The sequence below is a fragment of the Manis javanica genome, chromosome 3, assembly GCF_040802235.1.
Source record: "Manis javanica isolate MJ-LG chromosome 3, MJ_LKY, whole genome shotgun sequence".
Classification (NCBI taxonomy): Eukaryota; Metazoa; Chordata; class Mammalia; order Pholidota; family Manidae; genus Manis; species Manis javanica.
Genome location: NC_133158.1, coordinates 98,433,928 through 98,506,016, shown reverse-complemented (window position 1 = coordinate 98,506,016; position 72,089 = coordinate 98,433,928). Strand labels below are relative to the sequence as shown.

The window sequence follows — 72,089 nt, the reverse complement described above, 5'->3', positions numbered from 1 at the left end:
GATGAGAAGTGTGAGACTTAAGAAAAAGGAGGAGATGTGATTTCTGAGGTCTGAGTTTTACAGTGAAAGATTTGTTGCAGAAGTGGCTAATTTTGTTATTGTTACAAACATGAGCACAAATCACACCTACATACAAACTGGGAATATTAGTTAACAAGTAACAGATATCCCTATATGCCCTCATGGCATAATTTACATAATCAGTACTAAATGGCTCAGATAGACTTAATAATGAACTTTGGATTGGTGACCTATGACCACAGTGCCACTAAGTGCCCAGAGACAATTTGCATGACACTCCACTACCTCCTTCCATTACTGACTTTCTTTATTCCTCCCTTCTTAATTTCATATTAGTTCCATCTGCGTTTGAGTCCTACAGGTGATACATTATGGACATTGTCAAGCTTAATAATGAAAAGAGTTAAAATAATACCTCGACTTTTCCTGTAGAGTTGTGTATGAGCAATGGGCATGAATCAAAGGACATGTGCACCAGCCCAAGTTTCTCTAATGAATGTCCATGTGAATTACCTCATTTGCTAATTAGACAGCTTCTTAAGTAATCTAAGCCTTTATTAAAACCAAATGTAAAATAGAGCTAATAATTTATTTTCTATCCACCCCTAAGGCTATAGGATCAAGGGAAAGCATATACATGAAAGCCTTTTACAAACTGTAAAGTATTATAAAACAGCCTTTAATTTATATTTATGGTCAGGAAGTATGGACTGGTGTCTAGAATAAAAGTGCAATGATAACATGAGGATTAGTTGAAAGTGTAAAGATAAAAAGTTAGAAAACTGTAGGAATTAAATCAAAATTATGATAACATCAGCCATAACAATGCTTAATGTGATTCTATTTACATCACTGCTAAAGTCTGATAGACAGAGCAGCATTTGAATTTTGTATAATTGTCAATATATTGCTGATTTAATACCCAAAATGTTTTTGCCTAGCAAATATCACAAATGGTAAGCTAATTTTGAGAAACCATAATACCACCTTCCTGTGTCCCTCAATCTCCGCCCCATGCTTTAAGTTCTATTTTCTGTTCATTATGTATTGCCCTCAAGATTATAAGGAAAGAAATAGAAAGGATAAGCAATATTAAATATTCTTGCCAGAAAAACAAGCACTGAATTGGACTGTTTTTAATATGAATATCACATGTAAAACCAAATGATTTTTCTGCCCTACTTGGCCTTTAAAAGCCCTAAGCATTCAGGTTTTGAGTTTTCTTTGTAAATTACATCAAGAAATTAGAAGAAATTCAGAGAACAGCAACAAAATTTAAAAGCTAAGTAAATAAGGAAGGGCTGAGAGAATGGGGCAATCTTACTTAAAAGAAGAATAAAACAGCTAGCATAGTAAAAGGTCAAGGGAAGATAAACAGCAAATTTAGAACCATTTTACATAGCAAGCAAAGGATAAACTATCATGCATTAAAGTTCGTAGTGGTAGGACCTATTGTTACAAAAGAAAATTCACAGCAACATATCAATTACCCATTTTCACCCGAGTGTGAGGTCCTATTTTTAAGAATTGGCTTGGGGATTATAATTGTAATCATCCACAGTGCCAACTTGTTTAATATGCCCAAGTCACTTCCATTCTTTCTTTATTCCATGAAGGGCAGAAATAAAGATGCAAATAACCTGGACACCATCCCTCAATGATAATAAAATGCTAAAGTGTAAACAGTGCAAAATAGAGATAGACGTTACAGAATAAACAATTTGTATTTTATTGCTAAATTATTCAAAGTCTCATGGAAATGTAACCCCTGTGGTATTGTAAACAGTAACACCCATAACCATGACTGCCGGGAGACTAGTTAAAGTTGTTTCATCTGGAATATCATGAATTCCATGTTTCTGCACAGTGGGCAATTTATTCTCATTTTGGACTTGAGGTAGGAAATATTTATTCCTGCCACAGAAAATGTAAAATGTCCCCCTCTTCTATTGCCACTGAGGTTGCTGCCACTGTTGAGAGAAGTTAGTTGCCAAAGAGAATGTAGATCCAAGTAACACACTGAGACATAAGAGAAGAAAGTCTCAGTGTCACAGGGTCGCAGAGAGCATTTAGTGAAATTTTGGACCATATCAGGTCTCCTACAAGAGATCAGTTGAGAAAGATTCAGTACATCATGCCATTCTGATTAAATACATATGCATAAAAGAAACGGTAATGATAAAAAAGTAAGTAGCAAACATTCCACTGAAGATCACGCAGGACCAGAGAAATATAAGGCACATAGAAAAAGAATCCAGACCAAGTCAGAGGTATTTCTTTAGCTGATGTATGACTATTACTAGTCCCTCAAAGAACATTTGATGAAATGTGGCAGATATTTCTCATTAAAAAATGTTTTTAATATAAAAATGTTTTTAAAATCTTCTTATACATCATAAGCAGTGTTTATTAAAATGCTAGCAAATATTAAAAGGTGATATACTAAAAGCATCCTCAATAAAGCCAGGAGCAAGACAGGTATGATTTAGGGTCACCAATAGTTTAGAAAGGTTAGCTCATGTAACAACCTTTGGAAAAGACTTTGCTAATTGATTAAATTTTGGAAAAAAAGGAGACAAAACTATTATTTGCAGATAGAATTTTATACCTCCGAAATCCAAAAGAAATAAATAAAATTTTACTTATTATTATTTATTTTAGGAATAGGGTGTCATGTGTAAGAAAGTTGTTAAGGTTAGAACCTCTAAGATTTCCTGAGAGATTTCATGTTGATAGCAAAACTAAGGGAGATACCGAAGTCCAGAGTTTTAGCTTGGATTGTGAGTCTACTTCTCTCTCTCTCTCTCTTTCCAGTACAACCCTGGTACCATAGGCCTCGATTACTACAAAAATTTTGTTCTTTCTCCTCCAATCAATTATGTTAACAGCTCTTGGACTGTTTTTTTTAAAGCTGAGATATAACTGCCATATGACATCAGTTTCAGGTGTACAACACAAAGCTTTGACTTTGTTTATATTGCAAAAGGATCACAATAAGTCTAGTTAACATCTCTCACAACATAGAGTTCAATTTTTTTCTTATGATGATAACTTCTAAGACTTGCTGTCTTAGCAACTTCCAAATATACAATACAGTATTAACTATAGTCACCATGCTGTACATTGCATCCCCAGGACTTATTTATTTTGAAATTGGAAGTTTGTGCCTTTTGACTGCCTTTATCATTTTGTTCACCCTCACCTCCTGCCTCTGGTAACCAGCAATCTTTCCCATATGAGCTCCATTTTGTGGGGCTTTTAGATTCCACAAATAAGTAAGGTTATATGGCATTTGTCTTTTCAGTCTAGCTTATTCACATAGCATATTACCTTCAAGGCCCATCCATGTTGTCATAAATGATAAGATTTAATTCTTTTTATGGCTGAATATTATTCCATTATCTATATGCCACATTTTCTTTATTCATCCATCATTCAAGCCTGGCTTACTCTGCAAGCCCTCTGCCCCTATGTATCATGACCCAGCTATTATATTAGGGTTTGTCTCCAGGACTGAACAGCTCTGAGTCAAAGAGATGGTAGTAACCCAAGGGATGAGGCAGATGTGAGGTACAGAAAGAGCAGTTGGTTAGACATTATTCCCATCTCTTCACTCTAGTTAAAACCAGGTGACATGTCAGCCCTTGGCAGAAGATTCCACCTTTCCTCCCAGGCTGAGTATTGACAGTTTAGTTGGAATTCTCAACCATATAGATGAGTCTTGATGAAAACCAACACCATGAGAAAAAATAAATAAAAGGAACTGAAATGTGAGTAAAAGTAACTACTTATGCAATCAGAAAAGATATTTAAAATAAAATTTAATTATCTTTAAAGTGATACAGGCAGGTATTTCATCCAGGAAGTATGGGTAGGAGATTATGAAAAAGGAGCAATATATATATGTATTTGTTGAAATTAAACAAAAACAAATTCTAACATATAGTCTGAATAACCACAGCTGAAGAGCAAATCAGCAAGTTGGAAGAAATTTCCCAGAACACATCACAAATACATAAAGTTTAAAAATAGAAAAAGAATTATCATTAAGAGACAAGAAGGAAAATTTCCAGCAGTCCAGCATCTATTTAGCATGGTTTCCAGAAGAAAATGCTGGAGAGAATAAAAAAGAAGCAATTGAATAAAAAATCTGGAAGGATATAAACACAAAATAATTAAACCACAAAACATTTCAGTGATTACAGTGAAGTAGAGTTGAAGGGGGATTGGAGTAGGTAAAGGAAAACTTTTTAGTGATCAAAAGTGCTAAGTGATTTAAAAAATTTGTGTGTAACAAAGAACTGTGAATGGAAAATGTGAGCTCATTTCTCATAGGAAAATGCTTTTATTATCTTATAAAATCTTAAATTAAAGAATCTCTACAATTATGTTTCTAGTAGCTACCCAGATCAGGACCTTTGCTAGCTATTAGAATCAGCTATTCTATTATCTGAAGGAAGCAAAAGCCAAGTAAACAGAACACTTCACAAAATACTATGTTAATGAGATTGACTCCATCTTAAATATTAGTGGCTAAATAAATTTATCACCATAATTCTACCTGTATTGGTTTTAGTAAAACAGGTGATAACTGTAGCACAAAGAATTTGCTTCACTCTACTATGATCATTCTCATACCTCTTTGTTTAGTTTGGTGATAGTCTCAAAGAGATGTCATGTGAAAGGTCAAGTCATCATAACAAGAACTGGAATCTTGAAGAGATTATCTGGATGATTCCAGGAGACCTCCTACTTATCATCATGGGCATGTATTCCAAATGATTGATTTGTTAATATACTACAACTATTTCCAGTTCTTCTCAATTCTTATAGCTGTAGTCTTATCTTAAATGAAGGATGGGAATCTCATCCTCCTTTTAGATAACCACAAGTCACATCCAGACAAAGAAATAGTGAAAATTCTTCTCCAATCTCACTAGCAAAAGGGCGAGGATTTTCATTGTGCATTTGTTCAAAGGGGCATCAGGTAGGGCTCCATATAATTTAACCTGCCACTTTCACCACTATGAATATTTGCTTCAAAATTGCATTTTGGGTTCTACAAATCAAATATAAACTTAATCGCCTCATGTTAAAATATAGGGATACTGCCATTTCCTCTATTTACTGAGTGAAAAAAAAAATGCCACTTGAGAATGGTACCCGATGGAGAAAGGGTGCCAGGATGTAGGGGCCAGAGCAGAAAAGGAAGCAGAATCACCAAAATCAGTGCTGACACATGAGAGGGTTGAGCACAAAAGACAAACAATGTTGTTTAAATTTTGGGGCTAGTGATAGACTAAAGTTTGGCTTTTCTACAAGGTAAGTAAATATTCCAATAGGTCTGGCTCAAAGCTAAAAATCAGAAGTTTAAGTAAACTGTAACATCTACAGTTTCTGTAATTCTTTTCTGAAATGACAAATATTAAGGTAGCCAATAACCATGAAAATTCTGGAGGTGAAAGAATCTAAGAGAAAGATGAATTATTTCAAAAGCCGTTTCTCAGTGCTGGCTGTTTCTTAGCAGTTTCCTTGTCTATGCTGAATGTATGCACGAGCAGCAAATCCCCCTGAACTTTCCACATAGTTGCTTCGTGTCTCTGCTTTCCTCCTGTTATGAAGACTTGATCCCCCAAGTGACATTCCCTTACCAACACCATCAAAACTAAATAAAAAAACAAACAAAAGCAAGGAATGTCAATCCTGAGGTGATGTGAACTGTGACACGATTTTTTTTTATTGTGTTTCCCTAAAACACAACTCTAAAGCCTCAGTTCCATCATTGTTAGGTTTTAGAGGTATAGCCCTTTTAGAGGAAAAACGATTTGTCATGCAGCTCCCCTGCAGGTGATGGGACACTATAAAGCTCTATTAAAGCATATCTTTCGTAATTCTCAAGATCTCATTTCTCAATCCAGCAGAGTTCTTGAGCAACCACATGTGTGCTTCAGAATAAGAATTATTGCCCACAGGGAATCTGGCTCCCCTTGTCCCTTTTAAGTCCTTTTCTGTGTACTTTTGGACAGAACATTTGAAACATGGCCCATGTATAATGTCATATATCTCAGAAAAAGCTTTTACTTATCCAAAGGCAGCTGTGGTCAAAAGAGCCAGTCTTGGTCTCCTTAAGTATCTTTGTGCTGTTTTCCCATCAAGATGTGTTATTCTCTACCGCCCATCAAAAGTCCAATAGTCTTTCTCTCCTTCTGCCGTTATTTTAAAGACTGATTTTACATTAATCATTGACACTTTAGGATTAATGACTTTAATCACTGTAATTGTTCCTGGGAAACTTCTGTTTAAACCCTATTTCTAATTGTCCCTTACCACATTAAGTTTAGACATTATATAAAACTTGGCAATTATGAATTCTCATCATATTCAATGATCTTTCCTTTTACAAGAAAGAGAAAATAAGCAGAAGCCTGACTGAACTATGGCAGTGACCAAGAGAGTCCTGAGCTAATGGAGAGGAAACTATTCCAGGTTCAGGCAGTATGCATATCTTCAGCAGGGTCTCATAACTGGGACTCCCTGCTCAAGCTCTGCGCTTCCTGCTGTTGCTTCCTTTCCTCTACTCTTATTTGTTGGCTCTCTTCATCCTTTATCATTCTTGTTCTCAGAGACCTAATACTTGAGTGATTAAAACCCACTTACCCTGTGCTTTCTTACCTCCCTCAGGTTTATCTAAACTCCCAGATGCTTAGAGGGTACCATGTCCCTATGGCCTAGAAGTTCTTTCTTAAAACCTTCATTTTCTAGGGAAATGGAACAGCAAAACCTGCAAGTGGGTCCCCACAGCCAGTGCCACTGGGACAAAAGAAAAGCTAGTGCTTTTTGAAAGTCTTAAAGGGACAGGAGCCTCACAGCTGGATGGAAGCATCCCTGCACACTCAGCCCAGAAGCTGGGAATCCCGGGGAACTCTGGGCGCCCTAACCCCCTGGGCGGCAGTGCCCCTCTGAGGCCCCTTATGGTGATACACAGCCTCCCACCCGTTCCCCCTCCAGCATGGCCCACCATAGTGGAGCAGCAGTCTGAGAGTGGCCACATCCACAGCAGCCGCGCAGAGCCTCCCCTCCTCTCCCCCACCCCTGCAGCCGCCCAGGCCAGACTCAGAAACCCTGTTGGCACACAGCTTCCCAGCACAGGCCGCTAGGGTTCACTGTTCTTGCAGGAGAGGAAGGCAACGAGCAAGCGGGAAAGGACTTTGTTCTCCCATCTAATGCACGTACCAACTGCCCATGACTACCTCTATCGCCATGAAAAGGTAGAAGAATTTGATACAGACCAGAATCACACAGACATCCCCTGAGAGGGAACCTGGGGAGATAGATTTAACCAATCTTCCTGAAAAAGAATTCAAAATAAAGGTCATAACCATACTGATGGAGCTGCAGAGAAAAATGCAAGAGCTAATGAATAAAGTTGGGAGGGAGAATATAGAAATAAAACAATCTCTGGAAGGACTTAAAAGCAGAATGGATGAGATGCAAGAGATCATCAATGGAATAGAAACCAGAGAACAGGAACACAGAGAAGCTGACGCAAAGAGAGATAAAAGGATCTCCAGGAATGAAAGAATATTAAGAGAACTGTGTGACCAATCCAAATGGAACAATATCCGCATTATAGGGGTACCAGAATAAGAAGAGAGAGAAAAAGGGATAGAAAGTGTCTTTGAAGAAATAATTGCTGAGAACTTCCCCAAACTGGGGGAGGAAATAGTTGCTCAGACTACGGAAGCACACAGAACTCCCAACAGAAGGGACCCAAGGAGGACAACACCAAGACACATAATAATTAAAATGGCAAAGATCAAGGACAAGGACAGAGTATTAAAGGAAGCCAGAGGGAGAAAAAAGGTCACCTACAAAGGAAAACTCATCAGGCTATCATCAGACTTCTCAACAGAAACCTTACAGGCCAGAAGAGAATGGCATGATATATTTAACGCAATGAAACAGAAGGGCCTTGAACCAAGAATACTGTATCCAGCATGATTATCATTTAAATATGAAGGAGGGATTAAACAATTCCCAGACAAGCAAAATTTGAGGGAATTTGCCTCCCACAAACCACCTCTACAGGGTATTTTAGAGGGACTGCCCTAGATGGAAGTACTCCTAAGGCTAAATAGATGTCACCAGAGAAAATAAAATCACACCGAAGAAAGCAGACCAACCATATACTAACTAAAGGCAAAAAATAAAATCAACTACCCATAAAAGCAGTCAAAGGAAACACAAAAGAGCACTAAATAAAACACCTAACATATAAAGAATGGAGGAGGAGGAATAGGAAGGAAGAGAAATAAAAAATCATCAGACTGTGTTTATAATAGCTCAATAAGCAAGTTAAGTTAGACAGTAAGATAGTAAAGAAGCTAGTCTTGAACCTTTGGTAACCACAAATCTAAAGCCTGCAATGGCAATAAGTACATATCTTTCAATAATCACCCTAAATGTAAATGGACTGAATGCACCAATCAAAAGACACAGAGTTATAGAATAGATAAAAAAGCAAGACTCAACCATATGCTGCCTACAAGAGACTCACCTCAAACCCAAAGACATGCACAGACTAAAAGTCAAGGGATGGAAAAAGATATTTCATGTAAACAACAAGGAGAAAAAAGCAGGTGTTGCGGTACTAGTATCAGACAAAATAGATTTCAAAACAAATAAAGTAACAAGAGATAAAGAAGGACATTACATAATGATAAAGGGGTCAGTCCAACAAGAGAATATAACCATTACAAATATATATGCACCCAATACAGGAGCACCAACATACGTGAAACAAATACTAACAGAATTAAAGGAGGAAATAGAATGCAATGCATTCATTTTAGGAGACTTAAAAACCTTCATTTTACAAAAACATTCATTTACGAATACAAGCCAGAATTTCTGAGGGTGGAAAAGGATCAGGACGATTTGAGAATGAGAATAGTGAAATGAATAGGAAGATGCAGATAACACTAGAACATTGTGTTCTACATTGAGAAGTTAAATGTACACATATATTTTTCCTCCTTTCCTTTCTCCCCATCACCTCCAAACCTCGAAGAGCCAGACAGAACCTGGAGCAGGAGGCAGCAAAGCTCAAAGCAGGGAAAGAGAAAAACCCAACAACAAAGCCCTCAGCTCTTCTACACTGTGGCTTCCAGGCAGTAGCAGGCCACACCAGAGAGGTTATTTAGCTAGAAATGAGGTAAGAATTCTTATTAATACACTGGATTGAATCTATTACTAAAACGAGACTTATTTTGAGTTAGCAAGTTATCAGAGTTCTTTTATAGTCAGAAAGAAAAGTTATGAGATAAATCCAAGATATCAGGATACTGTACTCCTACAATTATCTATTTATTCAATAATTTATCATATTGGTATTATTATATCAGTATGGACTCATGGATATTTATTTTATACTGTGGGTTATAACCCAATAGTATTCTATTTTATTGCTTAAATTATTCCAGTTTTGGCTATCAGGAGCTCTTTCAGTTGGCTCCTATATCCCCTTGACACACTTCCATTAATATGGGTTTTGTTTGTTTCTGAGCATTTCCTTATTTTCTAGCACTACAAGATGGTCCAGCTTCATCTGTACATTTCCTACACCAATCCTAGAATGAATCATTTCTCTAAGGAGTCCTAGTTATCATAAGCTTTTTGTGCGATCATGGAAATATGCAATACATGTTACCTTAGGAATGCTAAAAATATCCTTTAACCTAAAATATCCTAAAACCAAATGTATTGAGATTTTTATAATTTACTGAAACTATATGAAAAGGGTGAAAAGGGAGGATCAAATAAAAAGGGCACTGGAAATATGAAAAGCTTGTAATTGTAGAATCAAAATGGTGACATTTGAAGAGTTTAATCATATAGTCTTCATCAATATTTTATCAGTAATAATGATAGAAAAGATACAGGTCAGAAAAATATACACTTTAATACTCAGACACTGGTTCTGAGTTGAAACACCAACTATGCAAATGAAGAAGTGTATATGAAACCTGAGTGAATAAAGTTTGATGATGTTAAGAGTTCCACACTGTCAGCTAGTGGGATTCCACCAATGTGTAGCAAATGGGTATGGGAAGAAAAAGAAACAAGGAGGACATAAAAACTTCCTTAAGATCCCAAGATCATCAGCATCATCTGCATCCACTCAAGACTATCAAAAGAAAAGCTATCTTTAAAAAAAAAAAAGAAAAGAAAACAGTAGAATTTTAGGTCTGGAAAGGACATTAGCAATGATCTAGTCTGTATTAGTTTGTTAGAGCTTCCACAACAAAATACCATAGACTAGGTTGCTTAAACAACAGAAATTTAGTTTCTTACTGTTCTGGAGGCTAAAAGATCAAGATTCTTCTTGTTTTGGTTTCTTCTGAGATCGCTCTCTTTAGCTCGCTGATGGCTGCCTTCTTGCTGTCTTCACATGGTCTTTTTTCAGTGCTCACACATCCCTTGTGTCTCTCTGTGTTCAAGTTTCTTCTTAAAAGGACAACAGTCAGATTGGACTGTGACTGCCCCTAATGGCATAATTTTAATTCAATCATCACTTTAAAGGCCTATCTCCAAATATAGTCACATTCTGAGATATTGGGGATTAGAGTTTCAACAGATGAGTTTTTGGGGAAAAACAATTTCGGCCATAAATAGTCTAAACTCATTATCTCACAGCTGAGAAAGCCAAGGTCCAGCAAAGTAAATGGATTCACTTAGGATTATACAAGTTGAAATTGGAAGACAATTCCTTATCCAAAGCTGCAGCCTTTTGTCTGTGAACAAGAAATTCCTAGAATTAAAAGTTCTAAAAATAAATAATAGCTCAGGACGTGAATAATTCCTTATAGTAATATTCTCTCATATTTTATCCTTTATAAATCTATGCTAGAATGTGTGATCAAATCCAATAGAAGTTAATACACAGAAAAGTCAAGATACAGTCTACTCTTATTTCTTTTTGAGTAAGATTTTAAATTGTGAAATAATCCCAAAATACAGAAAATAATACAATATCCTTCATACAAATACAAGAGATTGGAACATATGGAGTATTTATTTTAGGTCTGATTTTTTAAATAAAAAATTATAGATAAAGTAAAAATCCCACCCTTTCCATTCATTATCAATCCTGACCTTGGTATATATTATTCTCATGAATAAATTTTGTAATTTGTACTACATATGTATATGTACATTATTAACATATACTATCATTTGTGTGTTTAAATTTTACATAAGTGGTACCACACTGTATCTTTTTACTCACATTTGTGAACAAATGTGCATGTTGGTTGAAATTGATATATTCATTCATTTTGATCAAGAAAGTTTAATACATTGTATAAATAGAACACAACCAAGGTTTATTTATATCTCCACTGAGTGACAGATTTTCCACTTTTCTCTATTATTAACAGTCTGTACTTGAATTTGTTTTCTTATGAATATTTGGGAAAATGTTTCTAGATTGTAGACATAGATAGAAAATTACTGTTTGAATGCTATGCACATCTTCATCTTTCCTAGAATTGCCAAATTGCTCTCCCATGTGTATCGGAATGTACACCTACCCACAATTCCTCAGAGTTCCTAGCAACTGACATCTTCCCAAGACATGTATTGACTAATTAATTTTGCCTATCTGATGGGTATGAAATGATATTTCACCTTGATTTAATTTGCATTTCCCTAATGATTAGTTAGCTTGAACAACATTTCAGCTTATTGTCCATTGGCTGACAATTGTTATACCTTGCCTATTTGTTCCTGAATTGTTTGGCTTTTTTTGTGTGTATAAATTTTTGGAAATTCTTTATAGAGTTTGGCTACTAATCCTTTGTTGGTTATGTAGTTGCATATATTATCATCACATTTTTGTCCCTTGTATTTTTACTCTTTTAGTGAACCTAAATGATAAATGACTTTGTTTTTTATTCTTGGAGGAATAATCAACATCAAAATGCACAAAACTTAATTGTACAGATCAATGAATTTTTACATGTTTATATACCTATGTACATACCACACTAATCAAAGTTTAGAATATTGCTAGCATCCCAGCAGGCCTCCTTGTATCCTTTCCTTGTCACAGTTTCTGTAAAAGAAACCAGTATTCTGACCTCTACCATGGCAGATCAGTTGTGCCTGGGCTCAAATGTCAAAAGAATAGAAATATACAATGTCTACTCCTGTATCTGGTTTCTTTTGCTCAGCATTTTGTTTGTGAGATTCATTCATACTATGAGCTCAGTGATTTATTCTTTACCACAGTTCATTCACTTTCAGGCTGCTGGTCTTTTAGGTTGTTTCTAGAGGTGGGAATACTAGACCTATGAATAACATTAGTGTAAATAACATTGAATGTGTAGGTTTGCTTGGTCATAGAGTAGGCATTTGTTTAAAATCAGTAGAAACAAAAAGTCTTTCAAAGTAATCATCTCAATTTACACTCCCACCAGCAGTGTATGTGTGTGCCAAGTGCTCCACACCAATACCAATATTTAGTATATCAGCCCTTTTAATTAGCTACTCTGGTCAGAGAATAGAAGTATCTCACTGTGGTTTTAATGTCTGTATTTCCTCAATGATGTTAAACATATATAAACAGGTTTACTGGTTAAGCTGTCGTTTACAAAAATATTTCCTGTTCCAATAACACAAAGATATTAATTTAAAATGTTTAGTTTTTCCTATTTTAGTCTACTAAGAAAATATTTTGTATATGGTGAGAGATGAGTGTCTAGTTTTATATATTTCCATAAGTATAGCTACTTATCCCAATGCCATTTATTGAATAGTCAGTCCACCCTTGGTCTACTGATTTGGTAGTGCCTTTTTTGCCTTAATTCCAATAGCTCTTTTAATAATATATCACAATTAATACAATATCAGAGATAGACAGCCCCCGCAAAAAGGCAAGAAAAACATTAGAACATATAGAAACAGACCTGTGTGGATCTGGGAACTTGGTATATGACATTGATGACTTTTATAATTCATTTGTTTCTATTTCATTGCATTAATCTCTGATCTTTATTATATCCTTTCCTCTACTTTCTACTTTTATTCTTTAACTTATTTGGCCAAATACTTTAATTATTATTTACCACCCTGACTTCTCTTCAACTGAATTTAAGATTACACATTTCCTTTTAATACTGCTTAAGCAGCATCTGCTTAAGTATATGTATGTTCATTTTTATCTTGTACTAAATATTTTGTAAGTTACACTTTGATTTCTACCTTGGCCCATGAACTATTTAGAAAGATATTGTATTGATTTCCTAATATATGAAGTAATTTTGATATTTTTGTATTGTAGATACTAATTTTTATTTATTTCATTATTTTTATTTGTTTCCTGGACCAGGGAATGTTGTCTGTGTAATATTGATTCATTAGCCTTTTTGAGACATCTTTCAGACTAAGAACATAATTAATTTTGGTACTTCCCATGTATTCCTGAAGAGAACATACATTTTATAAATATTGGGTACAGGGTCTACAAAAGTTCATGGGTTTAAGAAGTCCCTCCGATGGGTTAAAAAGGTTAATTGAAATGTTCAAGTCTTATACAGTCTTATTAATATTTCATTGGCCTAATGTATTATTAACTGAAAGGGGTTTAAAATTCTTTATTACATTAAAAAATGGATATAAACACATGTATTTTGTGGCTATATTCTTAATGCGTACAAGTTTAAGACTGTTATATTCTTCTGGTGAATTGTTTCTTTTACCTATCTGTTAAAACAAGTAAAGCATTTTTTTCCTAGAAATTCTATTTCGTTCTTTTTAAAAACAGTATTTCCTTCTTATTGTTTCAGTTTCTTCTTTTAAGTCTACAACATTTTTTCTCAGTCTTTTTAGCTTGTGCTATTACACAAATTTCTGGAGGTTCTGCTCTTCCTGTTTGTCATCTCCTCTTGTGTTTTGTCATCTTTGTGTGGACTCCTAAATGGCCTGGATTATGTAGTCTTAAATTTCAGTGTGATTTTGCAAAATCTTCTGTAAAAGATACAAGAGTATCACAGTCTGGGACCAACTTTTATGTTCATTTCTCAGTTTGGAGTTTCAGGGTCAGAAATAAAGTTTACATCTGTCTCCTTAACATGTAAGATTTAGAACTAGGGATTTTGATTTCTCAGAAAAGATCACTATCATGCCTCACTTTCATTTCCATTTAGGTCCCAGTTAGAGTCAAACTCCCTTTTTGCTGGAGATGGATAATTTTCTCTTAGTGTATTATTTCTCTCAATAGCACAGCTCTCTAAGAATCTTGGCTTTTATATTGATGTTGGCTCCAAAGGCCTGTTAGCTCCCAGGCCTCATATCCAGCCCCTGCATAAGTCTTAAAATGAAACTCCTTGGTTACCAGGACTGATACTTACATAAACTGCATGGTGAATGAATTAATATATTTAGCACTCCAGGGATCAGTTGCCTCTTCATTTCTGGCAACTCTGGATTTCCGTTTCTTCTTCTGAACTCATCTGTGCATTTAAAAATGATCACATTCTGTCCATGTTTGCAGCAGAAAGAGAATCCCTTTGTTGTTTGTTTCATCAGGCACCGTACTGCAAGCATTCTAATTAACCATTGTATATGGACATTTAAGAGGTATATGTCTTGCCAATAGGTTTCAGCCCCAGGCAAATTCACTATGGATTCAATGTAACCAAAGGAAATGACAGTAAAATGTTCTTGGGGTGGAAGGGTTATACCCAACTTTATTTCCACAGTAGCAGGTCAATCACTAAAATCCCGTTCACTCAGAGTGAGTCTGCATGCAGCAAGACAGTCTCTGCCTCTGGGCCCTTCTGCCCACACAGACATCTTCTGGGCCTCTCTGCCTGCACAGTCATCCCATACAGCCATCCTCTGAGCCTCTGTCCTCAGTGCTGCCACCATTCCAGCCTCTGCACTGCTCTCCTGCAGTCTTGCAGCAGTGCCACCATGTCACCCAGAGCAGTGGGCAGAGCTCCTTATATCAAGTCAATAGCAACATATTGCCCACACGTGTGCAGTGAGCCAGCCAACCAGGGCCAGGTGAGAATCCTGGTCACAGGAACTCTCATTTTATCCACATATACCTAATAACTCTCTAATTTCATTTGAAATATAGACCATGATAACTTTGGGAAGGGATTTCACATAGAGGCAAAGAACAGGAACTTGAGTAAAAGATTTACAAAATATTTTGCAAATGATGTAAAACAGAAAAGTATTCAAAATGTGTTTTGTCCCAGTATGGCCTTCACAAAGTGGTACAAACATTGGACTCATCATTTGAACACATTTATATACATATTAATTTATACATTTGGGATAGAAACATATAGCTACACACTATGGATTCAGTGCCTTGCTTAATCTATTTAATTGCTTTCAAGTGTATAACATGTGTCATTGATTTCATTTGCTATGTTCTTAAAACATGCCAGTTTTTAAAATAAAATGAAAACACTGTAGGAAATATACCTGCAAAAAGGAGTGAAAGTTAATCTCATCTTCTTTTCATTATGTTTAATACAATGGTTCAAAACATTAACACTATCTCCTGCAATGTGTGATTAGGGAAGGTGTGAGATCCGAATTATAAAGGAGGAGAGCAATTTTTCAGGAATGGTTGACTTTCTTTCTTGCTTTCAGGCAGACCAAATAAGATTTCAGTCACTCTTAGATTTTTGATTCTTTGATTCTTAAGTCTTTTCTAATATGCTCTAACAATTTACTAGATTGTTTACATTGTTACATCTTAGCCATTTTGCATTTTGCAAGAAAAGGAATTTTTTAAAAAATCATCGAATAGTTGTTTCATAATATGCTTTGAGCTCCACATAAGGATGATAATGTGAATCTTCATTCTCTTTTCTATTATAGGTACTAGATTTCCACTAATCCATAGGCAAACTTTAACGCAGTTCTTCTGCATTATATATGTGACAAACGATTGTACACAGTTAAGGCATCGGGGCTCTGAGCACAACAATAGCTAACTGGCCTACAAAACCCATCTTCCTGACCTCATTAACACTACACTCAAACTTCATAATACGCTCATCTGTGACTTCCAGAACTTATGGTGCACTAAGGAGATTTGTGTGAATTAGATCATTCCCAGATGACCAGAGAGAGCAGGAAGGCTCAAAATTACTTTTACTCCAAACAAATAATTCTTTACACTAATCACGCACCTAGACAACTACAAGTCACATGGCAGCATAGGTGGGAGTGTCATTTAGATGATGAGCCACTACAGTTGTTAATAGTTTAGACTGTTCAGAAGAAACATTAGACAAACATCAGCACAATCCTGCATACATTGTCAAATTGCATCTCAAGCTCTTTTCAGATGTGTTTTCAAAACCAAACGATATTTCCAAAAATTGGCTATAGAGGAGATGCTGGAAAATTAGTGATCCTTTTAAAAAATAGAAATTTATCATTACTATCTAATGCTTTTACAATAATACTTGCCTAAAACACTTGACACATTTATTCACTGTCTCAGTGCTCCTATATGATCAATAAACAGTATGATTGTATCTCCCTCATGCAGAAAGTAATGTAAAGTCATGAAGCAAGCAAAGAGACTAGAACCACTCAAATTTTCCAATTATTTCAAATCAAATGATAATCATTCTTATTTAGTGATTCTCAAATGATTTCATAGCATAGTTTACATGATGTAAATCAGCTTCTGCACGATGTACACAGGCACATTTACCCACAAAAACAATGACAAAGGAAAGCAAAAAGTTATAATTCTGGAAGATCTCTTTCACACACACACACACACACGCACACACACACGCACGCATGCACGCATGCACACGTGCACCACTCCTCTCTCTCCTAAAGATTAACTGGAACTGGTAAGTGATGGGAGACCTAGTAAAGAAGTCATGAGAAAAGGAAGAGAAAACATTAAGAAGATAAAGCTGTTGGACAATTTTAGGAAAGTACTTGGTTCCCCTAAGAATGACCATTTCCTAACTACACATAAAAGAATGCATATTTGTGACTGTGTGTGTAATTTACAAGAAAGAATACATATGTTATATATTGTTTTTAATTCAGCATACCATGATCTTTTAAAGTCAAGAAATAGTCTTCTACAACTTCATTTTTAATTGTTCATTTGCATTTTATTAGGTAGATGTGACAGAACATAATTACTTCTTTAATCCTCCATTGCTGGTTATTTCAATTTTGAAGTAGTTTAGTGATCATTTTTGCCCCTTTTTCATTTTTGGTCTTCCCATCTTAATTCCCTCTCCCTGGTAGCACCCCAGTAGTAACCCTTTACTATTATTTTAAGTATCGGGGCAGAAAAATTCTTGGAGGCTGTCTTTTATGAGGAAGCCAAAGGAAAGAAATTATCTCTCCTGATTCAACAGTTAGGTGTTGGCAGGTGACTTAAATTTGACCAGCTGGAGGCTCGCTTCTGGGACTTGGAAACCGGAGGCTTAAATTAAGTAAAGGAAAATGTTAGAGGTTGATCATCCCAACAGGGTTAGTAGTGTCCACGAGAGTTGTGAGGGCGTCTGGACCAATCTGCTAACTGCAGGACAGTCTGCTTCTTTCCTCATACTTCTTAATAACTTGATCTTCATTGAATCAGCTTCCCAATCTTCTGGAGACCCCCAGGAGCCTTGTAGTAAATAAACTTCTGTGAAAGTCTGATTCTGTAGCATTAACTAAGAATTCTAATATTATAAAGGTCTTTCATAAAAACCTTGTAGATATATTTTGCACTTATCCATTATTATTTCTTTAAATCTTAGAAGTGCTAAGCCAAAGAGTATGCAAAGTATTAATTTTTAAAAAGTGTGAAACTCCTAAAATTATAGCACAGAGGTTAAGAGTGATCTCTTACTATGTTACCTTGTGCAGCTTATCTCAGAGCCTTAATTTATTCATCAGCATGAGATTAATCAGAGCACCAATTATGGCTACAAAAGAAAAAAAATGAGAGACTACATACAAAATTTAGCACATAATAAATTAATAAATGTTGGAATTTTATTGGAAAGAATGAACAAATTGTAGTCCTATAGGCAATGGTAGGTGTACTCATTCACTCCTCTGCTTTCATTTGGTTCTCACATGTTCCTCTTTATCTACTCCTATGTCTGGTCTGTGATTTAAATTCTTGGCATGGGAATTCTGCATAATTTGGGGCTTCATCTTGGCCTTCTCTTTTACACATTGATAGATTATACAAAAGGCAGATTAACTTAGAAGTCCCTCAATATAGATCATCAGATTTTTTTCCCTAAAAATTTAAGAAAGAAGTATATTTGATGTATTAAGGAAACTTCATTACATTGCCACAGTTATTACATAACTTTTAGTTAAATTGAAAATAAAAACTTTCTCAAACTTCCTGACCATTGCTTATTGTGTACTTTAATTTCATTACATATGTGGACATGTGATATCACCATCTTTTCAGTGCTGAGGACTTCTAAAGATCTGAATCCAGCCCTCATTCTAAAAGACGGTGCAAGATAAATTTAGAGAAAGAAGGTGGAAGTCAGGCACTAAAAAATAATTTTGAATACAGCATTTTAAGGAAAATATAAAGCAGAGCCATCATTAATGATATAAGAGGAATAAGGATTTATTCACATGGTGTGGAAAAAGAAAGGAAATTTAAATGTACAAACTGAAGAAAATTTAATTAGATGTAAAATAGGGTCAATATTAGAAAAGCCTCTGGAAATCTCAACTACATTGTGTAACAGAGACATCTGCTGGTCATAATATATTTCACTGTTCAAACCCTCAAAATACATTTGTTCTCTCACTGTACATCCTGTTCCCCCAGATGGTCTCTAAAACATTGAAAATTCACAGTATGAACATGAGAGATTCATATCAAAAAGATGATAATTAAATCAATGGAGTGTATTTTTTGCTTTGAATCTGTAGAAAACTCTGTACTAGCAAGACAACTTTGCTAATGCCAATTTAATATAATTACATTAAGCCTACTTTGCAGTGTAATATGCTGCTACAAGTTAAAGTATACATCTTTCCTTTACCACAAAAAAATAACTAGTGTTTTCCTTTTTAAAGTACATAATAATAATACAGTTAATGACAAAGTAATATATACATACATATATATATATATGTATATATATATATATGTGTATATATATATAACAAATATATCTAAGATTCCTGGTTAGGATTTTGTCTTAGAAAAGGAATGTAAGCCATGATTATGTAGAAATACATAAAAAAATTTATAATATTATAAATCAGTAAAAGAAACTCCCGATATATTTTCTCCCCTGATATAAAATTCTCGATATATTTTCTCCCCTGATATAAAATTCTCGATATATTTTCTCCCCTAATATAAAATTCTTGACAGGTGTGTCCGTATCAATTTTAGCAGTTCTTAAAAGGCATTGAAATAAACATTAATCAGCTCGTTGTGACTGACAAATTGGGAGACTCCTATCCTTAAGAGAACTGTGATTCAGAGAGAATGTACCCCTTTCTCTTAAATAATTTAGGTTAACTAAGATACTATGAATAAATATACTTTTGACAAACAAAACATAATTCGCATTTTCTTTAACATCTTCAAACATCCTATGAAAACCATTTTTAAAATTTTTCAGAAACCAAGAATTAATATCAGAATCTAAAATTGCATGAAGCACAAATTAACTCAGTAAGTTAGATATTGTTCATGGCTAAATTTGCAATGTGGGCAAATTATAATCAATTAGTTAATTAACATTTGTTAACTGTGTTCAATCTTACACTTAGAATTGTAAGAAATGCAGAACTGTAAGAAAACCTATTTTCAAGGATCCAGTATTCTAAGTGGACAGACCATTTTATTTCATATGAAATAATGTACAACAAAGTCAGCATTTAATATGAGCTAAATTAAATGATGATGACCCAAAGGCATGCAAAAGTTCCTGCAGGAGCTTTGGGATAGTTAGAACTGGTTAGGGAAATGTTTGTGATGAAAATGAGCATTGATTTGGCATATGAACACTGGGCTAGATATGAGTAGATTGAAGTCTTAGTGGAAACTGTTTCTGGCAAAGAGAAGAACATGACTAATTGGAAGGGAGCAAAACCTAGTAAGAATTTGTTCCTGGGCAGGGAGTAGGTCTCCCTAAAGCATAGAATGGAGTGAGGGAATAACAAGAAATATTTGGCTTGAAAGTCTGAGGCCAGTGTAAGGAGATTCTTGAAAACTGGGCAGAAAGCTTAGATTTGATACATTAGGATATAAGAAAGATGAGTTTGTATAAATTCAAAGAGAGTGACTTGATAAATTCTCTGTTATGGAAGATAAATTTGGCAGCAAACTTCACCATAAGTGGTCTAAAATAGATTGGCTCTACTTGAGTTACTTTGCTAATAATATTTGGATTCAAACTTCAGCTACAGGGAAAGCAGTTCATATATAACTTTATACATTCTATATGATGACTGGATTATTTACTTGGTGTCTATGCCAAAAATAAATGAGGAAGAAAGTTAAGTAATAAATTTGATTCATATTGATGACCAACCTAGGAAATGAGATCCCCATGCCCATCCTCTTGTACCTCCCTTACTCTACTCCCTGATGGAAGGATAACTACTGCTTAAGAGAAATGAATAATGATCATTCTCCTTTTATTACATAATTCTCTTTAGGAAAAAGTAGATTTGTTCTGAATTATACAAGACCGTAGTAAATACATAGTAAAGATTATGATAGAGAATATAGACTACTATTAATAAATGTCTATGATTTGTCAAGTATTCACTTCATTCTCACAACAGCCCCAGAAATAAGGGATTGTGATCTTCATTTTTGCAGCTGGGTTGTCTGAGGCTCACAGGGTCTGGAAGAACTTCCTTCAGATTGTGTACTAGGATGTGAAGTCAGGTTTGTATTGCTCCAAAGTTTGTGCTCTCAGCATGAGTGCACTACTTGAAACATTGAAATGGTTCCTATCTCTGCCTTATGCCCCAGAGCTAAAAGTCAAAGTTAAAGGCCACTTCAAACTACCTGCAAATTATAGCGTTAGAGTAGGCAGTTAGTAAGATATGAGCGGCAGAAAGGGAGAGGTGGAAGCCTTTCTAGTTGGATTACACCTGCTCTTTGTCTAAAACGTGAAGACAGAACCGGGAAGTCCCCCAGGCTGATACCTGCAGGAAGAATGCTGAGACATATCCAAGAACAACCTTTGCCCATTCACATGATAATTAGAATTCTTTCCCCCATGGGTTTTTCTCTATGCAGCCCGAGCAGTTATATGATCTGAACCTGTTAACACACCCCTCACACTAATAGGGAAACATTTACAAGGTCAGTGATCAAGTTCGGGTGGCCCCCTCCGCTTCTCTTCTTTGGCAAGGTCAGCAAAAGAAACACTCAAACACTCCCAGTTCCCCGCCCCTATGCTCCACCCCCATCCCAGCCCCGCCTTCATCCACACTCCTCCAGGCTTTTCATTCCCCCAAGCTCCTTTTTCACACTGCTTGCTGCACATGTAGAAATGTTACAGATATGGAAGTAGAAAAATATAAACTGCTCCCCTTGCCTTTGTTCAGAACTCACACCTTTGGAGATCTACTCTCCTCTGAGCCTGCCCATATAAAATAAACCTCAACACCCCAAGACCTCCGAGTTCCACTTGGTTCTTCCATCAGTGATCCAGTCCAGGTTTTCCAGTTTTTCCATAACATTTGGTTCCCTGACCAGGAATTCCAACTGCACTGGCCTATTGTTGTCACTGGTTTGGGGCGATGGCGGGGCAGTTACAGAACGGGCGATTGCAATGGAGAAGGAACACCTTGCCTGATCTTTCGGCAGTCTCCTGCCCAGTCGCCCCAGTCCAGCCCCGCTCCACTGTTCCCACTGGACTCAGGGAGGCTTGGTAGGTGAGGACTCAGTTCCGACGTCAAATTATGGTAAGGTCCCGTGGCCCCTGAACCAGCCAGTTTCCACCCATTGGGGTGGAAGGGGAGCCTGATCACCTCCCAGAGACTTCTTAGAAGTCTCACAGGTAGGGATGCACAGGGAGGATATGCTTAAACTCTGGTGTGTGTGTGTAAGTGTGCAGGGCGGCTGAAGCCATTCAGTCTGCACTGAATCTGTGATTCCAAGGCCTGTGCTACGGAATCTGAGTGGTCCCTTCACAGTATTTGTGGTTAGCTGCCACAACATAAGAGTGACTCAGCTTGGGCTGACCTGGCCCCAGACTTGTACGGGTGCACCTTAGTCAAGGCTGACCAAATTCTCCACAAGGAGAGTGAATGGACAGGCATCTGACTGGTCTCCTCTCTGAAGGAGGCACCCCCCTCCCTTGTTTGTTGTTGCGGCATCATTACACGGACACATCATGGAGTCAGGGCACAGCAAACTCACAGTTCTCAACACCATCAACAAAAATTTCAGGAAGGGATTTTCGGAAGACTACAGAGTAAAATTAACTTCTGGCAGATTGAAAACCTGGTGTGAATCTGAATGGCCCACCTTTAGTGTAGAGTGGCCTCCGAAAGGGACCCTAGATGTCCCAACAGTCCATCGAGTCTGGTGGATCATCACTGGATATCCAGGTCATCCTGACCAGTTCCCATATATTGACTCCTGGTTGGGAGTTGCCCAGACCCTTCCCCCTTGGGTGCGATTCAATTGCAACAGGCAGGGACAGGGTAGGGTCTTAATCGCCTCAACAAAGTAGCCCACAAAGGATCAACAGAAGCCTAAGCCTCCACAAATTCTTGCTGGTGATCCACAGGAAGAGCCAATATTGCCCCCACCTTATGCACCCCCAAGGCCATCAGCACCCAGCCCCCCAGTCCTGGACACTCCACTGCTGTCAGCCTCCCTGCCACCTCCAGAACCAGCAGACTCACTCTCCCCCAGACCAACAGCCAGACTGCACCCTCGGCCAGGAGCAGGTGCCCTTCAGATACCAGTGAGAGAGACGCAGGAGCTTGAGAGGAGGGATGAAGATGGGAGCACCAAGCCTGGCCGGTCCATGCTTTAATATCAATCCTTCTCCATGACTGACCTCCTCAATTGGAAACAACACCTCGTCATACTCAGAGAAGCCAAAAGCCTTGGTTGATCTCATGGAATCCCTCTTCCAAACTCATCAGCCAATCTGGGAAGACTGCAACAGCTTCTCTGAACCCTGTTCAACACGGAGGAGAGGAAGTGGGTTACAGAAGGGGCCCACCAATACCTGGAAGAACACACACCAAGCCAGGGTCCTTGATTGTGGTGCGTGGGCTGAAATCACTGTCCCCATGGAGCACCCCAAGTGGGACTTCACCAACCCTGAGGGTCAGCACCAGATCCGCTGATATCAGGATGCCTTTCTCCATGGGATCAAAGCCAGGTCCAAAAAATCTTGAACCTGGCTCTGATCTATGAACATGACCAAAGTATCTTCAGTCACTCAACAACCAGGAGAGTCTCCTGGGGACTACTATGAAAGGTTGTGTGAAGCTTATTGCATCTACACCCCCTTCAATCCTGAATCACCAGAGAGCCAACAAATGGTCAACACCTCATTCATAGCTCAAGCCACCCCAGATGTCAAGCAAAAGCTCCAAAAACATGAAGGCTTCGCTGGGATGAAAACCACTCAGCTGATTGAAATTGCCAACAAAGTATATCTATACAGAGAGGTTCAGGCCAATAGAGAGGCTGAAAGAATGAAGAAAAAGGCCAGCCTCCTGGCAGCTGCCCTGAAAGAAAGAGATGACCAAAAGGCAGAGAAAAGCTGGCTGCCAAGATGGGGGAGACCTAGGACCCCCCCTGACCAGGGACCAGTGTGCTTACTGTAAAGAGAAGGGACATTGGAAAAACAAATGCCCCAACCGAGGCAAAGCTCCAAAGCCCAGTTGCTACCAGGAGGAGCCTCACGGGGAAAGGCTCACTGTCCTGGAAGGAACAGACTCAGATTGACAAGGACAGGGCTCTCTTACTCTCAGCCCCCATGAGCCCATGGTCAAAATTAAGGTGGGGGGACAAAACATGACTTATGGTTGACACAGGGGCAGAACACTGTGGTTACCCTCCCTGTATCCCACTTCAGTGAAAAGACTGCAACTACTCTCAGAGCCACTGGGAAATAAGCGGGCCAGCAACACTTTTGCCAAGCAGGCCAGTGTGAACTTGGAACCTCAAGGCCCAACATAAGTTTCTCTATCTGCCAGAGTGCCCCATTCCCCTCCTCAGCTGAAATATACTCTCAAATCTCAGAGCCCAAATAACTTTTGAACCAACTGTTGCACCAGCCTCAAACTAAACCCAGGCCAAGAAGAGTCAGGGTCCCTCACACTGGCAATAACCACAACTAGGGAAGAAGAGTAGAGGCTATTTTGTGCCCAGACCCTCTCAAGTAACCCACCTGAATTCAGAGCTGCCTTCCCCTCAGTATGGGCTGAAGACAACCCACCTTGACTTGCTCATAACTGAGCCCCTGTCATTGTAGAATTGACTCTGGGGGCCCAGCCACAAAAACAGTGGCAGTAACACCTCTCACAAGAGGCAAGAGCAGGCATCTAGGAACATCTGATCAGACTCAGAGAGGCATGCATTCTAACTGAGTGTCAGTTGCCCTGGAATACCCCGCTTCTACCAGTCAAAAAGCCAGGAGGATGGTACCGACCTGTTCAATATATGCAAGCCATCAACAAAGAATCCTTCCAATAAGAAAAAAAAAAAGAGCTTCCATAAAAAAATTTTTTTTATAGTATGCTGTATTCCTGAAAACTTGAGGAAAATCTCTAAGGGGCCAAAACACAAAAAGAAGAAAAGGTTGTTGAACCTCAAAGGGAAATATAAAAAAAAAGAATCCTCAGAAGGCAGAGATTCTCTGAGGGCAACTGCCAAGATTATCACTCCAAATCCTGGGCCAGCAGTGAAACAGAACAAGAGATTTAGCCAGGGGCTTTGAACCAGACTAAATTGGTTCCATAATGACTGTCCTGATTGAAGGGAATCATCTTGTTTATTTTTTTCCTAATAAAGACTATTTTTTTTAGAGAAGTTTTAGGCTCACAGCAAAATTGGAGGAAGGTACAGAGATTTTCCATAAATCTCTCGCCCCCACAGATGGATAGCCTCCCCCTTCAACATTATCAACATCTACTAGAGTGGTAAATTTTTTAACAATTGATGAACCTATATTAACACATAATAACCACCCAAAGTCCATAGTTTACCTTAGGGTTCATTCTTGGTGTTGTATATTCTACAGGTTTGGATAAATGTATAATGACATGTATCCATCATTATAGTATGATTATTTCCACTGCCTTAAAAATCCTCTGTTCTGCCTATTCACCACTCCACTCCATTCCAACCCCTTGCCATCACTGATTTTTTTACTATCCCCATAGTTTTGTCTCTTTCAGAATGTCAAATAGTTGAACTCATCCAGTATAGAGCCTTTCCAGATTGACTATTCTCACTTAGTAATATGCATTTAAGTTTCTTTCATGTCTTTTCATAGCTTTCTAGGTCCTTTCTTTTTGTGCTTAATAGTATTCTATTGCCTGGATGTATCACAGCTTATTTACATACCTACTGAAGGACATTGTTGTTGCTTCCAAGTTTTGTTAATTATGACTGAAGCTGCTATGAACATTTATGTGCAGGTTTCTGTGTGGACATATATTTTCAAGTCTTTTAGGTAAATATCAAGGAGTGTGATTGTTGAATTGTATGTTAAGAGTATGTTTAGTTTTGCTAGAAACCACCAAACTGTCTTTCAAAGTGACTATACCATTTTGCTTTCTCATTAAATGTCTGGCAGCATTTACCAGTGAACCCATCTGGGCCTATTGTTTTCTGCTTTGGAAGGTTATTAATTATTGATTCAATTTCCTTACTAGGTATAGGTCTAACAGATTTTCTTCTTGTGTCAGTTTGGGCAGATTTTGTCTTTCAAGAAATTGGCCCTTTCATGTAGTTTATAAGATTTGTGGGAAAAAATTGCTCATACTATTTCATTATTATTCTTTCAAAATCCATTGGGTCTATAGTGATGTCTCCTCTTTGACATTTCATATTAGTAATTTGTGTTCTCTTTTTTTCCCCTTTAATTAGCCTGTCTAGAGGATTATTGACTTTACTGATTTTCAAAGAACCAGCTTTGATTTCATTTCTTTTTAATGTTGATTTCCTGTTTTCATTTTCAGTATTTCTCCTATAATTCTTATAATTTATTTTCTTCTACATATTTTGAATTTAATTTTCTCTTCTTTTTCTAGTTTCCTATCGTGGAAACTTCAATTTTTATTTTAAATGTTTCTCCTTTTCAATGTGTGCATTCAATGCTATAAATTTACCTGAAAGTACTGGTTTCACTGCATCTTACAATTTTTGATGTGTTTTCATTTTCATTTAGATGTTGAAATTTCTTCTTTGATCTATGTTATTTTAAATATATTGCTCCACCTATTTAGATATTTTTCCAGTTATCTCTTGTTACTTGGTTCTAGTTTAATTCCATCACATTCTAAGAGAAGATGTTATATGATTTAAAATTTGTTAAGATGTGTTTTATGGCCCAGAACGTGGTCTGTCTTGGTAAATATTCCATTTGTGATTAGAAAGAATGTGTACTCCGCAGTTGCTTGATGCACTATTCTATAGGTGTCAATCATATTCAGTTGATTGATGATATTGTGCTCATCTATATCATTATTGATTTTCTGCCTGCTGTATCTGTCCATTTCTGATAGAGGCAATTTTTGCCACATGCATTTTTACACTCTGTTGTTAGGCACATATACGTTGAAGATTGTTATGCCTTCCTCAAGAATTGACTCCTTTATCAATATGTAATAACTTTATTTCCATCTTTCTTTGCTTTAAAGTTTACTCTGTATGAAATTAATAAAGATTCTCTTGCTTTCTTTTGATTGCTAGCGTGGTATATTTTTTCCATCACTGTATTTTTAATCTACTTATTTCTTTTTATTTAAAGAAGATTTCTCATAGACAAATAAGGTTGGGTCTTGATATTTTTATCCACTCTGACAATCCTTGTCTTTTAATTGGTCTGTTTGGAACATTGATATTCAAAGCAATTACTGATGGAATTGTATTATTATCTGCCATATGTTACTCTTTTCTATTTGTTACCCTTTTTCCTTTTTAAATTTTTATTTTTTTCATTTCTTATGCTTTTTTGTGGTTTTAACATATTATATGATTCCATTTTCTCTCCTGCCTTTGCATATCAGTTATACTTCTTTCTTTACATTTTGTAGTGGTTACCCTAGACTTTTCAATATGCATTTACAACTAACACAAGTCCCTTGCAAATAACATCATACCACTATTTCAGGTAGTGTATCTTATAGTAACAAAATAATCTTGATTCTTCCCTCCTATCCCTTGTATTATTGTTATCATTCCACTGACACATGTGTATTTAAGCATATGCATAAACATAAGCATACACAAATACACTGTTACTATTATATTTAAGATTAACAAGTCTTATTAAAAATATGAAAAATAAATGGTCTTGATTTATACTCATTCCTTCTTGATGCTCATCCCATGCTCTTGGATAGGAAGAATTGATATTGTCAAAATGGCCATACTGCCTAAAGCAATCTACAGATTCAATGCAATCCCTATAAAAATACCAACAGCATTCTTCAACTAACTGGAACAAATAGTTCAAAAATTCATATGGAACCACCAAAGACCCCGAATAGCCAAAGCAATCCTGAGAAGGAAGAATAAAGCAGGGAGAACCTTGCTTCCCAACTTAAAACTCTACAACAAATCCACAGTAATCATTTTTGGTACTGGCACAAGAACAGACCCACAGACCAGTGGAACAGGATAGTCCAGATATTAACCCAAACATATATTGTCAATTAATATACAATAAAGGAGCCATGGACATACAATGGGGAAATGACAGCCTCTTCAACAACTGGCACTGGCAAAACTGGACAGCTACATGCAAGAGAATGAAACTGGATCACTGTCTAAATCCCATACACAAAAGTAAATTTGAAATGGATCAAAGACCTGAATGTAAGTCATGAAACCATAAAACTCTTCAAAAAAAACATAGGCAAAAATCTCTTGGACATAAACATGAGTGACTTCTTAATTAACATATCTTCCCAGACAAGGGAAAAAAAAGCAAAAATGAACAAGTGGGACTATATCAAGCTGAAAAGCTTCTGTACAGCAAAGGACAAAGGACACCATCAATAGAACAAAAAGGTATCCTACAGTATGGGAGAATATATTCATAAATGACATATCCAATAAGGGATTGACATCCAAATTATATAAAGAGCTCACACACCTCAACAAACAAAAAGCAAATGAGCCAATTAAAAAATGGGCAGAGGAGCTGAACAGACAGTTCTCCAAAGAAGAAATTCATATGGCCAACAGACACATGAAAAGATGCTCCACGTCGCTAGTCATCAGAGAAATGCAAATCAAAACTACAATGAGACATCACCTCACACCAGTAAGGATCACCACCATCCAAAAGACAAACAACAACAAATGTTGGTGAGGTTGTGGAGAAAGGGGAACCTTCTTGCACTGCTGGTGGGAATGTAAATTAGTTCAGCCATTATGGAAAGCAGTATGGAGGTTCCTCAAAAAGCTCAAAATAGACATACCATTTGACCCAGGAGTTTCACTTCTAGGAATTTACCCTAAGAATGCAGCACTCCAGTTTGAAAAACACATACGCACCCCTATGTTAACCGCAGCACTATTTACAATAGCTAAGAAATGGAAGCAACCTAAGTGTCCATCAGTAGATGAATGGATAAAGAAGATGTGGTACATATGCACAATGGAATATTATTCACCCATAAGAAGAAAACAAATCTTACCACTTGCAACAACATGGATGGTGCTAGAGGGTAGTATGCTCAGTGAAATAAACCAGGCAGAGAAAGACAAGTACCAAATTATTTCATTCATATGTGAAGTATTAAGAACAATGAAAAAACTGAAGGAACAAAACAGTAGCAGAATCACAGAACCCGAGAATGAACTAACAGTTACCAAAGGGAAAGGGACTGAGGAGGATGGGTGGGAAAGGAGGGATAAGGAGGGGGAGAAAAGAAAGGGGGCATTATGACTAGCATGTATAATTTGGGGGGCACGGAGAGGGCTGTGCAACACAGAGAAGACAAGTAGTGAATCTACAGCATCTTACTACGCTAATGGACAGTGACTGTAATGGGGTTTGTGGGGGGACTTGGTAACGGGGGGAGTCTAGTAAACATAATGTTCCTCAAGTAATTGTAGATTAATGATACCAAAATAAAAATAAATAAATAAATAAAAAGAAAAGGAAAATGTTCCTACACACTTGCAGAGAACTCTTTCTTGATTTGCCCATATTCAATAGAAACCAATTATCATTTTTTGGAGACAATAGAAAGAAATCAACATAGAATCAATTAAACAGATTAAATATATAGAAAATCAGTAGTTTAATAATTTTTTATTGACACTGTGATTCTAACAAAAAGTGCATGAGTACCAACAAAAGCTACAGAACACCTTGGAATAAATTTAGGGAATGTGTAAAATGTGTTTGAGGAAAATTAAAACTGCCACTAGATGTAGAAGTACTAATTAAATGAAGAAATATATCTTGTCCCTTGATAGGAAACCCCATTTTTGGAAAGATGCTAATTCTTCTCAATACATAAAATTAAAGTTTTAATCAAAATCCTAATAAGGGATTGGAGGATTAAAGATGGAGGCATGAGAGGTGAGACAGAGGCTTCCTCCTAAAACCACATATAATATGAAAATATAATTAATACAACTAATCCTGAAAAAGCAACAGGAAAGAGGGCTGTGCCAGACTGCATACACCTGAAGAAGAGAATGAACTTCACGGAACAGGGTAACATACCACGGCCATGGCCTGATGGGACCCAAGCCCTTCCCTCACCCCAGCTCACTGTTGGGAGGAAGAGAAATGGAATAGGGAGGGTGTGGAGGCAGGGGACTGCTGAACACCTAGCTCTGGAGATGTGCTCTGGGAGCACAAACCTACATTACATTGTGCTATTGTGATTAGGGGGGGTCAGAAAGCTAAGACAGGCAGAATATCTGGAGAGACTGAGATTCTAGCTGCTCGTGGAAAACAGGGATCCACATCCAGCTGCTCTGGGACAAAAGAAAGGCAGGCAGTCTGAGAGACTTCCTAACAGCAAGAGGGCTTCTAAAGGGGCAAGGATTGCACAGAGCTTACTGCTCAGGAGAAAGGACAGGTAGACAAAATTTTCCAGGTGCACTCTGCCCAGCAGATTGGGAACTTTCACGATCTTTAGGTGCTCCATCCCCCTGGCTGGTTATGCAGTTCCAATGCCCTCCACCATGACATGCAGCCTGGTGCACCTTCCTCACAGAAGCCTGCACCTGGCTCGCAAAGCAGTGAACCCTGCCCTAGTGTCAGGCCAGCCAGAGGGAAGCCCCGCCTATAGCAGCTACAAACACAAAGTATAGAGTCTTACACCTGCATGCTCAGCCTGGTGGTTCTGGCAGTGGAGACAGGTATAGGAGCCAGAAAGCAGGAAACAGCTCTTGCCTCCTCCCAGGCACCAAAACTGCTCCCCAGCAACCCCCAACATTTCCCCAGGGGCTGAGCAGCTCTAGAGGGTAGAGCTTCTGGGCTCAAGAGAGTGCCAAATACCAATATGAAATATCAAAGGAACCTGGTTCAAAGCAAAATTATAAATACACTAGATAAAGATTCAAATGAAATCGACCTCATGAATTTTCTTGAAAGAGATTTCAAAAAATATTCAAGAACTCAGGATTCTGGTTGGAGATCCAATAATTATGGAACACAGTATCAGAAATGAAACATACAATGGAAGGTTTTAAAAGCAGATTAGATATGGTGGATGAGATGATAAATGAAAGAGAAATTGGAGAAGAGAAATACAAAGAAGCTGAGGCACAGAAAGGAAAAAGGATCTCTAAGAATTAAAAAATACTGAGAGAACTGTGCGACCAATCCAAATGGAATAATATTCATATTATAGGGGTTCCAGAAGAAGAAGAGAGAGAAAAAGGGATAGAAAGTGTTTTTAAGGAGTTAATTGCTGAAAACTTCCCCAATCTGGGGAAGGAGATAGTCTCTCAGGCTGTGGATATGCACAGATCACCTAACATAAGGGACCCAAGGAAGACAACACCAAAACATATAATAATTAAAATGGCAAAGATCAAGGATAAGGAAAGACTACTAAAGGCAGCCAGAGAGAGTAAACTAGAAGAGAATGGAATACTTCCAAACTCATTCTACAAGGCCAGCATCACTCTAATACCAAAAACAGGGAAAGACACCACAAAAAAAGAAAATTACAGACCAATATCCCTGATGAACATAGATGCAAAAAGCAGGAGTTGCAGTACTGGTATCAGAGAAAATAGACTTCAAAACAAAGAAAGTCACAGAGACAAAGAAGGACATTACATAATGATAAAGGGGTCAATCCAACAAGAAGATATAACCATTATAAATATCTATGCACCTACATATGTGAAACAAATATTAACAGAATTAAAGGGTGAAATAGAATGCAATGCATTCATTATAGGAGACTCCAACACTCCACTCACTCCAAAGGACAGATCAACCAGAAAGAAAATAATTAAGGAAACAGAGGCACTGAACAACACATTAGAACAGATGGATCTAACAGACATCTACAGAACTCTCCAGACAAAAGCAGCAGAATAAACATTCTTCTCAAGTGTACATGGAACATTCTCAAGAATAGATAATATACTAGGTCACAAAAAGAGCCTATGTAAATTTTAAAAAAATGGAAATGTACCAACCTGTTTCTCAGACCACAAAGGTATGAAATCAGAAGTAAATTACGCCAAAAAAAAAAATCCCACAAACACATAGGCTTCACAACATGCTACTAAATAGCCAATGGATCAATGACCAAATAAAAACAGAGATCAAGCAATATATGGAGACAAATGACAACAACAATTCAACACTGAAAAATCTGTGGAATGCAATGAAGGCCATGCTAAGAGGAAAGTATATTGCAATACAGGCCTACCTCAGGAAAGAACAGTCCCATACGAACAGTATAAAGTCACAACCAACAAAACTAGAAAAAGAAGAACAAATGAGGCCCAAAGTCAGAAGGATGGACATAATAAGGATTAGAGCAGATATAAATAAAATCGAGAAGAATAAAACAATAGAAAGAATCAATGAAAGCAAGAGCTTGGTCTTTGAGAAAATAAACCAAATAGATAAACCTCTAGCCAGACTTATCAAGAAAAAAATAGAGGCTACACACATAAACAGAATCAGAATGGAGAAAGGAAAAATTACTGTGGACACCACAGAAATACAAAGAATTATTAGAGTATACTATGAAAAATTATATGCTAACAAACTGGATAACCTAGAAGAAATGGACAACTTTCTAGAAAAATACAACCCTCCAGGGCTGACCCAGAAAGAAACAGAAAATCTGAACAGAACAATTACCAGGAACAAAATTGAATTGGTAATCAAAAAACTACCTAACAACAAAACCACTGAATGAGATGGCTTCACTGCTGAGTTTTATCAAACATTTGGTAAAGACCTAATACCCATCCTCCTTAAAGTTTTACAAAAAGTAGAAGAGGAGGGAATACTTCCAAACTCATTCTACAAGGCCAGCATCACTCTAATATCCAAACCAGGCAAAGACACCACAAAAAAAAGAAAATTACAGACCAATATCTCTGATGAACATAGATGCAAAAATATTGAACAAAATATTAGCAAATCGAATTCAAAAATATATTTAAAAAATCATCAACCATAATCAAGTAGGATTTATTCCAGGGATGCAAGGATAGTACAATATCAGAAAATCCATCAACATCATCCACCACATCAACAAAAAGAAGGACAAAAACCACACGATCATCTCCATAGATGCCAAAAAAGCATTTGAAAAAATTCAACATCCATTCATGATAAAAACTCTCAACAAATGGGTATAGAGGGCAAGTACCTCAATGTAATATAGGCCATAGATGACAAACCCACAATCAGCATCATACTTAACAGCGAGAAGCTGAAAGCCTTTCCTTTAAGATCGGGAACATGACATGGATGCCCACTCTCTGCACTTTTATTCAACATAGTTCTGGAGGTCCTCGTCTCGTCAATTAGACAACACAAAGAAATAAAGGCATCCAGATTGGTAAGGAAGAAGTTAAACTGCCACTATTTGCAGATGACATGATATTGTACATAAAAAAACCTAAAGAATCCACTCCAAAACTACTAGATCTAGTATCTGAATTCAGCAAAATTGCAGGACACAAAATTAATACACAGAAATCTGTTGCATTCCTATACACTAATGATGAACAAGCAGAAAGAGAAATCAGGAAAACCATTCCATTCACAATTGCATCAAAAAGAATAAAACACCTAGGAATAAACCTAACCAAGGAAGTGAAAGACGTGTACTCTGAAAACTACAAGACACTCATGAGATAAATTAAAGAACATACCAATAAATGGAAACACACCCTGTGCTCATAGATAGGAAGAATTAATATTGTCAAAATGGCCATGCTGCCTAAAGCAATCTACAGACTCAATGCAATTCCTATTAAAATACCTACAGCATTCTTCAGTGAACTAGAGCACATCACTCTAAAATTCATATGGAACCACAAAAGACCCCTAATAGGCATAGCAATCCTGAGAAGGAAGAATAAAGCTGGGGGGATTATGCTCCCCAACTTCAAGCTCTACTACAAAGCCTCAGTAATCAAGACAATTTGGTACTGGCACAAAAACAGAACAACAGAACAATAGAACAGACTAGAGAGTCCAGATATAAACCCAAGCATATACAGTCAATTAATATATGATAAAGGAACCATGGACATACAATAGGGAAATGACAGCCTCTTCAACAACTGGTGTTGGCAAAAGTGGACAGCTACATGCAGGAGAAGGAAACTGGATTATTGTTTAACCCTATACACAAAAGTAAAATCGAAATGGATCAAAGACCTGAATGTAAGTCATGAAACCATAAAACTCTTAGAAGACAACATAGGTAAACATCTCCTGAATATAAGCATGAGCAACTTCTTCCTGAATGCATCTCATCAAGCAAGGGAAACAAAAGCAAAAATGAACACATGGGACTACATGAAACTAAAAAGCTTCTGTACAGCAAAGGACACCATCAACAGAACAAAAAGGCATCCTATAGTATGGAAGAATATATTTGTAAACAACATATCTGACAAGGGGTTAACATCGAAAATATATAAAGAACTCAGATGCTTCAACAACCAAAAAGCAAATAACCCTATTCAAAAAAGGGTGGAGATGAAGAGACAATTCTCCAAAGAAGAAATTCACATGGCCAACAGACACATGAAAAGATGCTCCACATCATTAATCATCAGGGAAATGCAAATTAAAATTACAGTGAGATATCACCTCACACCAGTAAGGATGGCCAGCATCGAAAAGCCTAAGAACAACAAATGCTGGTGAGGATGCAGAGAAAGGGAACCCTCCTACACTGCTGGTGGGAATGTAAGCTAGTTCAACAATTGTGGAAAGTAATATGGAGGTTCCTCAAAAAACTAAAAATAGAAAAACCATTTGACCCGGGAATCCCACTTCTTGTAATTTACCCAAAGAATACAAGTTCTTAGATTCAAAAAGGCACATGCACCCCTATGTTTATTGCAGCACTATTTACAAAAGCCACGATATGGCGGCAACCTAAGTGTTCATAAGTAGATGAATGGATAAAGACAATGTGGTACATATACACAATGGAATATTATTCAGCCACAAGAAAGAAACAAATCCTACTATTTGCAACAACATGGATGGAGCTGGACGATATTATGCTTAGTGAAATAAGCCAGGTGCAGAAAAACAAGTGCCAAATGATTTTGCTCATTTGTGGAGTATCACAATGAAGCAAAACTGAAGGAACAAAACAGCAGAAGACTCACAGTCTCCAAAAAGGGACTAGCAGTTACCAAAGGGGAGGGGTGTGGGAGGGCAGCTGGGAAGGGAGGCAGAAGGGGATTGAAGGCTATTATGTTTAGTACACATGGTATGAGGGGTCCTGGGGGAAACAGTGTAGCACAGAGAAGATAAATAGTGACTCTGTGGCATCTTACTACACTGATGGACAGTGATTGCAATGGGGTATGGGTAGGGACTTGATAATATGGGTAAATGTTTTAACCACATTGTTTATCATGTGAAACCTTCATAAGAGTGTATATCAATAATATCTTAATAAAAATTAAAAAAAAAATAAAAATCATAATAAGATTTTCTAGATGAAAGGGAACTAAGTTGATTTTTAAGTCCATGTGGAAAAGTCAATGAAAAGAAACAAGAAATTTGTCTCAATGAATAAGTATACATTTACCCAACCAGATATTAATATTTATGATAAAGCTTTAGTGATTAAAACAGTATGCTACTGATCCTGATAATCAGATTAATGAAACACAATAGTCAAGCAAAAGACCCATGTGCATATGGAAATTTTGTATGTGGTAAATGAAGCTTTCAAGCAAGAGAGGGAAGAACAGCTCACTTGTAAATATTTTAACAATTGTTTGTGTATTTATCAATAGGGCTGGAAATCAATTTTGCAACACACAGTTTAATAATAAAGATTTTAACTTAGAAAACATAAACACTTAGGAATAAAATGTGGAAACTGTTTAAATCTTAATTTGGGAAGTTCTTTCAATGTATAACATCAATTGTAAAAGCCATAAAAAGACTTAACTATATAAATATGTAAAACATCATAAAAGATGGCATAAACAAAATAAAAAAACAAATGACATACTGGAAAAAACTACTACAACATACAATTGAAAGTTTTCGTGTTAATATCAATACAAAGAATCTACAAAATAATAAATAAAAATGATCAACTAACAAGTGAAGGATATTAACCAAATAAGTATAAATGAATTATAAATATCACTAATAAACATATAAATGCAAAAATTAAGTACATGAGATATAATCCCCTTATGAGGTAAACAAATATTGATAATATGTAGCAGTAGCCTGAGGCAGGGAGGGGCAGGGGCACATATTCATATACAAGTGTATAAATTGATACAGCTATTTGGAGGGCAAATTAGCACAGTATCTATGACATTTTGAAGTATATGGTTTTTAGAAAAAGATAAGACAGACACAAAAGGATTTTACTGCAGAATTATAATAGAAAAGAGCTAGAAATAACACAAGTATCCAATAGTACCCAAGTATCTGAATAAATAAATTACAGTATGTTAGAAATTACATAGCTATTAGACTGGAACAGGATTATGTATAACAACATGAAAAGATATCCACTATTTATTAAGGGAGATATGCAAATTATACAACAGTATGTACCCTATGAGCACATTTCTATTAGTAAAAATTTATGGTTATGTAATATATGTCTATGAAGAAAAAATGCAAGAAAATATACCACATGGGCAGTTGGATTGTTTGAAGGAAAAATTTTCTTTTTAATTTTGTATACTATTGTATTGCTTAATGTTTTTATGAGCTATATAAAGAAAATATTTTCAGCTGGCCTAAAATTCAGACAAAAAAATTTCAAATGAAAAAGGAGAAATCTAGGGCACCAGTATATTTCACCTACTCCTCTGAGCTCATCATCTTCATGAATAGAACAACTCATTTCTAACATTTGAAATTCTTAAAGTAGATGATGTTGAAATAAGTTTAAACCTATCTCCTAGAATAGTGCAGAGAAAATTTACAGGTAAAGGAACAGCTAGTTTTGCTAAAATATATATTTAAATGAGTCCTATAGTTAGCCTAAAAGAGTCCTAAGTAAAGTGTATTACAAACATTATTTTAGTTGTAGAAATTTTGGCCTATTATCAATTAAATCTCTCTTATAGTAAAAAGAAAAAAACTGAACACTTCCCTTTAATACATATAAGCATATATAACTAAAGATATAAAATAATATCAAAAGCCCCTTCTCTATCAAGCTAAATCTTCTTTGAAGCAGTTATGCTTAAAATTATATGACTATTTTAGTAATTAGATGTTAAATGTCTGGGCTCCTCCAACTAGGCTGTAAGTTTCTTGAGCTTAAAAATTCTTTCATCCTGGTTCCTTACACAGTGTCCAGGAATGGTAGGTATAAAACAAATATTTGAGGAAGGAAGGAAGGAAGGAAGGAAGGAAGGAAGGAAGGAAGGAAGGAAGGAAGGAAGGAAGGAGGGAAGGAAGGGAGGAAAAAGGAAGCAAGCAGAAACATTCAGGCAACAGATGTTGGTCAGAATATTTTAGAAGAAAAAGGAACCACCAAGCTATCTCTGCTAAACCGATATAATCAATGTCATGTAATCACAGAGCTGGCTTGGAACTTTCTTCTAATGGTTGGCCCAGAATTCCTTATGGTCTACCAGGCAACAGATGATATTCTGTTTCAAATTAGTAAATTCATCCCAATTTGAATCAAAGGAGCATCATGACATACTTTATAGAGCAAAAATTTGCCGAACTTTTCAACACTTATTAGTAAAATATTAGATTATTGTTAAAATATTTGTCAGACCATTTGAATAGGACCAATGGATTATGAAAATTTTTACATCCCCTCCCTTCTCTCCCTTGTCTTCAGTCTGTATATAGTTTAGTTTAGAAAGCTCATTTATTCTGCACATCTTCAATTTCTTCTTTATTTCAGGAAAAAATTTAAGGCCAAAATTTTTTGTTATAGAAACCTAAATAAATACTTTGAAAAGACCACTTTTCTTAAGGCTCTCTGTTGAAAAAGAGAAAAAAACACTTGAAAACTGATACATAAAAGATGGCATAAACAAAATAAAAAAACAAATGACATACTGGAAAAAACTACTACAACATACAATTGAAAGTTTTCGTGTTAATATCAATACAAAGAATCTACAAAATAATAAATAAAAATGATCAACTAACAAGTGAAGGATATTAACCAAATAAGTATAAATGAATTATAAATATCACTAATAAACATATAAATGCAAAAATTAAGTACATGAGATATAATCCCCTTATGAGGTAAACAAATATTGATACATGTTCATGTATCAATATGTATCAAACTTGAAAACTGATACATGCTGTCATATTCTACCATCTATATTAGCTCCCTACTGCTTTAGCTATGTAAAATAAATTTTAAGCACTAAGATAGTTTTATTCATGTGCTCAAAAGCCATACCTAAAATCTAATGATCTTGCTGTGATGACATTCTATTTTGATGGATTGAGGAAGAATGAAGATGGCAAAGAGACACTACTGAAGACCTGTATCATAAAATGCAGGCATACCTTGTTTTATTGCCCTTTGCTTGTGTTTCACAGATACTGTGTTTTTTACAAATTGAAGGTTTATGGCAACCTTGCATCAAACAAGTCTATCAGGGCCATTTTTAGTGTCATTAAACAAGTCTATCACCACCAACAGTACTTGCTCATTTCATGTCTGTGTCATGTTTTGGCAATTCTAGCAATATTTAAAATTTTTTCATTATTATTTACTTGTTATGGTAATTGTGATCAATAATTATAACTCACTGAAGCTCAGATGATGGTTAGCATCTCTTAGAGATAACGTAATTTTGAATTAAGGTATGTACTTTGTTTTTTCAACATAATACTATTATATACTTAGTAGACTAGCCACAATATATAAAAACATAATCTTCGTACACATTGGGGAATCAAAATTCATTTGACTAACTTTATTGCAGTAGTCTGGATCTGAACCCACAATATCTCTGAGGGTATGCCTGTGATTAGATTTAGGAAACCTAAGCTCAGTCAATATTTATTACTATTATTTGAATTCTAGAGCTGCTAGAGAAAATAATTAAAGGATGTCATTTGCATTGAAAATAATGTATAACTTATTTATAGTTTGGAGACAAAACAATTGAAAATCATATAAGGCATTAATCTATGTGGCCATAACTTCTTCTTCTAAGTGGATGGAATTCATTCATTTATTCAACAAATATTACTGTGTCAGAGAGTTATTCATAGAGTTATTAATTATATGGGAAAATAAGTTTTCTGATATTTAAGCCACCCAGTCTATGATATTTTGTTATTGCGGCCCAAGCTAAGACAAGAAAATAGGTTGTTTGTTTTTAGTAAAATGGACAATTTCAAATTCTGCCATTCCTCTCTATATCTGTTTCCTGCCTGTAAAAAGTATTGTATCTCACAATTCATTTTTAGAAATAAAGCTTATAATACATATAAAACAGTCATTATAGAATTAAATAAATATTATTTTATGTTTTATTCATTTAAATAGCAAATCATAGATTTGTATAACTTGAAGAGAACTTAAACAATACATATTTAAATGCAAATTCAAAACTTGTAATTGGCCATCCAGAAGAAAGTGATTTGTCTTATGAGTCTGATCATTTGTTTTGATCTTTAAGTTCAAGGCAGTGTGATCTCTGAACGACTAGCTTCATAAGACACTAACATTCATTAGAAAGACAAAAGATTATAAAATTATCTTATTAGGTTGTTGAATACACTATTTTAACAGCATGTGGTGAAAAAATTGTAGAAATTCACATGTTCATTAGTTTAATTAAAAATTGCCCTCAGTACAAAGAGTATTTGACGTAATATAGGCAATCAGTAAAAGTTCATGGAATAAGTGAATAAATCCAATTATTTTAGCAACACTAGAAATATATATGATAACCTGCTCCAATACACATTAATTCAATAACTCATTCAAAAGCATCTAATGTCTAATATGGCATGCTGTAGAAATATTAAGATTAGTTAGACATGGTTGCTGTCTTTAAGCAGCTGGATCCCCAAGACTTGTGAAGAGTTCAACTACAACCTTTCACATCCACTCTGAACATACCCCTTTTATTCATTCATTCAGTTAATATATTTAAGCAATCACAATATATTTAGCGCTTACGGTCCCAGGACATAGGAATTCAATGGAGAATAAGATAATAAAGCCCCTTCTCTCATGGGGCCTTCATTCATGGTCTGTACTGTACTTGCCTGTCTCCTTTATCTTCCTTTGTTTTGGGCACATCCAATACCTACCAAAGTTTTTAGTACACAGCAGTAAAAAGTACAAGTGGACATAGGAATAGCATGTCTGCCACACTTCCATATCTAAATCCATGGTAGATATTGTTAATTAATTATGGCTATCACTCCCTAAGAGTCTACATATGATTTCAAAATCCTTTTTATCACACTGGCCATGACTAATCACTTAGAGTTAACAAACAAGTTAAAACATCTATTTAAACCTCTGAGTAGAATGCAGAATGCAGAGGCAAGCTATAATCTACACTTCAACAAAGAGGAAAAAAAATGTATAAATCCAAAATTCTAGTTTGTAAAAACGTCAGAGTAGTGAAGAAGCAAAGAGGACTGGATGAACTGTCTCCAGAGATGGACTATCTTTTCTTTGGCAAGATAAGACCAGCAGTAGTTTTTTTCACTGGAAGCATTTGCCAAATCTGTGTACATACTAAAGATGCTAACTAAAGTTAAGCTTAACTTAACTAAAGGAACACTACAAGGAGAAAGAGAAACCAGCAAAGCCTTGAGTGGTCACTTCTAAAGGTATCTAAAGGAGCTCCCAGTGTGAGTGCTGGTGGTCCAAACTCCCACTTCTTTCAGTGCTTAGGAGACAAAGCCTGTCCAGGGGAAGGGGTCTGAGAAAACACAGGAAATACCTCTACTTGAAATATATGTAACCCAAAAGTACTAAATTGATCTTCAGCTATAATTCAGCACCCACCGAACTAAATTCCCATTTGAACTGAATTAATTTGACCTCAGTCTAGGTGTATTAACAGGGAAAACAGAAAATATTGTCTGAGGGAAAATAATATTAACCTATAATTCTATAGTTCTGGTATAAAAAAATAAATAAAATATATCAGAAGAAGCAGGAAAATGTAACTGAAAGAAAAAAATAAAGACTCTCCCTGCCATGCATGTCATTGGAATAAAATGATACGAGTTTTAAAATAAGTAACAAGCATAATTTTAAATAAAGAACTGAAATAGTAAAAGAAAAGATGGATATTTTCAACATATGATTAGAATCAATATAAAAATCAAATGAGACATTCTAGAACTGAAAAAGTACATATATGAATTCAAGAACTTACAGGATGTTTAATAGCAGACTTGACATAGTAAACAGAAAAACAGAAAAAAATATTGAAACTGAAGCACACAGAAAAAAAAACAGAACCAAGCATTAACAAGTATAGAGTAAAAAAATTACTATGGGACATGAGCAAATATATATGTAATGGAAATTTCTGAAGAGAAAAAGGGGCAGAGATAATATGTGAAGACATGGAAGAAAATTTTTCCAAACCTGATGATAGGCATCAATCAGAGATCCAAGATCATAGCCAACCCTAAGACATATAAATACAAAGAAACTACATATGGCAAAACATTGTAAAATGTTCAAAAACAAAGACAAAATGTTTTAACCAGGCAGAGAAAAAAGACAATCACCTTCAAAAAGAATAATGAGACTTATGACTGGTTATCTACAGCAAATAATCGAAGACAAAGGCAATGTAATGAAATCTTCAAGGCACTGAAAGAAAAAATGAAAATCCTATATCCACTGAAAATATTTTTCAAAAATGAAGATGGATTAAAGATGTTTTCAACCTCTCCTTAAAAGAAATCTGAAAGAATGTGTTGCCAACAAACCAGCCTGACAAAAAATACTGTGGAATTTTTTTTCAAGAAGGAAAAGAGTGGAAGATTAAAGCATGAAAGAACTGAAGAACACTATAAAAGTTAAATACAGCAGTAAATTAAAGGAATATTTATAGTTTTAAAACACAGCAATAAGTATGACCTGTGGGGTTTATAACATACCATATGTACAAAATATGACATGTCGATAGTTCAAGGATAGGAGTGATAAATGGAGTAAAAAGTGCTCTAAGATTTCTGCAGTCTGCAAGAACTGATAAGAAAATTGTACTAAGTCAAGGACACATGTTCAAATCACTAAGATGCTTAGTAAAGAATAAAAGAAAAAAGGTTTTAATTAGGAATCAAAGATATTGTGAAAAAAATGAAGTTTTTTACGGTTCCCAGGGTGGCCTCAGTTAAGGAAAGCTATACAAGCTGTAGAGGCTCTCAGCCAGCCAGGACAAACCACAGTGTGCTCTGAAGACGCCATAAAGTCATTGTCACCTGTGTCAGCAAGGGTTTATGAATATTGTATCATCCTTGCATCCCTGGAATAAATCCCACTTGGTCATGATGAATGAACTTTTTGATGTATTCTTTAATTAGGTTTGCTAGTATTTTTTGAGGATTTTTGCACCTATGTTCATGAGGGATATTGGCCTATAGTTTTATTTTTTGTGACGTTTTTGTCTGGTTTTGGTATTAGAGTGATGCTGTGGCCTCAGAATTAGTCTGGAAGTATTCTCTCCTTAAGAAGGAGAGGTATTAGCTCTTCTTGAAATGTTTGATAAAATTCAGCTGTGAAGCCATGTGGACCAGGAGTTTGGGTTTTAGGTAGTTTTTTGATTACCAATTCAATTTCTTTGCTGGTAATTGGCCTGTTCAGATTTTCTGTTTCTTCCTGTGTCAGCCTTGGAAAGTTGTATTTTTCTAGAAACTTGTCCATAACTTCTAGGTTGTCCAATTTATTGGCATATAATTTTTCATAGTATTCTCTAGTAATTCTTTGTATTTCTGTGGTGTCCATTGTGGTTATTCCATTTTTTTTCTGATTTTGTTTATGTGTGTACACTCTTTTCTTCTTGACAAGTCTGGCTAGGGGTTTATCTGTTTTGTTTATTTACTCAAAGAACAAGCTCCTGGTTTCACTGAGTCTTTCCATTATTTTATTCTTCTTGATATTATTTATTTCTGCTCTGATCTTTATTAGGTCCCTCCTTTTACTGACTTTGGGCTTCATTTGCTAACTTTTACTAGTTTCTTTAATTGTGAGTTTAGACTGCTCATATGGGATTATTATTCTTTCCTGAGGTAAGTCTGTACTGCTATGCACTTTCTTCTTAGAACTGCTTTTGCTGCATGCCACAGCTTTTGAGCTGTTGAACTGTTGTTTTACTTTGTCTCCATATATTGCTTGATCTCTGTTTTAATTTGATCATTGATCGACTGATCATATTGTTTAGCCTCCATGGTTTTGTAAGCTTTTCTGTTTTCTTTGTCTAATTTATTTCTAGTTTCATACCATTGTGGTTTGAGAAGCTGCTTGATATGATTTTGATCTTTTTGAATTTACTGAGGCTCTTTTTGTGGTCTAGTATGTGATCTGCTCTGGAAAATGTTCCATGTATTCTTGAGAAGAATGTGTATCCTGCTTCTTTTGGGTGGAATGTTCTGTAGATATCTGTTAAGTCCATCTGGTCTAATGTTCAGTGTCTCTGTCTCCTTACTTGTTTTCTTTCTGGTTGATATGTCTATTGATGTGAGCAGTGTATTAAAGTCTCCTAAAATAAATGTGTTGCAGTCTATTTTCCCCTTTAATTCAGTTAGTATTTTTTTAACTTATTTAGGTGCTAATATATTGGGTGTATAGATATTTATAATGGTTATATCCTCTTGTTGGCCTGACCCCTTTATAATTATGTAATGTCCTTCTTTGTCTCTTGTTACTTTCTTTGTTTTGAAATCTATTTTGCTGATATAAGTACTGCTACTCCTGCTTTTTTCACCCTATTATTTGTATGAACTACCTTTTTCTCTTTGCTTTTAGTCTGTGTGTGTCTTTGGATCTTAAATGAGTCTCTTGTAGCCAGCATATATAGATGAGTCTTGTTTTTTATCCATCTGCCACTCTATGTCTTTTGATTGGTACATTCAGTCCATTTATATTTGAGGTGATTATTGATAGACATTTAGTTATTGCCATTTTGTTAATTATTTTCTGGTTTTTATATCTCCTTTCTGATCATTTTCCTCTATTATAATCTCTCATTATTTGATGGATTTTGCTAATGTTGTGATTAGATTTATTCCTCTCTCTTTCCTGTGTGTGTGTGTGTGTGTGTGTATCTACTATAGTCTTTAGATTTACAGAAGGTTCAGAGATAGCTTCCTTACTATCTAAAAGTATATCTTAAATTGCTGATTACTCTATTTCAAACACAGTCTAGAGGTACTTTATCCCCCCTTTTTCTTCCTCCTCCTCCATACTTTATATATTAGTTGTCATATTCTGTGCTTTTTGCATATCCCTTGACTGACTTTGTGAGTAGTTGATTTAATTTCATATTTGCTTGGTTATTAATTGGTCTGCTACCTTTACTGTGTGTTTATTTTCACTGGTGACAGATTTTCAGCCTTAGGAACATTTCCATCTATAGCAATTCCTTTAACATATCCTGTAAGGCAGGTTCAGTGGTGGTGAATTCCCTCAACTTTTGTTTATCTGAAAATTGTTTAATCCCTGCTTCAAATTTAAATGATAGTCTTGCTTGGTAGGGAATTTTTGGTTGGAGGCTTTTCTGTTCATTACATTAAATATATCATGCTACTACCTTCTGGCTTGTAAAGTTTCTGCTGAGAAGTCTGGTGACAGTCTGATGGAGTTTCCTTTGTAACTAATAATTTTTCTCTCTATGGCTTCTGTCAATACTGTCTCCTTGTCCTTTATCTTTGCCATTTTAATCCATTTTAATTATTAGTCTTGGTGTTGTCCTCCTGGGGTTCCTTTTGTTAGGGGCTCTCTGAACTTCCATGATCTGAGTGTCTATTTCCTTCCCCATAATGGGTAAGTTTTCAACAATTATTTCCTCAAAGAGGCTTTGTATTCCTTTTGTCTCCCTCTTCTTCTGGTACCCATGTGAATATTGTTCTGTTTGGATTGTTCACACAGCTCTCTTATTCTTTCATTCCTAGAGATCCTCCTTTCTGTTTAAAGGCTTCATTGTTTCCTTGCTCCCTAATTTCCAAATCATTTACAACTTCTTCAACTTGTGAAAGTCTGCTCTTAAAATGCTCCATTGTTTTTGCATTTCAGATACTGTATTCCTCAGCTCTGAGTGATTCTTTTGTAGGTGTCTTTTTGTTGAGGTTCTCCCTGAGAACTTGAGGATTTTCTGTAGATCCATAAACAAGTTTATGACTTCTACTTTGAAGTCTTTATCAATAGGATTGGTGATTTCAGTTTCATTCAGCCCTCTTTCTGGTGCTTTTGTCTTGTAATAGTTTTGCTTGGAACAAATTCCTCTGCCTCTTCATTTTTTCAGTATTTCCTATGGTGTAATAGTTTTATGGAGGAGGCACCCTTCAGTACTCAGAAGCTCAAGACACTTCACTTTCTAGTGCGGGATCCCCAGCTGTTGGTGTGCAGTGGGTGGGGTGCCTTTCTGTTTGGCTTGTAGTGATCTTATTTCAGGCAGGCTATGCGGGCCATCAGCTGGTTGCATGCACAAGGAGAAGTCTCAGCACTGTGCTGGAGTTGCTGTGGACAGAGCCACCCTCTGCCTAGCCTGCATCAGTGGTGGGGGGAGAAGGTGGAGAGGTGGGACCAGAACCTGCAAGGAGGAAGGAGCTCCCAAGGATGGTTCCCACACTTCCCTGGCTGGGCCAAAACACAGCCAAAAAAGCTGGAAGGGTCTCCCTCCACCTACCAGGAGGCAAAGTCTGATGCCACTTCCAAGCCAAGTGTGCTACCTACAGTCCATGCATGCAAGGAGGAGCCTTAGGGCTGCATTGTCTAGGAGGGGGTTGGAGCATATGGGGCTCCCAAGAGTTCTCAACCTTTTGGGCAAGGGTGAGCTGGGGAGGTACTGTCCACCTGGCCTTTCTCCTGAGCAGAGAGCTCTGTGTAACCTTTGACCCTCTGGCAACCCTTCTATTGCAGGCCAGTCTTTCAAACTGCCCACTTTGCTTTTGTCTCGGGGCCAGTAGAGCATGCCTGTTCTCCACAAGTGTGGAATCTCAGTCTCCCTCAGTGTTCACCTGTCTTTGTTGTTCCATCCCCACTAGTTAGCAGAACACTGTGTACTGTGGGTTGCTGTTCTAAGAGTAGATCACCAGGGCCAGATGTTCAGCAATTTTGAGTTCCTATTACTCCCCACTCTGCTCCTTTCCCTCTCACTTGTGGACTGGGGGTGGGGAGATGGCTTGCCACTTTACCTTTTTCTGTGAGGTCTTCTCTTCTCCCCCAGATATAGGTAGTCAATTCTGCAGTCTTCAGGTTGTTTACAGGTTTAATTGTATTTGCTTTATTTTTGTGTTTTTGAGAGGAGGTTTCTGTTTTGCCTTCTCACTCTGCCATTTTTTTCCCAGAATCCATAGCCTATACTTTTAAGAAACTAATCAAATATATCCTTGGCACACTAATTGATGTATTGATTAATGTAACCTCTTCCTTGCACATACCCCTGCATATAAACTGTCTCCAAACAAAGAACTCATGGAGTTGTTAACTCAGAACTTTTTAACAGATTAAACTCCCAGGTTATTATCTTCCCTTTGACTCTGAATAAACTTATCCTAATACAATAGCCATGTTGATTTTAGTCAACAACAATAAAATGGAATTAAAAATACTGATCTAAAAGGAAGCAGAAAAAATTAAAAGAAAAAGGTAACAATCTTTTTTAAAGATAAGCAAATTCATGTATGGATCTATAGTCATAACTATATCTAGTTTAAATGGATTAAGCATTTCCATTAAGAGATTAAAATTGTCAAACTTTATGAAAACATAAAGACAACTATATACTATTTATAAATAGAGATATTTTAATATAAGAACACAAAAAAGATAAAGGATAAAGAATAAAAAAAAGAACTAAGCAAATACTAACCAAAAGAATGCTGGAGTTGCTACATAAACATTAGATAAAGCAGGGCTGGAACCAGAAAAAGACAAGCAAGTGCAAGTACATCAGCCACTTGTATGAGAGAGTGAATTCCTCATGAAGAATGCAAAATTTAAGGAAGTACTTACTCCCAGGGACCAGCAAGTGCAGAGTCAGCACCAAAGTATAAGTGTCTCCTTAAATTTTGCATTCTCATTTTGGCCCTGTGACAAAGTAGACTCCAAAGCAAGAAGTAGTATTAGACATAAAAAGGGATATTTCATGATAATAACAGATGAAAAAGTTTTTAAATTTCTATATGCCTTTATATTCGAGATATATAAAGTAATAATTGACACAGTTTAAAAAAACACATACATGAAAGATGGCAGCATGAGAGGTGAGACAGAGGCCTCCTCCCAAAACCACATATAATATGAAAATATAAGTAATACAAATAATTCTGAAAGAGCAACACCAAAGAAGGCTGAAAAACACTGCATACACCTGCATAAGAGAACAGACCTCATAGAACAGGGTGATATACCAAAGCCTTGATTCGGCAGGACCCAAGCCCTTCCCCTACCCCCAGCTTACCGACGGGAGGAAGAGAAACAGAGTGAGGAGGGGTGGAGACCTAGGAGTGTTGAACACCCATCCCTGGAGATCTGCTCTGGGAGCACGAGCCTACATTGCATGGTGCTCTGGAGATTGGTGGGGTTGGAAAGCTAAGACAGGTGGAATACCTGGAAAGACAAACATTCCAGCTGCTTGTGGAAAACAGGGATCCACATCTGGCTACTCTGTGAGAAAAGAAAGGCAGGTAGTCAGAGCGGGCTGCTAAAGGGGCAAGGATTGCACAGAACTTGCTACTCAGGAGAAAGGATAGGTGGAAAAAATTGTCTAGAAGCACTCTACACAGCAGGTTGGGAACTTTCAGGTGCTCCATCCCCGTGGCTGGCTATGCAGCTTCAAGGCCGCCCACTGTGATACATGGCCTGTTGTGCCTTCCTCCCAGCCAGTGCACACCTGCTTGCAAACCGGTGAACCCTGCCCTGGTGTCAGGCCAGCCAGAGGGAATGCCTGCCTATGGCAGCTACAAATGCAAAGCATAGAGGCTTACACTTGTGGGCATGGGCCACTGTTTCTGGCAGTGGAGGCAGGCATAGCAGACAGGAAACAGCAAATAGCTCTTTCCTCCACCAAGGTACCAGTGTCAATCACCCGCGACTTCCAACATCACTCCAGGGGCTAAGCAGCTCCAGGGAGTAGAGTTTCTGAGCACTAGAGGGCACCACATACAAATATGAAATGAAAAAAGAACCGGGTTCAAACCAAAATCCCACAAACACCAGAAAATGGTCAAGTGAAACTGAACTCATCAATCTTCCTGAAAGAGATTTCAAAATAAAAATCATAAACATGCTCATGGAGGTACAGAAAAATATTCAAGAACTCAAAGAATTCTGGACAGCGATTCAATCATTACAGAACATAGTATCAGAAATGAAACATACTATGGAGGGATTTAAAAGCAGATTATATATAGTGGAGGAGTTGGTAAATGGAATAGAAATTAGAGAGGAGTAATACAAAGAATCTGAGGCACACAGAGAAAAAAGGATCTTCTAGGAATGAAAAAATAATAAGAGAACTATGCAACAAATCCAAATGGAACAATATTTGCATTATATGAGAAAAAGAAGAGAGAGAAAAAGGGATAGAAAGTGTCTTTGAGGAGGTAATTGCTGAAAAATCCCCCAATCTGGGGAAGGAAATAGTCTCTCAGGCCATGGAGGTGCACAGATCTCCCAACACAAGGGATCCAAGGAAGACAACAACAAGACATATAAAAATTAAAATGGCAAAGGTCAAGGATAAGGACAGATTATCAAAACCAGCCAGAGAGAGAAAAAAGATCACACAGAAAGGAAAACCCATCAGGCTATCATCAGACTTCTCGACAGAAACCTTACAGGCCTGAAGGGAGTGACATGATATAATTAATGCAATGAGGCAGAAGGGCCTCAAACCAAGAATACCCTACTCGGCAAGATGATCATTTAAATTGCAAGGAGGGATTAAACAATTTCCAGATAAGCAAAGGCTGAGAGAATTTACCTCCCACAAACTGTCTCAACAGTGCATCGTGGAGGGACTGCTATAGATGGAAGTGTTCCTAAGGATAAATAGCTGTCACCAGAGGAAACAAAAACACAGTAAAGAAAGTAGAAAAATTAATTACTAAGCAGATGCAAAATAAAATCAACTACCCCCAAAGTCAGTCAAGGGATAGACAAAGAGTACAGAATATGTAACCTAATATATAAAGAATAGAGGAGGAAGAAAAAGGAGGTGAAAAAAAAGAACCTTTAGATTGTCTTTGTAACAGAATACTAAGTGAGGTAAGGTAGACTATTAGATAGTAAGGAAGTTACCCTTGAAACTTTGGTAACCATAAATTTAAACAATACAATGGCAACAAGTACATACCTACTGATAATTACCCTAAAAGTAAATAGTCTGAATGCACCAATCAAAAGACACAGAGTGGCAGAATGGATTAAAAAAAAAACAAAACCCATCTATATGCCGCCTACAAGAGACTCATTTCAGACCCAAAGACATATACAGAATAAAAATGAAGAGATTGAAAAAGAGAGTACATGCAAATAAAAGGGAGAAAAAAGCAGGAGTAGCAGTACTTATATCAGACAAAAACAGAATTCAAAACAATGAAAGTAAGAACAGACAAAGAAGGACATTACATAATGATAAAGGAGTCAATCCAACAAGAAGATATAACCATTATGAATATCTATGTACATAACACAGGAGCAATTACATATGTGAAACAAATACTAGCAGAATTGAAGGGGGAAGTAGAATGCAATGCATTCATTTCAGGAGACTTCAACACTACACTCACTCCAAAGGACAGATCAACCAGACAGAAAATAAGTAAGGACACAGAGGCACTGAACAATATTTTAGAACAGATGGACCTAATAGACATCTACAAAACACTCCACCCAAAAGCAGCAGAATACACATTCTTTTCAAGTGCACATGGAACATTTTCAAGAATAGATCATACACTAGGTAAGAAAAAGAGCCTCAGTAAATAAAAAAGATTGAAATAGTACCAACCAGCTTCCCAGACCACAAAGCTTTGAAACTACAAATAAATTACAGAATGAAAACAAAAAAGCCCACAAACACATGGAGATTTAACAACATGCTCCTAAATAGCCAATGGATCAGTGACCAAATAAAAACAGAGATCAAGTAATATATGGAGATAAATGACAAGAATAATTCAACACCACAAAATCTGTGGGACATAGCAAAAGCCGTGCTAAGAGGAAAGTATATTGCAAAACAGGACTACCTCAGGAAAGAATAATAATCCCATATGAGCAGTCTAAACTCACAATTAATGAAGCTAGAAAAAGAACAAATGATGCCAAAATCAGTAGAAGGACGCACATAATAAAGATTAGAGCAGAAATAAGTAAAATCAAGAATAAAACAATAGAAAGAATCAATGAAGGCAGGAGCTCATTCTTTGAGAAAATGAACCAAATAGATAAACCCCTAGCCAGACTTATCAAGATAAAAAGAGAGTCTACACACATAAACAGAATCAGAAATGAAAAAGGAAAAATTACTATGGACACCACAGAAATACAAAGAATTATTAGAGAATACTATGAAAAATCACATGCTAACAAACTGGATAACCTAGAAGAAATAGACAACTTTCTAGAAAAATACAACCCTCCGAGGCTGACACAGGAAGAAAAAGAAAATATGAAAAGACCATTTCCCAGTAAAGAAATTGACTTGGTAATCAAAAAAACTACCTAAGAACAAACCCCTGCACCAGATTGTTTCACCCCTGTATTTTATTAAACATTTAGTGAAGACTGAATACCCATCCACCTTAAAGTTTTCTTAAAAGTAGAAGAGGAGGGAATACTTCCAAACTCATTCTATGAGGCCAGCATCACCCTAATACCAAAACCAGGCAAAGACACCACAAAAAAAGAAAATTACAGACCAATATCCCTGTTGAACATAGATGCAAATATCCTCAACAAATTATTAGCAAACTGAATTCAGAAGTACACCATGATCAAGTAGGATATGTTCCATGGATGCAAGGATAGTACAATATTAGAAAATCCATCAACATCATCCACCACATCAACAAAAAGGACAAAAACAACATGATCATCTCCACAGATGCTGAAAAAGCATCTGACAAAATTCAACATCCATTCCTGATAAAAACCCTCAACAAAATGGGTACAGAGGGCAAGTACCTCAACGTAATACAGGCCATATATGACAAACGCACAGCCAACACCATACTTAACAGTGAAAAGCTGAAAGCTTTTCCTTTAAGATCGGGAACAAGACAAGGATGCTCACTCTCCCCACTTTTATTCCACATAGTTCTGGAAGTCCTAGCCATGGCAATCAGACAACAAAAAGAAAAGAAGGCATCCAGATTGGTAAAGAAGAAGCTAAACTGTTCCTGTTTGTGGATGACATGATATTGTACATTAACCCTAAAGAATCCACTCCAAAACTACTAGATCTAATATCTGAATTCAGCAAAATTGCAGGATACAAAATTAATACACAGAAATCTGTTTCATTCCTATACATTAAAGATTAACTACCATAAAGAGAAATCAGGAAAACAATTCCATTCACGATTACATCCAAAAGAATAAAATACCTAGGAATAAACCTAATGAAAGGAGTGAAAGACCTGTACACTGAAAACTACAAGACACTCATGAGATAAATTAAAGAAGATACCAATAAATGGAAATACATCCTGTGCTCATGGATAGGAAGAATTAATATTGTCAAAATGACCATTCTGCCTAAAGGAATCTATAGATTCAATGCAATCCCTATCAAAATACCAAGAGCATTCTTCAATGAACTAGAGCAAAGAGTTCTAAAATTCACATGGAACCATAAAAAGACCGTGAATAGCCACAGCAATCCTGAGAAGGAAGAATAAAGCTGGGAGGATCACGCTCCCCGACTTCAAGCTCTACTGCAAAGCCACAGTAATCAAGACAATTTGGTACTGGAAGAAGAATAGACCCATAGTCCAGTGGAACAGACCAGAGATCCTAGATATAAACCCAAGCATATATGGTCAATCAATATATGATAAAGGAGACATACAAAGGGGAAGTGACAGCCTCTTCAACAACTGTTGTTGGCAAAACTGGACAGCTACATTCAAGAGAATGAAACTGGATTATTGTCTAAATCCATACACAAAAGTAAACTCGAAATGGATCAAAGACCTGAATGTAAGTCATGAAACCATAAAACTCTTAGAAGACAACATAGGCAAAAATCTCCTTAATACAAACATGAGCAACTTTTCCCTGAAAGCATCTCCTTGGACAAGGGAAAGAAAAGCAAAAATGAGCAAATGGGACTACATCAAACTAAGAAGCTTCTGTACAGCAAACGACACCATCAGCAGAACAAAAAGGTATCCTATAGTATGGGAGAATATATTTGTACATGACATATCTGACAAGGGGTTAACATCCAAAATATATAAAGAACTCACATGCCTCAACAACCAAAAAGCAAATAACCCTATTAAAACATGGGCAGAGGATATGAACAGTCAGTTCTCCAAAGAAGAAATTCAGGTGGCCAACAGGCACATGAAAAGATGCTCCACATTGCTAATTATCAGGGAAATGCAAATTAAAACCATAATGAGATATCACCTCACACCAGTTAGGATGGCCAGCATCGAAAACACTAAGAACAACAAATGCTGGCGAGGATGTGGAGAAAGGGAACCCTCCTATACTGCTGGTGGGAATGTAAACTAGCTCAACTATTGTGGAAAACAATATGGAGGTTTCTCAAAAAACTAAAAATAGAAATAGCATTTGACCCAGGAATTCCACTCCTTGGAATTTACTCAAGGAATACAAGTTCTCAGATTCAAAAAGACACATGCACCCCTATGTTTATTGAAGTACTATTTACAATAGCCAAGATATAGAAGCAACCTAAGTGTCCATCAGTAGATGAACGGATAAAGAATATGTGGCACATATACACAATGGAATACTATTCAGCCGTAAGAAATAAACAAGTTCTACCATTTACAACAACATGGATGGAGCTAGAGGGTATTATGCTCAGTGAAATTAGCCTGGCAGAGAAAGACAAATACCAAATGATTTCCCTCTTTTGTGGAGTATAACAACAAAGCAAAACTGAAGGAACAAAACAGCAGCAGACTCACAAACTCTGAGAATGGACTAGCAGTTACCAAAGGGGAGGTGTGGAGGAGGGTGGGTCAGGAGGGAGGGAGAATGAGATTGATGGGTATTATGATTAGTACACATGGTGTTGGGGGGATCATGGGGAAGACAGTGTAGCACAGAGAAGACAAGTAGTAACTCTGTGGCATCTTACTACACTGATGAACAGTGACTGCAATAGGGGCTACTTGATAATATAGGTGATTGTAGTAACCACATTGTTTTTCATGTGAAACCTTCACAAGAGTGTACATCAATAATACCTCAATAAAAAATTATATATTATAAAAAAAACACATACACACAAAACAGTAATGCCTACAATCATATATGGGCATTTTAATATACCATTCTCACTGACAGAACATACCTTTCACATCATACAGTATTCTCTCTGTGCCTTTGTATCTTTAGATGGCCGGTTCTTATAAGGACACCAGTAATATTGGATTAAGAGACTATTCTGATCTAGTGTGATCTCATCTTACCTAATTACATGTGCAACAATCTTACTTCCAAATAAGGTCACATTCTGAGGGACTGGAGGTTATAGGACTCCATACCTTTTTGGGGCAACATAATTCAACATGTAACAGATATCTAAAAATGACATATTATTATTTTGATATATATTTATTTAAATATGATTAGAGGTTCTTTTCATCTTTATTGGGCATTTTTATTTTCTGTTAATTGCCTATTCATATCTTTTCTGATTTTTCTGTTAATTGCCTATTCATATCTTTTCTGATTTTTCAATTGGGTAAAGTATTTATTTAATTCTAATTAATTACTTTGAGGTGATCTTTGTGAAGTAAGGAAATTAATCTCTCTTCTACATCATATTTGTGTAAGATTTCCTGTTTGTCATTTGTCTTTTGACTTCATATATATGAAGTTTAAAATTCTGTATGATCAAATTTCTTATTCAGTATTGCTTTACAGTTTATAGATTTTAAGTTTTAATTTGAAATGTCTTTTCCACCCCCAAGTTAGTAAATAGAACCATTTATACTTTTTAAATTAAATCTTTCATCCATCTGGAATTTATTTTGGTGTTAAAGTGTATATCCCTTTTTATGGTTAAGGATATACATAGCCAATTATCCCAATAACACGTATTGAATATTCTTAAATAATAATAATTAACAATAATAATAATTGTCTGTTTCTGTCCCCTCATTTTGAAGGGAATGACACTTTTCCTTTGGTCTATTTTCTGTTTCCTCTGTAGTATAATCTTGTATTGATTTTTGAAGCTTTGTTATTTGTTTGAACAGGAAAGAGCTATTCTCTTATTATTCCTAAATATACTAAATGAATCTTGTCTCTGTTAATTATAAAATAACCTGCTGGCATTTTATTTGATATTTCATTGAATTAAAAAATATAAGGACTGTCACCTTTAAATAACCCCCTAGCATGCAAATTATGGTCTATGAATAATACCATGTGGTAGCAAAAGGAAACAGAGCTCCTTGAAGGTATGGTTCATTATAACTGTGTGGAAAAGAGAAAAAAAATTAGTAAGAGAGTCCTGAAGTGTCTTTTCAGAGCAATGGCAAAGGAAATAAGTAAAGCCTATTAGGGTTATGTCAAAAGAATGCAAGAACTCTAGAGCGAATTTAAAGCGGCTGCCTCTGGCCAATTAAGAACAATCTAAGTATCAAAAGGATAATAATTACAGTAGATTGGAACATATAGCACCATACAACAACTGTAACAACAATAAATTGGTCACCACTGGATAATGCTAGTAAGCTAAATGAATATTTTTAAAAGTATAAAGAAAATGAATAAAGAATCTTGAATTTCTACATAAATTATACCACTGGGTAATCAAATAGAAAATAACCAGTTTCTTTTTATAAATATATTCCAGTTAAGAAATAATGGAGGAAAAATAGAATATCGTTGTTTTGCAATACTTAACAGATTAATAAGCTTGGGCATTAATCATCAACTAAAAGAGAGAAAACCAAACATTACTTGCCTTTTCAAGGAAAAATGCATGACCAAAGACAAAGTAGTCTTGAAAGAAAAACAAGAACCTAAATTAAATCCAACGTCCGTATCTAACCTGCAATTTATGTTATATACACGAAAGAGACAAATATGTTTATACCATGGAGATGCAATCAGCAAAATTCATACTAAAGGAAACTTTAAAGGACAAACTACTTTTTTAAAACTGTAAACTGTAGACTTTTTTGGATTCTAATTCAAGGAGAAAAGAGTATTTTTCTGTTTTCATGACTGTTGAAAAACAATATAACATTTATGAAGCACTAACTGAATTGGTAATAGTAGAGAATTATTTTTAATATTTGAGTTTGACAATATTATTGTGTGTATATTTAAAACCTATTGATTTTTAGAGACACTGGAATATTTAAGGATAAAATGATGTATCTCCTTTTTGCTTCAAACTAATATAAGATGGGGAATAGAAGAATATTAAAAACATGATTAGTCACTAATTGATATTCTTGAACCTGCATGAGGTACACTATAATTAATTCTCTCTACTTTGTGTATGTTTAAAACATTTTATAATAAACTTGTTGAATTTCCTATCCAAGAGAGTGTTGTCTTTTCATTTACTTAAATACATTGATCTAGTCTTAGGAGAGTTTAAAAGCTTTCAAAAGCTTTCTTCTTTAATCTTAAATTTACTTCTATGGCTTTTATCTTTTTGTTTGCTACTGTGAGATCTTCCCTGCTCTATTTTTTTTTTAACTGGCTATTGTTTGCACATGGGAAAGTTATTTTTGTACAATAACGTTAAAGGGGCCTACTATTCAATTCTTAATGTTTCTTGGACATTTTTAGTATATTGATTTTTCCATGTACATAATTGCTATATAGTGAGTGGGCCCTCCCCACCCCAAATCCATTATGTTGAAACCTAATCTTCAGTGTGATGGTATTAGAAGATGGTACCTTTGGGAGGTGATAGGATTATGAGTATAAAACGTTCATGAATGGAATTAGTGCCCCTAGAAAACAGACTCCAGGGAGTTCCCTTGCCCCTTCCACCCTGTGAAGACAAAGTGAGAAGGCAGCTGTCTATGAACCAAGAGGTAGGCTTTCACCAGAAACCAGATCTGCAGGTGCCTTGATCTTGTTCTCAGCCTCCAGAATTGGGAGAAATAAATTTCTGTTGTGTATGAGCCACCTAGTCTATGGGATTTTGTTATAGTAGACTGAACTAAGACAATAATCATATAATCAGAAAATGATGATAAATTTGCCTCTTTATTCCTTCCTCAAATTTATATCTTCTATTTTATTCTCTTGTACTGACTGCTCATTCCAAAGCAATGTTATAGAACTCTTGCAAGTGAGTATTCTTATCTCATTCTCAATTTTACTGATAACAATCCTAAGTTTGATGCTTGTCTGTTGTTTGGCATATATATTAAAAGATCATGTAAGAAGTATCCATGTGTTCGTATTACTTTCAGTTTTTGTTGTTTTGCTTTAATCAGAAATGACTTTTAAAAAGATAATCAGTTTCTTATTAAGACATACATATTTCCACTTAAATTCATTTATAACTTACAGACAATATCCAGAATAGAAGCTATTTTTAAAATATAGGGGAAATACACTCATCCTTCAAAAGATCTGAAGTATAAGACTCTTCAGAAAAAAAGAACAAAAACATTGGCACCAGCTTTTAAGTTACAAATCAAATTTATTTTCTACTAATACCTTTATATAAAAAATCCTCATATAATAAGTTTTCAATTTCCAGAAAACAGAAATACATGGAACCATAACAATCTAGCACAAGAAAAAAGAATGTATAAATACTCTGTTCATTAAATGAGATTTGTCCTGTTATGACATGATTTTAACAAAGGAGTAATCCTATGTTTTAGTGATCCATAGAATCTAACAGTGTAACTCAAAGTAAGTTTAGTTTCAATACTTACTCTTCTAATGAATGTGCAGAGAACTGGGTCAATTTTCCATTTAATGAACTTTTCTATGAAGGAAGAGAAATAATAGTGGGTAAACAACAATGAGGACAATTTGCCCCTGGAATTGTACTGACATGTAGTAAGATTTTTATTATTTTACAGTGATTTTTCTACAAAGCACATTTCTGAAATAGTAATAAGAATTACTGGGATATATAATTGGATAATTTTTCACTCTACCATTTTTAAATATTACCCCTAATCACCAAATTGAAGGTGAGGTATAATTTATTAAGAAGAATGAACACTAATTGAGAGATCATAATTTTCTTGACTTCTTCTCACCTCTATTTCTCTCTATAAATAAGGAGGTAGGTCCAGTTGCCCTCTATGATATTTTCTAGCTATGAGTTTCACTTAGTTATCCACTTAAAAGTCTCTATTAGTAGTTACAACTGTAAAAAAAAAAACAATCTGGCAGTTTTTAGTCTATCCCACTTACATTTATGGATATAATAGAAATTGATCCTAAATCTGTTATCTATTTTTTGGTTATACTGCTTACTTTGTTGATATATTGTGCTACACAGATTTTTTAAACTTAACTTTAAGTGATATATGTTGATATTCCTCTATGTAAAACTAAGAAAAAAATGTACATATTTTTATTTCATCCCACTTATTCCTCTCTATAATTTATTTTTATAAAAGTTTTTTGGTCCTTCAGAAAGCTGCCTCCATAACCTTGAATGATCTATTCAAGCTTCTGTTTCTTTAATGCTTTATTCTATGTACTATTAACTCCCTGCTAAGAAAACTGGTCAGAAAACCACATTTTTTCCCATATTCTTACCCTCATTATGACTTCCCAACTCTGATGTTTTCTGTTCTTTATAACATTACTATAACTCTGAGAAACAACTGGAATATGGAATAGTCTCACTGGCATTCTTGTCTAAGTATTTTATTGTTCCTCTGGTTATAAGCAAATAAGGTAAGTGACAGCAACTACTACCCAATTTAGATGATTTAGATGATGACATTTAGAACTTTTGAGTTGATGAGGTTTAGATGAGCTTTTTGGACTTCTAGTTGGTGCTGTAATATGATGAGACTTTGGAGGATGTTGCATTTGGCATGTGGATGGACATAAATCTTTGAAGGCCAGAGAGTGAATTGCGATAGGCAGAGTTAATAACCTCCCAAAGAAGTTTACACTCAATTCCTGGAACCTGTGGATGTTACCTACATGGCAAAATGAACTTTGCAAATATTTTGCAAGTTATAGAGCTTGAGATGGGGAGGATTATTTTAGATAGGCTGTCTGGGTCTAATTTAATCACAGGATGTCTCCTGCAAAGGTATAGAGGAAGAGAGTCTTTGAGCTAAGGAATGTGGGTGGCCTCAGGAAGCAAGGAATGGCTCTCAGCTTACAGGTAGCAAGAAAATGAGAACCTTAGTCCTAGAATTGCAAGGAAATGAATTCTGCCAGCAACTCAAATTAGCAGGTAAGAATTCTCCCCTAGAACCTCCAGAAAGGAATGCAGCCCTGTTGACTTGATTTAGTCCAGTGAGACCAACACCAAATTTCTGATCTACAGAACTGTAAAATAATAAATTGGTGTTAGTTTTAAGATACTAAATTTGTGATATTTGCTAAGGTAGCAGTAGAAAATGAATACACACTGTTTAGTTCTATTCCTCCCCTAGATTAAAGGTATTCCACTCTGAGGTCATGTACCTACTTCTTGAACAAATCAGGATCCTATTTGCAAGAAGGAAGGGTGGGTGGAGGGAGAATAGCATTGACCAATGACTGTCACAAATGACTAATCCTCTTGATTAGTCTTATCTCTCAGGCTTCCACCTCATGCTTTATGATCCAGCAACTCTAATCTATGAGACTGTCTTCTACTTCTATGCTCTTGGTAATTCAATTCCCTCTCCCTATAATACCTCCAGCCAACTGCTTTTATTATCCCATTAACCCAACTCTGGCTTTTATTCTTTGAAGTACTGCTTAAGATATACTGTCTTCCACTAAGCCTTCTCTTCAAGATAAAATTATACAGTCTTTATTCAATTCTGTTTCTGCCCTATGTCTATACTGTAATTACAGTATAGACCATAATATACTTATGTATTTATTTTCAGTCTCTCCTAGCTACCGTGCTCAATAAATGTTGAATATAATCATTATACTTAATAATATGAATTGAGTGTGTGAATTATGCATTCTTCACAAGGAAATTATACTGGATAGTACTAGGGACACACACTTTTTATAGTTCACATTATGAGATTTTAAATATACACAAAGGTGAAGAGATCATTATAATGAATTCCCATTAACTATAATTCAGTTTCAATGGCCATCAACATTTTCATATACATTTTAAAATCAGCTGGAAAGTCAACGGCAGTTTATTCCCCCAGAAGCTAATTTGATGTTAACAGGGATTGTTTGATTTATGCCTAAAGTGAGGCAATAGATTTCAATTCTCCAGGATTACAGTTCTCGTGAACTTTAACAGCAATAATGAACAAAACTCTCATCTCAGGAGCTATTAGATACTACCAGTGACCAAGAAGAGATGAAATATGGGGTCTATTAAAGACGAGAACTTGCAAAACACTTCACGAGTGTACTAAATGGCCACTACACGTTACAGGACTTGTCCATGAAAGCAATTCCGCCCACTTCTGAGTTAATTCAAGAGAATGCTAAGGTGTTCTGTTTTCGTTAAAAGACCCACTTCAGTGTTAGCAACAGAGAAAATGTGTCCCTGGCTCTCTTGGATAAATTGGATAATTGGATATACCGCATTGACTGAAGATTGTTTGAATTCATTTACCCGGAAACACAGAGTGCACTAAGGATCTTAACGGCTTTTGTGTCCGCATTGCGGCAGGGGCTCTTCTAGGGAGACAGGGGTGGGTGGGGGAGAAGAGGGCAGCGTTTAGTGGAATCCCTTCGAGAATCTAGAACCCAAGTAAAGGAGCACACTTTAAAAAGTAGATGGAATGCAAGAACAAAGGCTCGAACGGGGGCCTGGTTAAGCTCACCGTCAGCAATAGCAATAACCTAACGGTCCTCGGGCGAACAGAAAAGGCCAGAACTACACTTCCCAGAATGCAAAGCGAAGGGGCGTTGCTAAATAGAGCGTGTGTTTTTACCTCAAGTAGGCTCGCAGCGCTTCAGTTTTATTGTAAACTCCAGTCGCTCTTTCTGTCTCCACTACCTTAGCCTAATTGGCTAGGTAGTCCGTGCGTAGGAGGGCGATTCATTCGTCACTGGCAGCGATTGAATGGAGTCTGTCGGCCCCGCTACCTCACGGTAATTGAAGTCGTGTCTTTGGTTGGAGCTGCAGCTCTTCCAGTCTCTTCAGAACAAGAGGACTACATTTCCCAGGGGGCTGCGGGGCTGCCGGCGGCGTGGGGGCGGTGCCTCACGTCTGGTACAGTCATCCCAAGCCTCTTCGGCGGGACTGTGATGGCCGGAGAGATGACGATCTTAGGTCAGTAACTCGGTGGGTTCCTTTACCTGCTGCGGGCATCGGAGCGCTGTGGGGAGGCCGGGGTGGGCGGGGGTGGCTGTCTTACCTACTGGATCCAGCTAGCGCAGCGGCAAGGACTCCGGAAAGGCGACTTAAGGGCGGTTTGGGGCTCCTCTGGGCGCCGGTTTGGGGGTCGCCTTTTAGGGTGGCCCAGGCTGTAGCAGGCCTAGGTAGGGCCGCCTGCGGCCCTCTGCATACGTCCCAGAGATATCGGGCCTCGGGAATGGTTCTTTCCAAAAGAACATCGATTTTGAACGGTTGGTCGCATTGGGGCCTTTGAGATGCTGCAAGAACGACATCTCTAATACCCTTTAGTGGAGGAGCGAAAGCATCGTTCTGAGTTGTAGACTCCTGTGATGCTGGATTTTGAGAGATCCAGGCCTCTTATGTGTAGTCTAATGATCTTTTCCACCAGTTCGGGTTAGGAATTATCCTTCTCCGACGAGAATGTGGTGAAGTGCTTCTGCGATTTTGCACATAGAAGCAAGAGGAAACTGGGGTTAATACTTGATTTCATTTCTTTGAATTATGTGTTGAGGAGGAGGAACTAGCATTTATGAAAAGAGACTCCTACAAATTGATGTTTTGGGTCGGAAAATGCACACAGGTGTTATATTACAGCCTCCTGAAACCAAAAGTAGATTAATTGTAAATTGGCATCTTCCTCACGTATGTTCACATTCTGCCTGGCGTTTGTTAATATCGGTGTTTTTTTTTTTTAATCTGAATATTTGTTGAGCATCTGCTCTTTGCTTGGAACCATTCCTGGTGCAGGGGATACAACAATTAACAAAATCTGCCTTCAAGGGGCTTCCATTTATGTTGCCATCAGGGTAACAAACTTTTCTGCTTCTCCTTCCTAAATATTTACCCATACAATAAGAATATCCTTAATTCATATTTAAATACAGAAAAAGGTAGTTATGTTCTGTTATGAAATGATAGTTCGGTATACAGCAACTTTCAAAATCATTCTATCCAATTTATACATTTTTTTCCTTTTGAAAGGAGAAAGGAAATAAAGGGGATAAAGAGTTTTAGCTTTAAATAACAGTTTTTTGTGTGGTAATTTTAATAATGGGATTTCTTTTTAGTGATAACTAGAGCTATTTATAAAGCTAAAATATCTAAATAGCAGTTTGTCAAGAAATTGGATTTTATCTACCTTTGTTACAGATGAATGGCTTTTTCTGTCAGCAACAGCACAATTTTGTAATGTTTTTACTTTTAATTCACCCATAAGTGAAGTACACGTACAACTACAGAAGTTGTTTTTCTTGTCACTCCATTTTAATTGTGTTATGTAATAACTTCATAAGAAACTTGGTGTCTGAGAGAAGTATTATCATTAGCATTATAAAATAAAATATTTTGACAGTGTGTAATTTTAGTCTTGCCTCAAAGAGTGGTATTAAAGGAACTTTGCTGTAGTAAATCAGTATATTGTGCTAGTTTGATAAGATACATCTTTTAATTTGCCTGTATTTCAGGATCAGCTGTTTTGACTCTCCTGTTGGCTGGCTATTTGGCACAACAGTATTTACCATTGCCTACTCCTAAAGTGATAGGCATTGACCTGGGCACCACCTACTGTTCTGTTGGGGTGTTTTTTCCTGGCACAGGAAAAGTAAAGGTCATTCCAGATGAAAATGGGCATATCAGCATACCCAGCATGGTGTCCTTTACTGACAATGACGTATTTGTGGGGTATGAAAGCTTAGAGCTGGCAGATTCAAATCCTCAGAACACAATATATGATGCCAAAAGATTCATAGGCAAGATATTTACCCCAGAAGAACTGGAGGCTGAAATTGGCAGATACCCATTTAAGGTAAGTGATTAAGCTAAAAGCTATTTTAATTTTAGCATACTGTTTCAATTAATGCTTTAGTTTCTAGTTGTAAAACATTCTAGTTCAAATTTTTTATTCTTCATGGAAGTTATATTATCTCGCATATCAAGCAATCCTGCAGCAACTCCAGGATGAGTTAATTTAGTGGCTATGCAGTGCTGTTAATGGAGTTAGAGCCTTACTGTATTCTTACTCTACCATCGCCAGAATGTCTTCTTAGTTCTTTACCAGGAAGACTAATAAAGCCCCATTTCCTATAAATCCATAGATGGACAGATACATATATATATATATATATATATGTTTGCATTCTTAAAAGAGATGATACTAGGCACATTGCCTTATGACTTCTTTGAAACTGAACAATATGTCATGGGCAGTTAGTCAATATGTTCACATCATTATCTTTCATGGTTGCATAGAACTATTCCGTTACTTAAGTATCCAGTCTTGACCAGTGTACATTTTATTTTTTCCCTGGTTTCTACCAAGGGAGCCTAAGTGAGTATCCTTGTACACATATCTTTGTATACTTCTCTGTTAATTTCCTAAACTTGAATTCTAGAAGTAGAATTGATAGGTCAAATGTGTGTTTTAATGCCTTTGATTTATTTTGCAATCAGAAAGTTCAGTGCTCTTAACTACTATCTTTTAGAGTGCCTATATCTTCACTAGTTTTTTGTTTTTTTGTTTTTTTGCCAATAAAGAAGTGATAAGTAATATTTTGTATTAATTTATATTTCTTTGATTATTAGTGAGGTAAGATACTTTAAAAAATTATTGGCATTTTTATTTTCTTCAGTGATCCATTTCTTGTCCATCATTCTACTTCATTTTGGGGTGTTTATCTTTTCCTTTATGATTATAAAGTAACTGTGATATGTTCTCAGCATTTTTTCCTTTGTCTTTTTTTTCTTTTTTTAATTGATACATCATTTTGTTTTCAAGCTGTCAGGAGTGTTAAATTTTTATGTGGTAGAATCATCTCTTGATTTTTTTTTTTTAATAGTGGTAGACTGTTAATGTACATAGGATGTCCTTTCTCATCCTATCCATAATTTTTTCCACATGCTCTTATATGAGTATTTGTAAGTCTGGGTTTTGCTATATTTTTTTCTTTTAAACATTTAAATGTTTTTTCCAGGTAGGGCTTTTGTGATAAATTATGAAGTAGAATTCTAAATGAATAGGTTTTAAAATGGGTAATTGTTTTAGTGCTACTTACTGAATAAAAATTTCTGAAAACTTTTTCAAAGGAGAAAAAAAATTTGCTCCACGTATTTCTTAGATTTATTTCTTCGTTCTTTTTTAGTTTCTGCCTAAGGATCCTTTATTTTTAATCTTTCTTATGTAATGATAAAATCACAAAGTTTGACATTTCCTGAAAATTACAGATTTGGGGACATTACTGATACAAGAGTTTTGTGTTTTATCTTTTTTTACAGTTTTATTGAGCTATAATTGACATACATCCCTATATAAGTTTGTGGCTTATAGCATAATGAATTGGCTTACATATATTGTGAAATAATTATCACAATAAGTTGAGTTAACATCCATCCTCTTGTATAGGTACCAAAAAAATGTTTTCTTGTCATGCAAACTCTTAGGATTTATTCTCTTCACAGGTTCCAAATTTACCATACCTAGTACTTTTTATATCTGGAACTTTGTATCTTTTGACTGCCTTAATCCAGTTCTTCCCCCTGCCCCTCTCCTCTGAGTAGCTAATCTTTTTTTCTATGAGTTTGGTTGTTATTGTTGTTGTTTTAGATTCCACATGTAAGTGCAACCATGCGGTATTTGTTTTTCTCTGTCTTATTTCACTTAGCATAGTGCCTTCGGGATCCATCCTTGTTGTCAGAAATGGCAGGATTTCCTTATTTTTTATGACTGAATAATGTTCCCTTGTGTATGTCTGTACCACATGTTCTTTATCCATTCATCCATTAGAGGACACTTAGGTTGTTTCCATGTCTTGGCTATTGTAAATAGTGCTGCTTGTGAACATGGGAGTGCAGGTATCTCTTCAACAAAGAGTAACAACAAAATGTAACAGATACATTCTATAAGTGGAATTACTGAACCATATGGTAGTTCTACTTCTAATTTTTTGAGGACCCTCCATATTGTTTTCCGACAAAGAGTTATTTTGACTTTTTGTCTGTTCCTGTTTCTAAGTGATCTGATTGTTGTTTCTGTTTCATGTGGGCTCTGATGATAGTAGTGTCTTTGGACCTTATTTTTATAGTGTCCATAGCTTATTTTTGTTTTTCTTGGACAGGTTTGTGGATTGTAAGGTTTTCTTAATTAAAACCTAACTATAGTCTAGAATAACCGGGGTATTCAAAAAATTTTTTTATATTATTTTTTCTTTATTATTTTATAATTTTCTTTATTATTTATGTTAATAGTCTATTGGCAAAAGTACGATAATATGTTTTAGATTTAACCTAATTTTTTAAATGTGCAACCACATTAGCAGGAATAATGAACTAATACATAATACATGTTTTCATGGAAATAAGAATGTAAGTGATACTTGATTCTTGGGTAAGAACATAATGAAGTGCTAAAATTATTCTTGTTAATATGTACCAGAATACTCTTTCAGGTATCTTATTTTTGGAAACAAGTTAATCAAAATAAGATCCTAAATCATGTATGTGAGTTAGCAACTATTATTCCTTATATTGATAATTTTGTCTTTCATTTATTTAACATATATGTATATGATATGAAGAATATTCTGTTTTCCAATTACATGCTTGATAATGAATTTTATTCTGCTGTTATTGAAACTATGGCATGGATTCATTTTACAGACTTTTAAAATATAACTTTTAATAATCTCTAATTTTGGTAAATTGATAGATTACAAATGAATGTTATGACCTTGTGAAGTTAAGTTTTTATTGACTGAGTTTAGTATGTATAGATATGTGTAAGTATATGTATGTATGTATATGTGTATATACACACTCACTGTTATACTTTTTTTTTTCGCAAACCCTATTCACAGGTTTTAAACAAAAATGGGATGGTTGAGTTTTCTGTGACAAGTAATGAGACCATCACCATTTCCCCAGAATATGTTGGCTCTAGACTGTTGTTGAAGTTAAAGGAAATGGCAGAGGAATATCTTGGAATGCCAGTCGCCAATGCTGTTATTTCTGTACCAGCAGAATTTGACCTAAAACAGAGAAATTCAACAATTGAAGCTGCTAACCTTGCAGGTAGTATCACTTTTGCCTGAGTAGCATTTTTCTCAAAATTTTCTGAGACTGAGAATCTTCTGTATAAGGTATATCACTTTGCAGACCACCTAACAAGGCACATACATAATCTCTACAATCGGAAGGTTAGATAGATTTTGGTATAGGTTTACAAATGAAAATCAAGGAAGCTCAATGGCACAGTGTAAACTGTGCATGTTATGACAACAGCCAATCAAGAAGGCACATGACAAAAGCTACAAGAGAACACATTGGCAATGAGGATTTTGTTTCTTACAAACTTTCTTTAATGTTAAGATGGATATACTTCTTAAAAATTTCCTGGTGGGGGAAAATTAATTTAACACCGTTCAAGATATATTGAGTGCCTTGGTAAAACAGATAAATCCCTGTTCTTGTGGAATTTATATTCTGTTGGAGAGAAATAGAAAATCAGTATTAAAGATAAGTACATAATGGAGTTTCTCACCCTTAGCATTGGTGATCTTTGGGCTAGATGATTCTGTGCTTTGGGGGACTCTCCTGTGCATCATAGAATAGTTAGCATCTCTAGCTCCTACTCAATAGATGCTAGCAGCACTCTCCCCTCCAAGTAGTGACAATCATATGTCTTCAGACATTGCCAGATGTCCCTGAGGGGCAAAATTGCCCCTGGTGAGATCTTGATATAGCATAGCATAGCAAGTAACATGCTGTGGAATTAAAAATTGCAGATAAGGGTACTGGGTTGCTGGTGGTGGTCAGGGAGTAGAGGAACGTGCAGGTTTTAAATACAGTGGTCAGGTAGGCTCATTGAGAAAGTGATATTTAAGTAGATTTGAAGGAGGTGAGGTCACTAGCCAAGCAGATACGTAGAAAAAATACGTTGCAAGAGAGAGAACAGCTACTGTAGCCAACTGAAAATGGGAATTTGCTGGTACATAGAAGATGAGAAGTTGGCCAGTGTGACCAGCGCAGAGTATATGATGAAGTCAGAGCTAAGGAATGAGTATTTTGGTTTTTAAATAAATTTTTCAGAGTTTGAGTAGTTTTTTATGGCTCCTGATACCTAGTACCATATACTTTCAAAACCACTGGTTAAGACTGGCAGTTAGTTTAAAGCAGGAATTTTGCTCAAGGAAATCTGGGTTTTTGCCTGAATTTTGGACTAAACATTATTTTCATAATCATGTTTGTTGTATATTTCAGATTTTCACTAAGGGTCTTGCATTTTAAGTACTTCTTAAAAGTATTATTGTAGCTTTTGGAACATTTCACCTTCATTTTTCTTTTATAATTTCTATTTATTCATCTATTCTTTTTATTAAAAAGTCATCTTAGGAGGAAGAACACAGTAAGCTCTCATTCCACAGCAATTTCTTATAGTACATAATGATTAAAGTTTTACTCATATCTTCTCAACTAATATAGAAAAGTAGAAGAGGCTGAGAGATCTTTTTAAATTAAGTATTAATAAAGAATAGAATGGTGTATCTCACTGAATCTGGATCTTATTTCTTTATATTGTAATGTTTAGAATAATTTCAATGAACCATTTAGAAAAACCTATATTTATCTTTCCCATTGTATTTATTGGGTTTATGATTGTTCTCGTTACTTAGGGGAGTTCATGTTAGAAGATACTAACGTGTTAGGAGGCTAAATGGGAAGGAATTTCTGTAATAATGTCCTCTCATGAGTTGTTCTTCACTCCAACAGGACTGAAGATCTTGAGGGTAATAAATGAACCCACAGCCGCAGCCATGGCCTATGGTCTCCACAAGGCTGATGTCTTTCATGTTTTGGTGATAGATTTGGGTGGAGGAACTCTAGATGTGTCATTGCTGAATAAACAAGGAGGAATGTTTCTAACCCGAGCAATGTCTGGTAAGAGCAACACAGAATTAAAGAAGTTAAGGCAATGCTTTCCTTAACATACCTAATGTGTTGTTTATTTTTAATTATTTCTATATTTTTTTACTTCATTTTAGTAATCTTCTAATATGTATGCCACCACTTATATGTATTTAAGGCAAAAAGTTGAAGTCTAAAAAAAAATGACTGGGCCTTCTCTAAGTCAAGTAAATACACTATCAGTAGGACTTTTCATGGTCTGATGAAGGGAACAGAAAGAAAGAAAACTTCCTCTAAAATGAAGAGTGATCATTTTACTTCATTTAATATGTTTTACAAAATAGGTATCTTCAGAAGATGTAATAATAGTATGCTCTAGGAAATGATAGGATTTTGCATTCTAAATCTTTCTTAAAGGCTTTTGTCGTAATTTAGTTTAAAGAATTAAACCTCTTTGAGAAGTCAATCGATTAGTTATAGGTAGTGTAACTTCTGCATTTTTCTTTTTCCTAACTGGATTTATATTACACTACTCTTTTCCTTTTAAATCATTTTTTCTGTTCTTTAGCTCTATCCTGCAAACAAGAAGATTATTTGAAAAAAGATAAAATGTCTACTGGTACCTTTTAATTTTAAGAAGGACCTTTTTCTATTGAGAATAATGAACTTTAGTGTTTTTAAATATCTACCTAAAAGCCAATCTGTGTTCTTAATCTGTTTTCAAAAAAATTATTTGATATTAAGAGGTATTTCCTTTTACATAATTTAAAAATTAACCCAGATGTGAACTGTTTTTTAATACGACATATTTCAATTAAAACCATTTTAACCAAGTTATTTTTAATGTCTTTGTATAAAAAATATCTTAATAATTCATTAAGCAAGGGATTTGTTAGGCCCAGACATCATTTTATACATACATGCTACACACAGGTACATGTACACAGACACATACACACACATATATACATGCATACACATGCATAAATATAAACATTTTTATTTTTAACTTAGGAAACAATAAACTTGGAGGACAGGACTTCAATCAGAGATTGCTTCAGTATTTATATAAACAGATCAATCAGACGTATGGCTTCCTGCCCTCCAGGAAAGAGGAAATTCACAGATTAAGACAAGCTGTGGAAATGGTCAAATTAAATCTCACTCTTCATCAGTCTGCTCAGATGTCAGTATTATTAACGGTGGACGAAAAGGACAGGAAGGCACCTGAGAGTAATGACACTGAACTGCCAAATGACAGACTTTCCCCAGTGGATGGCCACCATGTGAACAGTGTGTTTGGAGCTGGCCTTTCTGAAAAGAAAAGTGGAGAAAGTCAGGTTTTATTTGAAGCAGAAATATCACGGGAGCTCTTTGATACCCTTAATGAAGATCTCTTCCAGAAAATACTCATACCCATTCAGCAAGTGTTAAAAGAAGGCCACCTGGAGAAGTCTGAGATTGATGAGGTGGTTTTGGTTGGGGGTTCTACTCGGATTCCTCGAATCCGCCAAGTCATTCAAGAGTTCTTTGGAAAGGATCCCAACATATCTGTAGACCCTGACCTGGCAGTGGTGACAGGAGTTGCTATCCAAGCAGGGATTGATGGAGGCTCTTGGCCTCTCCAAGTCAGTGCTTTAGAAATTCCCAATAAGCATTTGCAAAAGACCAACTTCAACTGAATGATGGAGGAATGATTATTTGTGATTGTCTGATAGTCTCTTCTTTATCAGACCACCTCCTCCAATAAAGTCTCAAATGTCTTACAGATTTACCAAGAAGGCAACATTTAGATACATAAAAATTTTACATAACATTTTGTTTTAGGATTAAATGTGACCAGATTGATCCTGTCTGATTTTGGAGAGATGCTATTCCAATTAATACTTATAAAGGAATTGAGGTAAAATTCTCTTATAGGAGCATGGGTAGCTGTATTTTCTGGATTCTGGAAGTAGGTAACCATGTGTACTTAAAATGATATTCTGTAAACATTGCCTAGTACCAATTACAAGATTCCCAGTTCTTTCTAAATTATATTAGCCAGAGCTGGTAATTTATTTCTTTGGTTCTTACATGTAACTATTAATTGAACTATACTTGAAGGACAGTGTTGACGTCAGGTACTTACGTTGGCTGGGAGATGGCAGTATTATTAATACAAGCTGCATATATAACATTTGGTAACTGCCCTTTATAACAAATTTACTTTCATAAACTTCGTATCCCATTATGTGTCCTAGTCATATAATATTCATTCTCCAGGTTTTTAAAATATGTTTTTTGGATCAAATAGCTACAGATTTATTCAAATGTTTCAGTACCAGACTGTAGAAATCACCAGTTTGTAATTATTTATATTCTAATTCCTTCATTTGCAATGTATCATTCTCTGCTTAGACTTACATGATTGTACCTGGTTAGAAAATAATAGGGAATTATTAGTTGCACTTTTAAAAAGTGTTTATGTCACAGTAAAGCCATCATTACTGTCACTTCTTTGTTTTTCAAGACCTTTGCAGACCTAAACAGCAGTAAATAGTTAGCTACAGTACTTATATTTTTGTTTTTGTTTCTTTATTTTCAGTAATCTCTGGAGAATGTAGCTTACGTTTGAACCATCAAATGGTATTTGATTCAGTTTATCCATATTAGTTTTAAATGAGGAAAATTTGCTCAATTCTAAAAACCTTGCTATTTTCTACTGTCATTTTAAGACAGTCACACTTGGCCTATTTTCAGCCTTAAGGTTAGTGTGTGGTGAGAGAAGAAAATTAGTGAATACTGAAAGTAATATGGAATTCTAATGTGGAAGGCAATGTGGAAAACTTTCCACAAATTGGCAATTGTAGCACTTTTGTTTTGTATCCTTCTAGAAAAGCTATAGGAACCAAGAAAAAAAACATAGTTCTTTCTGTGATGCCCTTATTATTTGGATATATATATATATATATATATATATATATTTTTTTTTTCCTTAATGGAGGCATGTAACTTATCAATATTCAAAAATTATACTCTGGTCAACATTTTTGTTAATATAAAGTATATTTGCTTTATTCATTGTGAAATTTGAAACAATGTTGAATATCCAATCATTGAAAAAGAGAACTAAGCAAACTCATGTCAGTGACATCAAAACATTCACCTCATAATAAAAGGTTGAATGTTAATATTTTTTGCAGACCTTTTCTTAGCAATGGAATTGATATTAAAACACAATTTGAATCAAGTACCTTTGTGAACAGAATATTCAATGGATAGTAGGTAGATAGAGAAATATAAAATGTTTGTTGATATTTTTTATTTTAGAACTAACAGAGAAATGCCAAAGATGAATCCTCCACTGCATTATGAAAATAAAGCTCTTGGACTTTATATAAATCCTTAATAGGTTTCAGACTTGGGAAGTCTTTTTCTTAAGGTCTTTAAAAAGTGTTCAGTTTATCAAAATCTCCCCACATATAGTATTAACTTTAACCTAAAGCATTTTAAGATTTTTTTTTTTTTAGTTTGAATTCCTCAAATACATGAGAAAGTTCAGGACATTCTGTTGACCACTTTTTAAGAAGAAACAATATGCAAAACAGGGCAGTAATCTCATACACTAAAATGAATTTAAATAATTTGATGGTGTCTGAAAAATAGAATGGCAGTGTTGGAATTTGAGGGCAATAGTTCAGCATACTCTCTAGTATAGTTACACCTTTAAAAGATAATCTAAGGTCAGTCTTCAGTCATTTTAGGGGGCTATATATAGTCTTGGAATCAATGTAGTTTATTTATTTAAAAGAAATGCATCCTGAAAGGAATTATTTATGCTTAATAATCTGAAGGCATTTTTCATAAACTTAATACATTCTGGTTGTACATCTAGCTAGAGTTTTTGAAGTACATAACATTTAAAATATTAACTGTTGTATTATTAGTATATGTGAATGAGTAATTTATTTTGTATCAGGAATGTTTTGGTACTGTGTTTTCACTTAAACCACTGACTTATCAGCAGATACTACTGTGTATATAACATGTACTAAAGATTGTAGTCATTGTGCGAAACAGATTGTGCCTCTTAAATTTTTGTGTACACATGTTGTTCACATTTTAATGTAAATAAATACCAGTTTGCAGTTTGTTTTTTAAACTGTGTACTTTATTCTCCACTCAGGATTTGGCCAGAGTGCATTTTTGAGGTATACAACCAAGTGTGGATACAGCTGCTCTGATGCTCACACTGTGTAACCTCAGCAGCTATTGCCTAGTTTCCTACATCCTGTCTCTGGGATTGTTTATATGCTTTTCTGCTTACTTGCCTCTTTTAGAACATAGTTCCTGCATCATATGGGTAGTACCTCCAGAATTCCTAATTCTAGTCCATGGCTTCTGACTG

General features: G+C 35.8%; 1 protein-coding gene and 1 long non-coding RNA gene across 3 annotated transcripts; one reads left to right on the top strand and one right to left on the bottom strand.

Annotated features, from left to right (window-relative positions):
- Nucleotides 1-17,170: 17,170 nt before the first annotated feature.
- On the bottom strand, nucleotides 17,171-60,524 carry LOC108393513 (uncharacterized). 2 transcript variants are annotated; one of them, XR_012129255.1, is made up of 3 exons: nucleotides 60,399-60,524; nucleotides 57,234-57,286; nucleotides 17,171-17,698 (listed from the first exon to the last, which is right to left on the bottom strand). It is a non-coding gene; the product is annotated as an uncharacterized lncRNA (long non-coding RNA). The 2 variants fall into 2 exon arrangements; XR_012129254.1 differs by lacking the exon at nucleotides 60,399-60,524 and adding an exon at nucleotides 60,288-60,322.
- Nucleotides 60,525-60,588: 64 nt separating this feature from the next.
- HSPA13 (heat shock protein family A (Hsp70) member 13) lies at nucleotides 60,589-71,843 on the top strand. Its single transcript, XM_017654356.3, has 5 exons — nucleotides 60,589-60,739; nucleotides 62,269-62,609; nucleotides 65,653-65,866; nucleotides 67,565-67,732; nucleotides 68,714-71,843. The coding sequence occupies exons 1-5, from the start codon at nucleotides 60,715-60,717 to the stop codon at nucleotides 69,379-69,381; spliced, it is 1,416 nt and encodes a 471-aa protein (XP_017509845.1). The 5' UTR covers nucleotides 60,589-60,714; the 3' UTR covers nucleotides 69,382-71,843.
- The last annotated feature ends 246 nt before the right edge of the window (nucleotides 71,844-72,089 follow it).

Coding starts and splice junctions, on each gene's coding strand:
- HSPA13 (XM_017654356.3), top strand. CDS start 60,715: ATGGCCGGAGAGATGACGATCTTAG. Junction 62,610..65,652: donor TTGGCAGATACCCATTTAAG/GTAAGTGATTAA, acceptor CCCTATTCACAG/GTTTTAAACAAAAATGGGAT. Junction 67,733..68,713: donor TCTAACCCGAGCAATGTCTG/GTAAGAGCAACA, acceptor TTTTTAACTTAG/GAAACAATAAACTTGGAGGA.